Source organism: Phocoena phocoena, chromosome 19 (assembly GCF_963924675.1).
Source record: "Phocoena phocoena chromosome 19, mPhoPho1.1, whole genome shotgun sequence".
Classification (NCBI taxonomy): Eukaryota; Metazoa; Chordata; class Mammalia; order Artiodactyla; family Phocoenidae; genus Phocoena; species Phocoena phocoena.
Genome location: NC_089237.1, coordinates 22,128,288 through 22,196,205, shown reverse-complemented (window position 1 = coordinate 22,196,205; position 67,918 = coordinate 22,128,288). Strand labels below are relative to the sequence as shown.

The following is a 67,918-nucleotide window of genomic DNA, read 5'->3' as shown; positions in this document are numbered from 1 at the left end:
CTGCCCTTCACCCTGCTGGGCACAGCCTGAGAGGCTGTGAGAGGGTAGATGAGTGAAGCGGGGGTGGCGTGTTGGGGATGAAGCAGGACAGGAAAGAGAGAGCACAGTGCGAGGGGCCTGGGCTGAGTTTCTGAATGATTCAGAGATGGAGAGGGACAGGCACCACAAAGTCAGAAACCCAGAGTGTGGCTCAGTGAGAAAATCTCAGGCCAGGAAAAGGGGATGCAAGAAATAAGAAAAGAGGGAGATGGGCCAGGGAGAGGTGGAGACACCTGTGGGGACTGGAGGCTGGGGCAGAGGGAAATGGGGTAACAGGCTTGGAACCCCAATTCCAACTGTCTGTGTGGCCTGTTCAAGTATCTTCACAGCTCTGGTTTCCTTGACAGTAAATGGTGCTAACAGACATTCTGCCAGGACAAGCCAGGTCTCAAGTGAGGTGTAAGGTAGTGTAAAGGCTGAGGGGGTCTGCCCCAAGGCAGGAACAGAGCAGAGGCACAGGCTATGCTGAAGTGCCTCCTCTTCCCCTCCTCCAAGCTGCCTATGGCTTCCCCTTCCTCCCTCTGGCATCCATGTTCCCCACAAAGGGTCCTTCAAATCCAGACTCCAGACTCCACTAAGGGCCTTGGGCCCAAAGAGAACCTCTCTGTTTGTAAGACCCCATCTCAGAAAGGACAGCCTTCCCCTCCTGACGCCCATACACCATTCCTGGGGACTGGGATAGGCCAGACCCTGGGGACTCTGGGATCACAGAGATAAATTAGGCTCAGCCTCTGCGCTCAAAGAACTCCTAGCAAGGTGACCTCGGGGTCAGAGTTCTCCCCTCAGGGCACTTGTCCTTCAGATGCAGACTTGAAACACAGCAGCCTGTGCACCTACAACGAATGACACCCACGTGTACACAAGAGCCCACACACACATGCGCGCGCGCGCACACACACGGCCCACAGAGCGATGCTAGACAAATCCCTGTGATCCAGTTCTTGCAGCCACAACCCTTCTCTTGTCCCACATGCAGCCTCCCTGAGCTCCTTGGGCATCTGCTCTGCTCACCCACACCCGCCCTGAACCCCCTCCGGTTCTGGGCCCAGACTGCCAGTCCTTCAGAGAGCGAGGCCGGAACCACCAGCTTAACAGCCAGAGAGGGCAGAAGGGGAGTGACAAGCACCTGTAGAAGCCCCTCCCCCTATGACAGCTGGAGGAGTTCCGAGTCCCCAGCACCCAGCACCAGGTGGTCAGTGTGGCCTCATCCCAAGGTCAAGGGCTCCGGGTTCTCACCCCCAGGCTGGTTCCCCTTCCCCACCCCCTACACCCTTCAAGGCTGGGCAGCCTTTTGGCTCCAGGCCATGCCTGGCTCCTGCATTTCAGTCCTCCCTCCATGGGCATCCTATCTCAGATCAGCTTTTCTCTCTTTCTCTAACCACGGTCACCCCAGCCTCAGCTCTTCACACTAGACCCCACCCCCCCACCCCCCAAACACACACACACACACACACACACACACACACACTCACACGTGCACAGAGCACCCCACCCCCACTGTGTTCCCGGGCTAGGGTCCCTGCCCCCTCCTGAAGGGACCTTAAGATGTTGGGTACTTGAGCAACCTGTAGTCTTGGGGGTATGCCAGCCTATGGGTGGGCAAGCCTGAGCTCCAGGGAAGCCAAGGAGAGACTGTGTCCCTCCCCTTCCTGGGGAATCTCAGCAGACAGGCCCTTAATCTCAGGCAGGAAGCAGGGTCCGGTTACCAGGAGTGGGGGTGGGGGGAATACCCAGGGCTTTGGGTAAAGGGAGCTGGGGTGGGGGGCAGGGAGGAAAAGAAGAGCTGAGTAGTGGGATGCAGGCCAAGGGTTGACCCCTCCACAGGCAGGCTCCTCTCTTCTCCCCATCCTGTACTCTTGGAGACTGCACAACCCCCTGGCACAGTCAGGCTCCGCCAGGCCAGGCCACCATGGAAGGCCATTCCCAGGGGCCTCTGGCCACAGGGCAGCCAAACAGCCCCTGCCTGGTCCCCTCGCTCTCCAAGGCCCTCGCCTGGCTTCCTGTGAGCTGTATGTATCTCTGTTTGCCCCGTGACTCTACTGGTCTCTTAGGGCTCTGAGTCTCTGTGTTTCTCTGCTGTGTTTGTCTGATTCTGTGTCTCTCAGGGTCCCCGGTGTTTGTGCCTGCCTGGCTGTGAGTATTCTTTACACCCACCTCTATCTCTGGGATCTGTAAAATCTTAGTGTGCTTGTCCCGAGTGTAGGTTCCGTGTCAACCTCTCTGTGTCTGTCCATCTGCTTTTCTCTGGGGCTGAGTCTGCAGACGTCTCCATGTCTCTGTCGGTGCCTTGAGCTCTCTCTAGGTCTCAGTGTGCCTGCTGCATATCTGTCTGTCTGCCTGTCTGTCTGGGACTGGGCCCCCATCTGTGAGTCTGTTCTGGGCCTGTCTCTGGCCTGAGGCCCTTTGGCTTGTGCATCTGGTTAACACTGTGGGGTGGGGACTAGATGGGGCAAACTTATGGAGTGGACCAGGGATGGACCAAAGAGGAAGGGACAAAGGGGACACAGGCGGTAGTGGGGGGGAGGAGATGAAGGGACAAATCCCATTCCTAAACGTTGCCTGAAGCAAGCTGGATAGCCCCAGAAAACCAGGATGAAGTTCTTCCAGGCCAGTGGGCAAGGGAGAGAGGGACATGGCAGGGAACACTTCTGGTCAGGGTCAAGGGTAGAGTTGCACAGAAACTGAAACAGACATCAAATGGGGAGGACCCAGAAGCAAATGGAAATACAGAAGGGGAGCTCTGGGTTCTGACCCTGGCTCCGCCACTAGCCCCCCATGACCTTGGGCTAGGTGCTTTCCCTCACTGTGCCTTAGTTTTCCGCTCTGTAAAATGAAACAGTCAGTAGAGACCATCCTCTTGAATTCTGTGAGAGAGCCAAGGGGGCAGCAGACTTCTCTAAACCCAGGGCAGGAGACTGGTTGCCCTTTTCTGTCCCTTGAGAGGTATCCCAAGGTCCCTTCCAGTACCAACATCCTCTGTGTCTGTGATTCAGCTCCCAGCCGGCTTAGAGGGAAGAATGGGGGTTAGATAGCAGGAAGGACTTCCTGCCACACAGCAGGAGGGTGAGGAGGCCCCAGATTCTCCTCCCAGCGGTCCTGGGGCACCTCCATTGGGGCTGGGGGTGTAGGCTCGGCAGCTGGGGAATTAGCCATCGCTCTCAGGCCCTGGGGGAGGGGCCGGCTGGACTGAGAAACCAACGCAAAGTGACAGGGGCAGTTCTGACACGCGGTGAAGCTGACGGGCCCAGGGGGCCAGGGCTTAGGTTTGGTGGGGGGGGTGGGGATCCCATCAGATGATTAAAAAGTAGGTCAGAGGGAAGAAGCCGCAGCCGGCATGGGGTCCGTGGTGAGAACGCCATGTAGCTTCCCCAGGGCTGTGGGCCAAGATGGGGTGGGGGAGCTGTGCTAGGAGCGGGGACAGCGAGGCTGCAGGCCCAGAAGCTGGCCCTCTGTCTCCCTCATCCCTATCTCATGGGGCACTTTGGAATTCTACCTGCAGTCCCCCTTCTGGCCTTCCCGTTGTGCCATCTCCTCCTCAAGGGCAGGAAGATGCAGCTCTTCCTCTGTCCAGCCCTACCCCACCCACAATATACGTACAAATCCTGTTCCAGAAACACCAAGACTACTGCCCGCTTTGGAAACCCTTCTTACCTTCTACCTCAGGTCCCCCTGCTGCAAAGGCAGCTTGCCGACTTATCCTACATTTCTTGCCCGTCTGAACAAATTCACCCACCACTGTATCCTCTTTGTCATCTTGCCAGCCCTGCATCCTGCTTGGGATCCACTTTGGCCCTCCAGATTGTACTCAGGGCTTCCTTTTCCCTCCTTCCCTCCTTTTCCTCCCTCTCAACTCCATGAAATGTAACAGTGGCCTGGGAATGGCATAAGGCAGAGAGCAAGGCGGAGTGACGTAGGAGACCCAGGAGCCTGGGGCAGGTTCATCTCCTGGCACTTCATAGGTGGAGGCTAAGTGATCGCGTCCGGATTGTACAGAACTCTGAGACACCTGGTAGTGTTCCCTCCGTTTGAGCAGTTTAGAGCCACCTCCCACCTCATCCACCCACCAGAGCCACGGGCAGCTGGCAGCCCCTGGACCCTCATCTCCAGCCACAGGGGTCGTGAAGCTGGTGTGGCTGCCCATAGCCTCCCCACCTCATGCCTGCCTCCGTTTCTTTCCAATCACTGGCATCAGAACCTGACATGTTCTGTGGGTTGGGGAGGGATGGCTATGGTTAGGCAGGTTCTTAGCAACTGGACCAGTGGCTGGGGATTGAGATACTGGGCCCAGGGTCTTCGTATTTCACAGACGCACACACAGGCACACTGACCTGGAATCACCACCTAAGGCTCAGGGCCCCAGGAGTGGGCTGTGTATCAGGGTTCTCAGGCTCCCACTACCCTGGATGTATTGCTGGGTCCAGTTTGTACTTTGTCTCATCCCTTGACTCCCAGTGAGTTTGGAAATTGGAAAAACCTGAGTTCTTCCTGGTGATCTTACTGCTGCTTAAGGGCACAGAGGATGAGAAAAGAGAACACACCCAGGCAATTCATACCCTTGATTTCATTAGGCTCCACAAGGCCGCAGGTCAGTGGGGGGGGACCACTGTACCCATTTTGCAGAGAAGGAAACTGAGGCATAGAGAAGTTAAGTACCCTGTACTGAACCCTTATGCTTGCACTGTGCCCTCCCCATGACCCTACCTGTAAAGAGGATACTATCCGTTCTTCATTTTACAGATGAGGAAACTGAATAAATAAAGCTCAGAGGGTGGCTTTATTTCCCCAGGCTCTCAGTTATTTTTATCCCCTATCCCTGTCTGCTCACTAAGTATCCTACCCACCCCAGTTCCGGCTCAGAGCCCTTCCCCTCCCTCTGGAGAAAGGCAAGACCTTAAGGCCTCCCCAGGTCACCCCTGGTGTGTGTCCCCTGTACTTTGAGAAGTCATTCCTAGTGTTCTTTTCTGTCTGACGACCCTGCAGAATTGAGCTCCATTACTCAGCAAAACCCATCCCACTTACGGGGCAAAACGCTGGGGTGGGGGGGTGGGGAGCGGTGGGGTGGGGGGGTGGGAAGCAGGACTGAGGAACTAAAAGGGGCAGGGACTGGCTCAGACGCACAGCCCAGGCTGCACTGGGCATGGCGGCAGTGGAGGAAAACAGGTCCAGACAGAAGAACCCAGGAGTGCAGGAGTCCTGTTTCCAGGTGTAGGGGTGGGAGCAGAGGCATTCCTCACTTTTTTGAACTCCCCACCCCTGAAAACTGGGCCCACTGCCACACATCCAAGCGGTTTGGTGTTTCTGTGTGAGTGGGGAGGGGGCCTCAGCAGCTCTTAGAAATAGGAGGAGGACGCCACTGGGCATGCTCCCTGCCAGGCAGTGTTGCCTTCCTCTCTCTGCGCACTCCGAGGTTCATCACACCTTCAGCTCTGCCCTTCTGCTAACAGAACCTGCACTCACTCCCCATCTTGCTTCTCACCTTGGGACCTGTGAGCCAGTGGCCAAGAAGGGACCAGCAGAGCCAGGGCCAGCTGCCCCACCCCTCTCCATGCCAACCCAACTGCCTGTGATTCTGGGGACCCCTGTATGCCCCTGCTGCAGCCTCAGTAGCTCTGGGACAGCAAGTGGGGCTTAAGAGCTCCTGTTCTTGTCTGGGAGGTAGGAAGGGGCTTTCTCTGACAGCTTATGTGGGGAAATCAAGGGCCCCATCCTCTGGCCCGAGACTCTCCTCAAGACTTAAACTCCCTGAAACATACCATCCTTCCTTAAGAAACCCAGGGAAGACTTCCAAAAAGATCATCTGAGACACAGTCCTTTCCTTGCCTGGACTGTAATTTCTTCCTCGAGCCTAACTGTGATCCCCTGCAGAGGGGTGGAAGGGGTCAGAGATGAAGCGCAGTTTCTTATAAACCTGGTGGCTTCTTGTTCCCCGACGACAATACAGCAGACGAGCTCTGTGGTTCTGGCTCTGAGTCAGGCCCCATCGCCCGGGCGTCCCCAGTGCCACCTTGCTCCGCCCCACCTCAGACTGGAAAATCAGGCTCATGCCTCTGCCCGAGTCAGTGCTTCCCCTGCTTCCCCTCACGATCTCGCTTTCCCCTAAAGGGAGGTATTTCCTCGAAGCTGGGAAAAGTCAAGGGGGCAGAGACCCGGCCAATTACCGGGAGGCGGATAGTGGGCATGGGGCATGGGATGGGGGTGGGGCTACCCTGCCTTCCTGCCCCTCCCCTCCCCTCATTCAGCCCAGCTCCCCAGTCCTGCTCTTCTAGCTCATGTGTGCGCGAGTGCAGGAGCGTAGTGTGTGTGTGTGTGTGTGTGTGTGTGTGTGTGTGCTGAACACACACGTACGGTTGGTATTAGGGGTGAGCCCCCAACCCCCAAAGGTGAAAGTGGGGTGGAGGAGGGGAGATGTCATGCCTTTGGTGTGTCTATGAGTGTCCCAGGTTTTCTCCCCACATATGTTATTCATATGTTCCTTGTGCACATGTGCTCTCCATCCCTCCTGGAATGCTCCGTGTGTGCCCTACTGCTTGCAGCCTGCGGTACTAAACAGAGTCCCTCCCTCTCCTTAAGTGAGAAGCCCCACCTTGGGCCTCCCCAAAGTTTGGGGAATTCAGGGATCAGTGAGGAGGTAGGCCCATCCCTTCACAGAAAAATGACCCTTCTTCCTCCAACCAGGGGACTCTCAACCCTCAGCTGGTCGGGGCAGGTCACAGATAGGCCAGGTAGACCCTCAACCTTCCCACCTGGTCAAAGGCTCAAAGAGATGTGAACCCCATGAACCCCGCTCCCGGACCCTGGATGAGAGCAGGCGAAATTGAATCCCGGGGAGGGGGCAGTTAGAAAAGCCTGAGTCGGCAATCTAGAACTCACGTGCGCCCACCCGCAGCCTGGGGGCGGGGCGGGGAGAACGAGGGAGTGAAACAGGAAGAGAGATGGAGAGACAGAGAACGAAAGCTGGAGAGAGAAACTGAGACGATGGACAGAAAGAGATCAGAGTCAGAAAGAGATCGAAGGGCAGAACTGGGTAGGGAGGGGGCCACTGGGAGCAGAACTGCGGCGGGCGGCGAGGGTGGGGGTGCGGGGGGCGCGGGCAGCAGGGGTCAAGGGAAGGGTTGCCTTTCCCCTTTCTTCACCAGCGTCACAGATGCACAAGCGGTCAGCGCTGAGAGAATGCATGTCTTTCAGGTCAAGAAGGGGAAATCGAGGCTTAGTGATAGAGTCACTTAAAAGGGAAAACCGAGCCGGGGAGACCCCACCCTCCTGCCTCCCAGACCGAGCTCGTTTTCAAAGCCCAGACGGGTCCGGAGGATCAGGCTCAGCTGGTACTTCCCACATTTTCTATGGTGGGGCTTGGGGGTGGCAAGGGGGAAGGGGATTGGTCTTGACGTGTATTTGTGTGGCAAGCGCACTTCTTCCTTTGAGATGTTACAGATCAATAAAAATAGCAAAACTTTCTAAAGGATGCTTCTACTCCACTTTACATAACATAACATTGAGAGGAGGGGATGCAGCCTTCTCCCTGGGCGCTGGCTACCACTGATGCACAGGAAGGAGGAGATAGGAAAAGGGGCCAAGAGTGTTTCAATATCCAGAAGAAAGAAAGCAAGTGTCTCTTTCACCCACGCCACCTCCATCCCAAACTCAGGATCACCTGGATTGTCTCCTCCTGACTCTGGGAAGGATGGAGAGTTAGGCTCTGTCAAACCCCAGACTATCAAACTCTAGGTGACACTGACCCGGGGCTGGGCGTTCACAGTGCAGCCTGGCTTCTCCCATTTGCAGCACCCTGCCTGAAAGACCACCAGCACAATTTGGCCCGGAGAGGGGAGGGGACTGTCTCCAGGTCACGCAGCCATCTGGGAGGGAGGTGCCAGCTGAGGACACTGACCCCAGGCCCAGGCACCAGCTGGGCTGCCAAGCTGGTACCCGGGCCCTGCCCGTGGGACCCACCATGCCCAGTCACGCCCTCAGCAGCAGCTCGGCTCCTGGCTCCCTTGAGGACTGGAATTGGAAGAGGCAGATTGAAAGGAGACTCGTTGGAGACCTAAGTGTCCTCATCCTTTCCCCCTCCCTCTCCAAGCTGTTGGGTGAGGTAGCCCAGGAATAATGTTACCCTCCGCCTTGGTGACCTCCCAAACCCTTGGGCCCACAGACGTGCTGCAATACAGTGCCTGCAGCCTTGCCATCTGGGAGCTCAGATTCCAGCAAAAGCCTCCCAAAGAAACCACTTTTCCATGTCTGCCTCTGATTCCTCTGAAAATTTGGGGGGCTAATAGGAGGGGCTTCCAACCCCCTTAGTCATCCTGGGAAGCCAAGCTGAATAGCAGTGACTGATATTCACCCAACCACAAGCCAATTTTGTGGTTTCAGTTGTTTTCAGAAGGAGCAGCAATGCAGCAGCAGGAGGCTGTGGGCAGAGGAGTGGGCTGCCTCCTGGACCCCAGCCCCCGCCCGGGGCACTGATGGGGCACTCAACCAGGGCACTCAACTCTGCCCTGGCACAACTCAGCCCAAGCTCAGGAAGGCCCGGAACTGCCCGCACCTCACAGATTCACAGGGAAGAGTTTGTAACAACCAGGAACACCGCTCTCCCCCATCCTCTCCATGTCCCCCCAGCAACTTGACTGGTTAGGTTGGCTGCTTCCTGGATCCAGGGTGAACACTTTTCTTTTCCTTCCTTTTTGTTTCATTTTTTCTTTCCTTTCTTTCATTCCCTTTCCTTTTCCTTCCTTTCATTCTCTCTCCTTTCTTTTTCTTCCTTTCTTTCTTTTTTCCTCCCTTCCTTCCTTTTTCTTTTCCTTCTTCCCTCCCTCTCTCCTCTCTCTCCCTCCCCTCCCCTGTTCCTCTAATATGTGTGTGTGGCAGGAATAATTCAGGAGCCACAGCGAAGAGAACAGAGGCTGCTGGAAGATCCTCCAAATGAAAACGGGCTGTCAGGCCCCAGATCCAGACGCCCAGGCCTAGCTTCCAGCTCCTTTGGCTATGGCACTCACTGCCCCCAGTCCCCAAACCACATCTGTTCACTTCCCTCATGAGCTGAGAAGGGATCCGGATTAGCAATAAGGGAGTAGATTTTAGAAGAATCTCAGAAATATAGAATGCCAAAAGGTCAGCACCGAGAGGGAAATTAAAACAACCCAGTCCAGTCCCTTCCCTTTTTTTTCTAATTGAGGAGCAGAATCTCTGAGAAGTGATGCAACGTTCTCAGAGCTTGGGTGGGACGAGAGGTCCTCACTCTCAGAACAGGCTCTGAGCTCCTCCCCTCACTGCCCTACAAGGTGCAAATTTCCCCCCTTCTCAGCTTTTAATGTTGACCAGACTTCTGGTCCTAATGACCAGGGAGAAGAATCAGGAAACGAGGGGTGGGCCAGGCACAAGGGGGCAGATACAGAGCATCAGCAGCTGGGCACAGAGAGGTTTTGCATATTTCTGAGAACATGCGGCATCTCCTTGTCCTCTTCCTCCTGGAAGCCTGCCTGAAGTAGCTTCGGGTCTGTCACCCTCCGTACCTGGGACAGGAAGTGGGGTCTGGACAGGAGCGGGGTGCGTGGGGTGGAGAAGCTAGGGAAGGGGAGGCACCCCCATGGGGAAAAAGCTGCCTTAATGAGTCACTGCTGCCCAGGGGCAGCCCTCCTGGAGGCTGCCCATCTGCAGTTAAGGTTTATCATGTGATTTCTACAAAGGATAGTGGAGTGGTGGGCTAGAGCTGGCTTACACCAGCTCGCAAGAGCTGATTATGTGTGTCTCTTCCCAATGCTCAGTGCTATCCTAGTGGCAGCTCAAATTGGAGAGCCCGTTGTTGAACATTTACCAGCACACCACTGGATAATGGGGTCAACTTCAAAGCCAGGAGCATATGCACGTGGGACTTCACGCATGTGTTGGTGTGCACTGTTCCTGGGGTCTACGTGGGGTCATGTGCGAATGAATGGCAATGCGTGCCCATGTCCCTGTGGCACCTGGGACATACTGTGTGGCACTCTGCTCCTGGTTGTTTGAGACTGTGCGTGTGGGCCATGCGTATTGGGAGGAGTGTGTCTCTGCAGGTGGGTGTCACTGGGAGCCTGGTAAGCGAGGAAGGGTGTGTGTGTGTGTGTGTGTGTGTGTGTATACACACAACCGGGACTTTGGAAGGATGTGTGTGTGCTTTGTACATCTGGGGCTATGTGTGACAGGATGAGTCTGGAGGACCACCGTGGGGAAAAGACCCACATGTGCTCACTGTGGGGGACTAGGGCCACGCCTGAGACCCGAGACACACAAATCCCTGAGCTCGGAGACCCCCGTGCCAAGTCCTGTTCAGTCCCTCCTCTGTCCTCAGGCTTAACCACCTGTCAGTCCAGGAGAGAGTGGGATGCCAGAGCAGGCAAGGGGCCCTCTGATCCCCCAGGTAAGTTCCTGTGTGTGCTGGGCCCACCATAAAGGCCAGCACCAGGGGGCACTGTCCTCTTTCCTGCCCCTCACCCATGCCTCTCTGGGTGACCTATCTCCTTCACACCATCCCCTGATCCTCCCCCACCTCCCATCCACAGATTGCTTTTGCTGTTGGGGGGCTGGGGAATGGGAGAGTTCAGCTCCTGCAACACCCACAAGGCCACGGGCCCCAGGAAGGGGGAGGGATGTGATCATCATTCAATTGGCCCCATCCCCTTACTCACCGTGGGCTGAAAGCCTGGACTGGGCATCCCTCTGGAGCAGGGGGCCCTGGATGGAATAACACGGGCTCCTGCATTCCCCCTGCCCCTCTGCTGATCACCCCCCCAGCTTCTCTACCACAGGAATTTGGCTCCAGTACCCCCATTTCCCCCCGCCAAGAAGTCCTGCAGGCCTCTTGCTCCAGGCACAGGAGAAGGAGCCCATTCATTGTGGCTGCTTTCCCCTCCTCTCCTTCCCTCCCTGGTCTATAAGGTCCAGAAGAAGAAAAGTATGATGGTAGGACAGTGGGAGAGGGAATGAGATGGGACAGGCTTTCTCACCTGTGGTCTTCTAACTCAGATCCCTCACCCATGTCTGGGGTGGGGACATATGTCTTCTGACACCGGCACCCACTCTCAATCTTCCTCCCTGGACCCTTCCGAGCCCCGCTGCCTGCACTGGGTCATTCTGCCCATCTGTCTGCCTCTGGCCTGCACTGCCTCAATGGCAGCCCAAACGCCAGCCTTAGAGAGAGGGAGGGATTCACTGTGGAAAATATGCAGGGAACCAGATCCCTTGGTTCATCTGGGAAATGTGTCCCAGCGTCTTCACAGGAAGTTCTGCCTAAAGTCTAACCTAACATTCCTTCTACTGCAGCCGTGCCCAGCACCTTCTTCCCATCTCAGCCAACCTTTGCTCCTTCAGATGAAGCTGAGCTCTCAGGCAGTAAACAGCCAAGCTCCAAAAACGAAAACAAAAGTCTCCCCTCGTCCCCAGTGCTCTCTACACACTCTGCCCGCCCCCTGCCCCAGCTACCACAGAAACCCGCAGGGCATTGGAGCCTTCATCCCAAAATGAGTCAGGGCCCCTCAGAAGGGTTGAGCTGGGGCACAGGAATTTCCCTTCATGCCAAGCAAGGCTCTACTTCACACTGACCTCTGTCCAGCCTCCTTGGCCCAAAGGGGCAAGATGGGCTTCCACCCGGAGGGGCTGGACCTCCTGTGGGTGAACCCAGCTGGCCCTGGAAGCAGCCTCTGCCCTGGTCTCTTTTAACACCAAATTCCCTCCCTGTTTGATGCCAGAGGGGGATCCATGCTGAGTGCCTAAGTATGGAGCTGGGGACAAGAAGTGCTCAGGCCCCCCGAGCCGTACTCGGTGCCTGTCTCACCCTGTGCCCCATGGTACCCTCCACATTTTCACTCCAAGGCAGTCATGGAAATAGAAGCTTCTCCCTAGGTCTGAGGACCCAGGGGACCCTCAGGCGGGTGCCAAGAAGCCAGTTGCAAATCTCCAAGCTCTTTCTCCTCCTGCGCTCAAGAGAGCAAGATTTTCCCAATGAGGAGGGAAGTGCTGGGCGGGGGTGGGGGGGTGGGGGGGTCTCAGGGCCAGTGAAGATGGCTGACCGGGGAGAGTGGAGGCAGGGGGGGGGTCCCGCTGACCCTGTGGAAGCTGCCATACTCCCCCCACCCTGCCCCCTGCACTGCATATATTCTCTCCCTCCAAAATAGCATCTCTGGAGGGGAGTCGGGGAAGTTCTCAGCTCATCCTTCGCTCCTCCCCACAGCGTGTTCACAGCTCTCTCGGCTGTCTCTCGCGACCTGGTTTCCCTGCCAGGTCCTTCTGCTCTGCCTCCACCCTCACCGTTGGCTCGTCCGGGTCCCAGGACCCTCTGGCAGAGGGTCCCAGCTCCCTCTCCTCAGCCCATCACACTCGCCGCCTCCCGCCTCCGAGCCTTGGCTGCCACATCATTCCCTGCCCTCTTTGGGACAGAAGTAAATTCAGTGCTTATAAATCGAGCACCAAATGTGTTGGTGGGGGTCGGTGCGGTAGTCCCTGGGGCAGAGGAAACATACATCAGAATGGAACAGTCCTGGTCCTTTTCTCCAAGGACCTTACAGGGCAGAGACCTGACATCTAGCAATACCTCCGATGGACAGAGTCCTCTTCCAGTGGAGCTGGGAGCCCCCTCTCCCTCCCACCCCGTAGCCCTAGGGCCGGGGTCTCACACTGGACCCAGGTCCACCTTACACCATTTCTAGAATCTACTCACAAGCTCCCCTGCTATTGTTTGGATTATTTCTCATGCAGAATGTTCTCTTGAGCAGCTCCCAGGTTGGCAGGGGCTGTTTGGGCCCTGCCCTGGGAAATGCCTAGTCTGAAGGGGGAGGCAGGAGGGTCTGGAGAGAACAACTTCCCAGCTGGACAGAGCTGGGGTCAGCGAAGGTGTGAGAGGGGCTCCAAGGAGAGGGTTCCCAGAGGAAGGAAGGGTGGGTGGAATAGGCTCCCAGGAAGGAAAGGGGCAGGGCTGGGGGGTCTGGGGCCAAGGGAAGTGGGAGGCCGGGATGGGGTGTCTGGAGCAGCAGTAGGTGCATTTCCCTAACCAGGGGCTGGCTGTGGGGCTGCCCTCTTGCCCACAGCACCGGGAGCTTGGAGGCAAGGAAAGAGAACCTCAAAGGCCCCCTCAGGGAATCACCTCCCCCTTTGTTATTTCGGTCTCCATTTTCTTGGTCCAGAAGGGTGTCAGCGGTAATGCAAATTAGGAGGTGTTGGAGGTGCTGCCTACACCCATCCTGTCCCCCCTCCCAGCCTCTGCCCTCCCTCCCTGCAGGCCCGCACACACACAGCAGACTGGAACATCTGCGAGGCGCGCCTGGTGCCTTTGCCCTTGGCTGAGTTGGCATGGAGGGTGGGCGACACTGCGGGTTCTCAGCGGGCCTCTGTCTCTGCCATGAGGACAGGGCAGCCACAAAGAGGGCCTTCGGCGATGCCCAGGCCTTCCCCCACCCCATCTCCCTTCTGCCCTCAGCCCTGCCAGGCCCCCCTGGGTCGTGAACATCTGCATAGACCGTCAATGCCTCAAACCAGAGCCTCCCCTCCAGGCTGCCGATGGGAGGGACACAGCCTGGAGCCTTCTCCACAGCACTCCCTCCATCAGGTCCTCTTCAGATGTCAGTTAGATTTCAAAAGGCACTTAGGCCACTGCGGGGTACAGCTCCGAGTGGCAGGAATGTCTCTGGAGTGAGTCAACATAGAGAAATCAGAGGAAGGGCAGGAATGGGAGCAGGTGTTGCAGGATCTCACACCACTTCCCCCATGTGTGGTCTCTGCCCAGACTCCTGGTTCCACCCCTTCCCAGGTAGGACTCCCTTGACCTGGACGGTTCATCCTTGTGTCTAACCTCCATTCTTCCTGCAGTAGCCAAAGTGGCTCTGTTCGTGCCCTTGCTAAGGAAGAAATGTGACTGGGGGCGCAGTCCTGCTCCCCGGCCCTATAAAGATATCACCGACTGAAACCCCATCCTCCCTGATCTTCTTCATTAGTCCTAATCAGCGGGGTGTGGTGTTTCTCATTAACACGGCTGACTCACCCACACACCCTCCCGTTTGCTAGCTGTCAGCTTCCCACCCCTCCACTCCCACCCAGCGCGTGCGCGCACACACGCACACACACACCACCACCACCACCACCACTACAGTTTCTGAAAGGAGCTCTTGCTCTCCTCAGTTGATCGCCTGGCACAGCCTCTACGGGGACCCAGGAGAGGGGCAGGGGTCGCCACGGCCTGGTAGCTCTGGCTGTGAAATCAGAGATGAGGCAGGGAGGCCTGAGGGGCAGCTGGTGGTTGAAGGAGAGACAGAGGGCAGTGGGGCCGGAGCTGGGATGTTGGGTGTTGGCCTTTCACCGGGCACTCGGGGATGAGCTCATGGACAGCTTGGTGGCTGTGAATCCCCCCCACACTGCCAGCCGTCCAGCTCTGGGTCTGTGCTGCTGACAGCGAATGGGTTCTTGGGTGTCTCCTCCAGCCTTAGCAGGATCTCCCCCCCACTTTGCTCCTGCACAAGTTCTCCCGCCCTCCTCACCCTTCCAGGAGCTTAGAGATCCAGACCCCTCTGCCCCACGCTCCCTCAGGCCCTGGTGTTCCTGAATCACTCCCACAGAGTCCTTCCATCTGATCACAGCCCTGGTTGGGAAGAGGAGGATGAGTGTTGGCTGGGCTCCCCAGCCCCTCCTCCAGCCCCCCCACCCCTGATGTCTTCTCTTCTGGGCAGGCATTAAGTTAAAGGCTGTGGTTCTGGAGGACCTGGGCTGAGGAAACACTAGCTTTTTCTCCCTTCCTCCCCTTCCCTCCCAGCTCCACCCAGCTTCCCACCTTACACCTGAGCCCTTTCCCGGGTCCCCAGGAATCAAGGAGACAAGCCGCCAGAATCTGCACCCTATGTTGGCATGCTCCCCTCACCCTGGTGACAGGGGAAATGTCCAGGTTGCAGGATACCTGGGTGCCCTCCCCCCTCAAACACGCTCAAGAACCAGATGTGGTTACTCAGGTCACGCCCCCTCCTGTAGCTCACTCCCAGGTCATCCTTTGCACTTTTTATCTATGGCTAGGATTTCTCTTGGCTTTGTATCTCTTTACCATCCCTAATTTACTAATGCCCTTCTAGCAAATGCTTCCAGAGAGCCAAACAAACCCAGACCCAGAAACCTGGGTGCTACCTTCCTCCACGGGAGTTCACTGAGGTGGGAAAAAACCAGGGGAACCCATGTGCCAGAGGTCCCGGAAGCTTCTTTCCCAGAGCTTGTGAGAAACCATGTCCCATAGGGATGTCTGTTCTCACCTTCCCTGGCACTCAGGACTCAGCTGCAGATGGAATCCAGGTTGGATAAACTTTTAGAGGCCAGCTATAGCTGCCAACTGCAACAGAAGAGCAGGGGAGACTGGGACATCTCCCCATGGGCGTCTGCACCTTGGCACTAAATGGAAAGGGATGTTAGCCGTGGGTCTGGAGCTGAACCTTGGGCCTTCAATGAGCAACTGCCCCTGCCTTTTGTTTTTAAGTGAATCCTTGGCCAAAAGGGTCACGTGGAAATGAAAGGCAACCAGTGTTGATGAATAAGTAACTCAGGGGCTTCCCTGGCGGCACAGTGGTTGAGAGTCCGCCTGCTGATGCAGGGGACACGGGTTCGTGCCCCGGTCCGGGAAGATCCCACATGCCGCGGAGCGGCTGGGCCCGTGAGCCATGGCCGCTGAGCCTGAGCGTCCGGAGCCTGTGCTCCGCAACGGGAGAGGCCACAACAGTGAGAGTCCCGCGTACCAAAAAAAAAAAAAAAAAAAAAGTAACTCAGGACCTTTATGCAGGCAAGAGGGCACAGCCCCAGCTGAGGCAGAAGTCATGGGTTCACGACCTGGCTCTGACCTCCCAGGCTATGGGACTTTTCAAGGCAGCTGCTGAGCCTGGAGCCCAGCCCCTCCCTGCTCTCTGACCCTTAAGGACATAGATCCAAATGTTCCCTCCTCTTTGAGGCCCCAGTCTGGTTCACGGCACAAGAAATCATTTGATGAAAAAATCGTGCTACTGATAAATGAATCCCCAGGCTACAGAACCTCTACCTGCCAGACCTGCTGGGAGGGAAAATTCATGAGTCCCTGACATCTGCTCAGGGCTGGTCACAAAGACACCCTCTGCTGCTCCCTACCTGTTCCAAATAAAGTCCACGTCACAGGTCACCTGTAGCCACTCACATGCCTGCATCTCCAGAATCACCTTGGAACATGGGTGCTCCGTGCATCCCCTACTTGCCCAATGCCCACCCTCCCATGGTTGTGGTTACCTGAGACAGTTTCCAAGACCTTCCGCTACAAGGGTTTCCTCCCCACCACAGCCACAGAGGGCACAGACCAAGCGCAAATGGAACAGGTAAGTTTTATTTGGACTTTCAACTTGTTCAGAGAGCTCAGGGGCCCCACTCCCCTCTCCAGTCCCCCTTCCCCATTCCCCCTCCCTAGGGGGACACTCAAGGTACAAGGCCATGTGTCTCTGGAGTCCTCAGCCCCTTCCCTGCCCCACACACCCCCTCACTCCCCTGCACTGAGGAGGGGGGGAGGGGTGTGAGGAGGTGGGGGACCTGGAAGAGTTGGATCAGAAAGGTACATGCACTGACAGTGGCATACACTGCCCGCACCGGGCTGGGACCCGGGAGGGGCTTGCAGTGGAGGGGGGCGGACTCATCGTGGGGCGGCAGGCTCTTGCCATAGCAAGCTCCACACCTCAGCCCTGGGGACCCCCTGGCCTCCTGCTTACCCGTCCTTCTGAGGGTTTGACTCTGAGGTAGATTTCACAGAGGGAATGTGGGGCTCTGGGGTGTGGGAAGGGGGTTAGCTCTTTTGAAGTTGATCTCCACAGCACCCTGGGCCCATCCTCAGGTTCTGGATTGGGAGGCGGGGCTGATGTCACCCACCCAGCTAACAGCGGCTGAGTCACACCCGGGCTCCAGGGCACCTGTGGTGTTGGGGCTTGAGTGGGGTCAGGGCGGAGGGAAGCATCTGCCTTAACAATCTGTGCCTTGGTGCTGGGGGCTCCAGGAGGAGGGCATAGGCCTGGGAGGCTGGCACAGATAGTTCCCTAGCCTGACGGTCATGGTGCCTCAGGGCAGCCTCTTCAGACTGGATGCTCCCAGTCCTCCAGGGTCCTCCCTCTCCTCTCCAGCGTGGGCAGAGGGGGAGAACAGGGTTGGCCTGCAGGGAACGGCGAGTCCCGACCTGGCCATGGGATGGAGGAACTGGCGTCAGTGTGCAGGGAAGGCTCTGAGGCCCCACAGGGAGGCATTCCCTGGACAGAGCACAGCCTGAGAAAGACGGACATCTGGGGAGGTGCCAGGGGAGCTCCTGGAGTCTTCTGATACCCTCCCTTCCCCCAGGCCCAAGCACTAGACACCTTCTTGGATCCAACCATTTGAAAACAGAAAGGCAGAGGGAGAGGCTGGGTGGGATATGCCCCTTCCCACCCCAGCCCTGATCCCCACCTCCCCAGCAGAAGCCAGGGAGCTGGGGAGAGCCTCAGCTGACCTCCTGGGAAAAGCCAGGGCTGAGTGGTGCCTGGACCAGGGAAGATGGCACACACGTTGACTCGATAGCTAGTGGAGGTATCTGGGGGTCGCAAGGGGCAGGGGCCCCCTACGAGATTCATGCAGCATTCAAAGTGAGTGAGAGTTTGGGGGTGATGGGAGAAGGTGAAGAAACAGCCAGTGGGTGGGGGAGGCACCCTAGATCTTGCTGTTCTCCAGGTGAGAGTCAATGTGTTTGATGAGGGCATCATCGGGGTACCCGACAGGGAAACCCAGTTGGCAGAGGGGGCAGCTGCGGATATCAGAGCCCACTGTCTCCATCAGCAGCTGTGGGGAGAGAAGGGAGTCATTTATGGTCCACAATCCTCCCTCATGGTCCCCACATCCCAACCTGCCCTTCCCTGGAACCTGAGGCAGGGATGGCTGCAGCATGCAGAAGGCATCTGGGCACCCCTTCTCCTGTACCACCTCCTTCCTCCCCCTCCCTGACCACCTTCTACCAGTTCAGCATCCACTGCCCCGACCCCGGGCATAATGTCCCCAGGAGGTGTGAATGGGGAGGTGGGTATGCTCAGCCTCCCAAGGCATCTGCGGTAATGAGGGAAGCCAAGACCCAGATATGCCCTCAGACTGACTAAGACACAGCTCTCAGATAACTCAAAGCAATGGATAATCCTAAACAATGTACAACCCAAAAATAATTTTCTGTCTGGCTTTGGAATATATTTTGGTCCTTTCAGGTGGCAAGAGTTGGCTCTGACATCCAGGAAACTCATTATTTCAGTGAAACGATACAGCCGTGAGACAGGGCTTTCTTCTAGGACAGACAGAAAGGGGCAGGGGCTCTGAGGCCTGATGGACAGAACTGGATGAGCAGGCCTGTCCCTGTCCGGAACCAAGACCCATGGCATCAGCATAGCCTCCATCACCAAGTAATAGCAGATGTTTACTAGTGAGCCAGGCACTGTGCAAGAGTGCTTTGGGCTCACTGCCTCCCTCTTAAGAACTCTCTAATGGAATTAGATAATAAATCATTGACCTCATTTTTGCAGATGAGAAAACTGAAGGCCAAGAAGATAAGTAACTTGCCGGAGGTCCCAAAGCTACTAAGTGGTGGAATCCAGAATCAAAGCCAGGACTGTCACTCTGAAGACCCGGGCCTTTAACCGTGAAACTGAACAAGTTTTAATGGTGTGGGCCCCAATTCATGCCAACAAAAGGCCACTGGAGAGAGAGGGGTTGCTGCGCCCTGGGAAGGGGGCGGTAACAAAGGAAGGGAGCCCCGCCCATCAATCAGGCGTGAAGAGGGCGGCGGGCCCCCACCCCGCGGCCCCCCACCCCCCGCCGGGTCTGAGGCACGTGCTTACGTGCCCGCGCACGTGCCCACTCACGTTGATGGACGGCCAGGACTGCGCGTGCTCGGCGTGGGTGTAGGCGGTGGCGGCGGGCGACTCCGGGATGGGGAAACCAGCGCAGAACGAGGCGCAGCGGATGGCGCCAGCCTCCGGGCTAGGCGGGCTGGCGGGCACGGCCCACTCCTCCTCCTCCGACGGCTGCTTCTCGAAGCGCAGGCGGATGCCCTCGAAGGCGCGCCGTGGGCTGAGGGGCCGGCCGGGGCCGTAGAGCTCGCTGCCGTAGGCCCGCGGCTTGGGCAGCGTGGCCGCCTCGGCCTGCAGCCAGGGCGGGGAGGCGCCCGCGTAGCCCGCGCCCTCCGCCATCTCCGAGTAGCTGCGCCGGCCCTGGAAGCCGGCCTTCACGTGGTGGCTGGGCGGCTTGGCGTAGGCTCGCTCGGCCAGTGTCCTCTCCCCGGGCGGCGGGGGTGGTGGGGGCCGGGGCTGCGGGGCCGGGCAGGCGGGAGGCCCTGGGGAGCGGCACTGCGGGCTGGGGGACTGGCATGGCGGCGGCACCGGCGAGCGGCGCTGCGGGACGGGCGACGGGCAGGAGGGCGAGGCCGGCGATCGGCGCTGCTGGGGCGAAGGGCAAGGGGGCCCGGGAGAGCGGCGCTGGGGGACGGGGGACTGGCACGGGGGGCAAGGGGGCGCCGCTCGGGCCGGCGGGGAGTGCGAGGGACACTGGGGGGCCGGGGAGTGGCGCTGCGACAGCGGCGAGTGCCTCTGGCCTAGAAGAGAAGGGGGACAGTGGTGGGGAGAGAAGACGTCAGAACTGGGGAAACAGGGCCTTGCCGGCGACCAGTGCCCACCCACTCTGCGAACGGGAGTGGAAAAGGCCTGGGCACGGGGGAAGGAAGTGAAGGGTGGTCCCCGGACGCAGGACGGTGGCCATAGCTATCCCCTCCTGCCGGGTCCAGCTCCAGGCCTCCCCTGCCCCATCTCACCGCCACTCCGAGCCTGCTCCTGCAGCAGAGTCCTCAAGATCCTCCCCTGCAGGGAACTCAACTCCCGAAGCCGGCCCAGCTCCTCTGTCAGCTCCGTGTAAGCCAGCGCCAAATTCACCCTGAAGGACACCCAGTCACCCAGGTCAAGGCTTGACCCCAGCCTGCCCTGACCCTGAGGTCAGAGGGCAGGGAGTGGGGGAGAGGAGAAGGGAAATGGGTTTACTGCCATAGCTGTGGAGAACTGCCTCTGCCCCAGCATCTGGCCCTCCCCTCCCCTCCCAGGCCCTCCTAGCCCCGCTGCAGAAATTCTCTTGGGCTTTAAGGGCCACCTCAAACGGAACTTCTTCCAGGGAGCCCTCCCCCGACCCTGAACCTTACCTTGGGCTAGGGCAGTGGTTCCCAGACTATGGGCTGGGGATAGAGAGCTCAGTGATTTCAAGGGATCCCTGAAATTGTGTATTCACTGAGCATTGTCTGTGGCCTGAACACATCTCATACAGGTATGTGTGAATGTTTTTCTAATCTGTGCAGAAGCTGCGGTGACAAAACACAGATTCATCAAAAAGCTGCACTGAATTTATAGTAGGTTTTGTCCCTGTGAATTTTCTCAAAGAGCTCATGGTAATAGTTTAAGTGCAATCTGTGTATTGGGGGCAGGGGACTGCTGCACAGCCTATGAAGAGCCCCATTCCATAAGTGAAGACATGGCCTTCTAGCTTGGCAGAGGTGCCAGTTGATAAACTTGAACCCAAGTCTGCCTATTTCCAGGTCCACTGCTCTTGCTTCCACCTCAAAGCTGCCTCTGAGCTCGATTCAGCCTTGCAACTCCCAGGATCATCAGGGAACCCTTTACATGGAGCTGTTGTGCACTGAACACCTCCAGGGGGCGCCACTCACATTAAGCACCTAACAAAAGTTGCCTTGTTCTGGAACTTCACTGGGAGTTCCTCAAAGTTGGGGTCTATATCACTGTATTCGTATTCCCAGCATCTTGTCCAGGGTCTGGTACCCAGGAGCTGTTCAGTAAGTGAATATTGAATTGAGCCTCTCTATCCATTTTTCTCTCTTCCCTTTTTTTCCTCACACTTCATGCTCAGGCCTCCTGGGCACCCACCCTCATGGAGCTGGAACAGACTTAGCAAAGACTTCAGCCACTTCCTTTTCTCTTCCTTTCTCTTTGGGTCCCTGTGACCCAGAATCACTGAAGGTTATCATTCTCAACACTGCCCCTCCCCTGTCTCCCACCCCAGCCTGCACACCTCCAGGGAGCCTGTCTTGATGTCACATGAGGCTCTGCAATGGCCTTGGGTCACTGCTTTCATCTCTGATCTGGGGTTGGACCAATCCTGGGAAGCAGGGGATTTTGTTTCCTCAGATCTTGCCTCCTCAATCCAGAAGGGACTCTGGAACTTTGTGGAAGTTGGAGCTGGAGGGAAGTGGCAGGCAGAGGCTTGGCCAGTCCAGAGGGATTTCCTCACAGGGGAGGCCCTATTGCCCCAGTAGCTGAAGGGCCCTGGGCAGCAAGGAGAGGAGGGTGGAGGGAGTTCTCCAGACCCTGAGGGCCCTGTCCTCATCCCATGGTAATGGACGTGTGAGAGAGGATGTATGTGAATGGGAGGGAATGAAGGGAGGTGTGAGACCACTGTGATGGGTGTGAGGAACAGGGTGAGAGAGAGAGAGAGAGAGAGAGAGAGAGAGAGAGAGAGAGAGAGAGTGTGTGTGTGTGTGTGTGTGTGTGTGTGTGTGTGTGTGTGTCCCCGGAGAAAAGGAGGGGAAGTCATGAGGTTAGGGCTTCAGAGGGCAGGAAAAGCCGAGGTGCAGAGGGTAGATGATGACTGAACTCCCTCGCTCTCTACTCACTGGCGGGCTCTCTCGCGCCAATCCTGGGGCAGAGCTGGGTGGAAGGGGGAGCCCCTCCCACAACAAAGCTATTTTTAACCCATTTGGACCAAAGCCAAATTCTTGCAAACAGGCTGGGATTCTGGGGGACAAGCCCACTTCTAAAGGCAGGAGAGTGCCCTCTACCAGTCTGATGGTGGACAGGGATGGACAGGAGCAGAGAGGAGGGAGTCCTTTTGGGAGCCCTGGCCAAGGTGCTGCAGCCTCTATCCCACCACATCTCAGCCGTCGTGTGTCCTATGTTCCCCCACCCTCTTCTTCAGCGTGGGTCTGTGGGGAGAAATGGCATTGCCCTCATCAGACTGGGAGGCCAGTCTGTGTCCCACATTAAATTGGGGACTTCCCAGCAGGAGGCTCCCCTCTTCAAACCGAGGGAATCTGAGGGCAGGAGCTGCGTCTCCCCCGCTCAGACTGGGGGCTTTTGGAGGATCGTGCTAGCCCCTCAGTGGTGGGGGCAGGAGGGAGCCCTGGGCAGAGCACTGATGGAACATCCCCTCTGACCGAGCAACCAGTTTCTCTCCCTGTCCGCCTTCACTGCTGTATCTCAGGTGACAGATACAGGTTGTTGCCTTCACTCCCTGCCTTAGAGATCTCACCTGCCACACTCAGTTGCCAAGCCCCATCTCTCCCCGCTTGCCTTCTTCCCCATGTCAGGAGCTGCCCCAGTTTCCACCGCCCAGCTCCTGGCACCCTCCTCGCAGCAAAACAGGGCAAGAGGAAATGGAATGGAGAAGGCCCTAGCCCAAAATGCCCAGCCCCTCTTCCAGCTCTGACCCTGTGTCCTCCTGGAGCTCCAGGCAGCCCTTGCAACGACCTCTGAGACCCCGGGCAAGGTGGGGGGACCTGACCTCCTGATGCCCCATGGCCCTGTGGGACCTCCCCCTTCATCGGGCGTCTCTTTGTCTCTTCCCACCTCAAGATGCTCAGGCCCAGGCTGCTAGATGCTCTAACAACCTGAATGACTCACATTAGAAAACACTGCCAATTCAGTGGAAAAAAATCTCAACTTCACAACACAACCAAGAGTCGCACACGTGCACCTGAATACACATTCCACTTCCTGGCTTCCTGGCCCACACCTGAGTGCTATTTTCCACCATCACAGCTGTTTGGGAAGGATGGGTCAGGTGAACGGCAGCAGACGGCTGCATTTGGGTGCTTCTTCATTGCTTAAATTATGGGGGAAAATCCTGTCTGAGTCTCTCAGAACTTGGGAAGGACTCAGGGAGAAAAGAATCATAAATAATCTGTATGAGCCCTTATGGGCCAGGCACTGTGCTAAGAATTTAATCTTCACAACAACCCTACAGTGTTACCACTCTTATTATCTCCATCTGAACAGATGAGAAAACTGAAGCTTACAGAGGTTAAGTCACTTGACCAAAGCCATAAAGCCCAGTAATAGTGGAGTTGCTGGAATGGGAGCTCCCGTCTCCTGGACTCCAAAGTCGAGGCTACTGACCACTAAGCTATCTACTGCCTTCCAAAAGGATCGGGGAACGGGGTAAAGGAGAGGTGGGAAGGCAGCAGAGGGAAAGATGAGGAGGAGGAGGAAGAGGCTGGGGACCTGCAAAGTGGCCTGGGAGCCCTGAGCATCACCAGCCCTGCCCTGGGAGGGGAGAGGAAGGCGCTAGACACGTGTGGAAGTGGAAGGACAGAGTTTATATTAAGAGGCCGGGTCAAGGTCACAGAGCAGTGGTGGCACAGAGCAGGGATGCAAACAGGCTCTTGGCACCTCAGCCTGCTGTGCTGGCACCTTCGGAAGAGCCACGGTGCAAATGGCAGCATTGGCAGGAAAGAGGGCTCCCACCACTGCAAACCTTTCCACCCTTTGTTGACTTATCCTTTCATTCATTCTTTCCACGAATAATTGAGGGAGCTCAAAAATTCACCTGGAAACAATCATCTTCACTGTTATTGACAAAGCAACTGAGATGAGAAAGGTTAGAGACCTAAGCGTCTGCCTCTGTAAAAGGCCTCTTTCTGCCCCAAACCAGCTGGGAGACACGTCCGAGTGCAGTGTCTTCCCCAGGGACGTTCACTTGGGTGCCCTGTGCTGCGCTGCAGCCCCTGTGAGGATGCGGACTTGGACGCAGACACGGATGCGGCAGGGTCGAAATTCAGACCAGCACTGGGTCATGGGATTAGAACTAGGGATGGATGGGCTCAAGGTCAGGATTAAGGCTGGGGTCGGGGTCAGATTAGTTCATTTTCAGTCAGGATTGTAGATGGAGCTGGGGGCAGGATGAGGGATAGGGTTACAGGGAGGGATGGGATCAGTATTAGGGATACGACTGGGGTAAGGATCAGAGCTGGTCATGTGGTCAGAATCCCTGGCTGACAGAATCAGCAGGAAAACAGAAATCCAGCATCCCCACCCCCTCCATCCTTGCCCATAGCTGCCCCCTGCTGCCCCCAGCCACCTCACCCCCGCGGGGGAATTGAGGGACCCAACTTTCCACCACCCACAGGCACACCCAGCATTAGTCTTCCCACCCGGCCCGACCCTCAGGGAGGGGACCACAGGCACCGGGCCGTGGAGGGACTTGAGGTTGCGGGCCGGGGGAGGAGGAAGTCGCATGCAACAACCCAGCGCTCCACCACTTCCTTTCAGGCGCCTTGAGCCCCTTCACTCTCCTCGGCCAGCTATGACTTGCGGTCCACAGAGCCCAGCTCTTCATGGCAGCCCCTGCCATGCTTCCAGCTCAGCCAGATGTTCTCTGTGTCTAGAAAGCCTCCCCAGATACAACCAAACCGAGAGGCTCACAGCAGGGCTAGGAACCAGAGTCCCCATTTCGGTTGGGGGGCCCACACATCCCAATTTGCCCAGGGCTGTCCTGGTTCACAGGAGTCACCTGGCATAATTATTAATAGGGCCCCCTTTCACTTTTAAAAATGATCAGGTTTAGTCAACAAATCATCTGGCTGCCCCTCATGTAAGGGCCTCCTACTTGGATAAGAATGTGAACCAGAAAAACACCACAAGGTACCGTCACCCCATCTGCTCAGGACCTGTTTGGAATTTGCACTTCTCTGATTACTTCTTTGTAACCTTGGTTTGCTCAGCTGTAAAAGGGGACAATACTGTCACATTTTGGTGAGAAACAAATGAGATTTTGTAGGTAAACTGCCTCGCAGAGTGTCTTCTGTGGATGAAGACTCAGGGAAGCGCCTAGGAGACGGGTGGAGAAAGGGGGAAACCAGTTTTGATCCTTTTCTAGAGATACCAGTTCACTGAGTTTGGTTTGAATGAGGGGAGGACGTGGAGTTCCCCATCGAGGGAGAGAGTGTGGGTAAGAGCTGCTCTCTGCCTCCCTGGCAGGGAAAGGGTCAGAGACAGTTCAAAGCCCACCAACCCCTCAGACCACAATTAGGTGGGCGTGGTGGGCCCCAACTTCAGAACCCCTCCCCACCCTTGGGGAGCCCCGAGGCTGCAAGTCCTCAGGGCTTAATTCCTGTGGGCCGGGTACCCAGGCTGAAGGAAATTTGAAAGAAAGGAAGTAGGGAGGGTGAGAAGCGTGAAGGGGGAGGCCCTGGGCCCGCTGGTTCTGGGGCATGAGACTAAGCTCAAGGTACACGGGGGTCTCCGACTTCCGTCCTGACCCCCCCCCAGCTCTGCCCTTGACCTCCGTGCAGAGTTTCCATCCTCTCTCTCCGAGTTCACACTTCTCCCCCACCACTAACCGCAGCCCACGCAGAGGCTTGTGGGTGGAGAGAGGGGTGGGGGGTGGGCGGAAAAGCACCCAGGCTGCAACACTGAGCCCCCCACGTTGGGGAGAAAGGCCTCTAGTCCCCCCCCATCACTCATACTGAATCCCCATCTTCCCACAGGGTGCTCCCCTCATGGATGAACCCCCTCACTCACTGGCCCTCATTCCCCTGACGGAGCCCCCTCTCCACAATCTCCCTTCCACCCTCAGCGCTGGCCACACCCTCAGGAAGGCCGCACTCAGGACCTGTGACCCCGAGTGGGGCCCAGAGGGAAGGAGGCCATGGGTTCTGCACCTCTCACTTGGCTGGGACCCTCCTGGGGTCCTCAGCTCCCTGCACATCCTCAGGAGCAGGTGGTCTCCACTCCTACCTCCTCCTTCATTATTGCCTTTGGCCCGCGAGTCACCCTCAGCGGCTCTTCCTCTGGGGCAATTTGTCCCCCTGGGCACCGACCACCAGATGCTGGGCTGACCGAACAGCAGGGAAATCTTGACCGGAGGTCAGACCTGGAGGGTGGCAGTCCGGTCTGGGTGCCCATTTTCAGAGGAACATTGATGACCTGGACCTGTGAGCCAGGGGCTGGGATGGGAGGGACTGGAAGCCTTGAGGCTGGGGCTGCGTCCCAGGACTGCCCCCTCAGCACCTGGGGGACTCACTGAGGGGAATTAATAGAGGCGGTGGCAGTACAAGCGAGGGCGTGTGAACAGCCAGGACTCCCACGGTGAAACTGGCCACCTGGAGGCATCCACACGGAGACTGGGGAGCACCTCTCGGGGGTACACAGGGTCCCCACAGAGGACTCGGCTGGACTCAGGAAGCTCTGTGGCTCCCTCTTTAGCCTTCACACCTCCATCTGGATAACCCACCCCTGTAATCCTCTCCTAGGAAGGTCCACATGTAAAATTCCCACTAGCCTGGAGGCTTAGGCAGAAGTAGAAAGAAAAGGAGGGGCTGGTAGGGGGAAAGGAGCTGGAGTAGATGACTGAGGCCCCCTCAGGTGGGAGGACGGGGAGGGAGCACTCGGGAAGCGGCTTATTACCAAAAGGAGCTGAGTTTATAAGAAAATAAAACTACCGGGGGAGTGAGGACTTCCTCTGAGAATTAACTCTTGCCAAGCTGAGGCTATCCAGAAATGCTTGGCCTGAAAGGAAGTGTGAAGCTGGGCAGGCAGGGCCCAGCCGGCTCTAGGGGTAGACGTCCAGGAGGCCCTGATGCAGAGCCCAAGCCGTGGAGACCGAGGGGAGGAGCTGGAGGTCACCTCAGGTAGGAGCAGCCCCGGAGCAGAGCCCAGCTCCCTCTGGCCAAAGGGACAGGGTCGGGGCGGGTGGGGGTGCCTTGGGGTGCGAAGGAAAAGCGGCTGTCTGGGCCAGAATTAGTGGCATAGACGATATGACCTCCAAAAGCATCTGCAGGAGGGGTTCTCTTCTACTCAGTCGCTCACGTGGCCCCTTGGGACCCACACCCCCTTCTCTGCCTCCCCCACATCACCTTCTGCCACTTCTCCCAGCAATGACGGACCTCTGAGGCCATGAGGGAAACCTGGGGCCAGATAGGTGAAGTGGGCAAAGCTAAGCCACTCGGCATCCCAAGAGGGGTCCCTGAGATTCGAAACCTGGCTGTTCGGACTTCAGCCAAAAAAAATCCTCTCTCTGGGTTCAACCAATTGAGGGAGGCTTCACTGCTGGTCTTCTAAGAGGGAGTTGGATTCAGTGAGCCATAAAGGGCCCCACGGTGTGACTTTAGGGGCAAGCTATGATTCTAGAATGTGTGTGTGTGTGTGTGTGTGTGTGTGTGTGTGTGTGCACGCTTTCCGGGTCTGGGTACACAGGCTAGGATGGACCCTGAGCCCCAGCCACAAGCTAGGGTGGACCCTCTCTGCAGAGGCCCCTAACAGCTGAGGGGTCCCACCCATCAGTCCCACACACTGGGTTCTCACTCCCCAGCTATCACAGCCCCACCCAGGCCCTCACCCCAGGGTGCAGAGGGAGGTGAGAGGTACCCCCAACCGGCCAGAAGCCAGGAGGAAGGTGAGGAGGGAGCCTGCTGGGAGGAGGACCGGGGCTCCTGGGGCTGGGTGTGTGGTGTGGTGGAGGGTTAGCTCCTGCCCTTGCTGGGCCTCAGTCTTCCCCTCTGATGAAAGTAGGGAGTCTGTGCCACACGTCTCATCTTAGGGGAGAAGGCTTAGGCGGAAGGAGGTTTGTGCTCTATTTCTCAGAAAGTGGGAGAGGACGAGTTCAGGTGCGGATGTGAAAGGCACCAGGCTCACTGCTGCCAGGCTGCGCTCACCCTCTCCCTGGCTGCCCAATGCTGCCCCGGAGGCCCTACTACTAGGCTTCACCCTGACATAGCTCCCTCCCCACCTACTGCTGCCTCTCTTTAATGGCAGGATCCCCAAGGGACACCCCAGCATAATACGTTCTAATTCCCTGCATGCTGCTGTATGAACTCAAGGAAGTCCATCCTCTCCTAAGCCTCAGCTTTCTCTCTCCTGAGATAGGAGACGAGGCATCACAAATCCTAAAAGAGACCATCTCCTTCCTCCTTGTCAGGGAGGAGAGGGTTAACCCAAGCAGCTGGGCCTTGTTACTGGGATAGAAAATGGGCTCCAGAGAGGCCCCCAAACTCACCAGGGGACACTGAACATAGCAGCAAAGCTTCTGAGAAAGTCTCTCTCAACACCTGACACCTCAAGAAGACACAGGCCTGGGTGCCAGAGGAAAGCAAAGGGAACCTCCCAGAACCTGAGCACCTCCAGAAGCTCGCCTTCTTCCTGTGAAGGGCGCAGAGCCACACAAGCAACCCGACAGCGTGGAAGAGAGGTCCCCCAAACAATGTGCAGGGGGAGGAGAGAATCAAAGGGGGAACCTGGAAAATGCCATCCCCGGGGGTGCAGAGGTTAAGAGGAGGAGGATTAGAGTGACTTACTGATCATCCCCAACTCTTTTCACCCACGCCATGTCGCGCTCTGACTGGTTGGAGGCCAGATCCTAAGGGAAAGATCGAGCAGTCAGACCCCAACCTCACCTTGCCTGAACTTCTCTTCTTTACCATTCCCAGGGCTGGTCTGTACTCAGTGAGGAAGTCCCAGATCTCTAAAGTCGTTTCCAGCAGCCCCCAGACCTTCAAGGAGCTCTGCAGGTGCCAGAGCAGGGACCCCAGGTCAGCGCCCCCACCCTTTTTACCTGGGCCCGGGTCTCCTGCAGCTGCTTCAGCTCCCCCTGCAGCCGCTCACACTCAGCCTGGAGCTGCTCCTCCCGAAGCTGAGCCCCCCGGGCCTCTCCCTGGGCAGCCTCCAGAGCCTCTTCTAGCTGCCGCCGCTCCAGCTCACTCATACTCGGCGTGGGCCCTGGCCAGCCTGCCGGTAGAGGAAAGGACAATGTCAGGCTGGAACCAGCTGCTGGACACCCTCCACCCACTCCCAGATCAATACAAAGTGAAACAGGTGAGAACTGCAGCGTGAAGGATCCAAGAGAGACATCCAGAGGGTAGATATCCCAGGATGAGAGAGAGACCTCTACTGAGGGCAGAGGGGAACAGTGGGCTGAGCTGCTTTTTCTAATCTTTCTGGTGGCCAGGGGAGAAATAAGACGGGCTCTGGAACGGTTTCCCCAACCAGACTCAAGTCTGAAAGCATCCTCAGGGGCCTCTCCTAATCACAACGGAAGACAGACAGAGGGGACTCTGGGTGGGGCCGCCCTCTGCTGGCACATAAAGGAATTGCATGGGAGAGCCTGGGAATGAAGGAGTTAAGGTGGGGGGATGCCAGTGGGAGAAACTGGGGTAATAGTTGATGAGGTGAGGGGACAGTTGGTAAGGAGGGATGAGGTGATTATGGGAGAAGTTTAAGACATCGTAACGGGGTGCTGACTATCAGTCTGAAATACTGGAGGTGTCCAATAGTGTTGAAATGGGGGGCTGGCTTGGGAACATCAGAGTATGGAAATCAGGGGTGGCTGAGATCTCACCGTGACTCAAGCCAGATCCGCCTCTTAGTGCCAAGTAGTGCAGGTCCAGATCAGCACAGGGCGGGGCAGGGGCAGGTGGGGGGCTCAGGCTGGGGAAGGCTGCATCCCGGAGGCCTTGTTGCTGCCGCAGCTGCTGCTCCAAACCACAGATCTGCCGCAGGTGGGTCTCCACCAGGGCCCGCTATGGGGGGGAGACAAAGGGGTGAGGATCTGCATCAGGTCAGGGCACACCTGTGGGCTGCCCAAACCCAGAACTTCTCCATGTCTGGGTATCCATCACCCCCCTAAACTGAGCAGAGACCCCAGGTCACATATCCCAACTCCACTCTCCAAGTGGCCATGAGTCTCCTCTCCCAGCAACTGCAATGCAGATGTTTCTGGCTACTGCCCCTTGCAAGGTCAGAGTTAATGCCTCTTCCTTGTCACTACCACGCAGACACACTTATAAGAACACTCAGCCCCCTGTCCAGACACCACCACACTCTCAGGAGCATAATAATTTCCATTTTCATATGTCACTTAACCACTCTGGGCTTCACCTACCTCACCTATAACATGGAGCTAACCACACCTACCTCTTAAGTAAGTTTGTTACGAGGATTAGAATGAGTAAATATATCTAAAGAGATAAAAATGATGCCTGGCACAGTTAAGTGCCATTAAGTGTTTGTGATTGTTAAGTCAAAGCATTTTTTACACAAATGCCCAACAGCTCAGCAACGTTGTTATTATTTGCCCCACTTTTCACAGGCAGGACAGAGGCTAAGTGACTTGACCCAGCTCACAGCTAGGAGTCAGCAAGAGACCATGCCTCCTGATTCCAACACCTGCCCACCTGCTCACACGCATGGCTATACCCTGACTCAGAATCACACACAGGCCAAGGCCCATCCCAGCAGCCACGAACACTTTCAGTCACCTCTGCCCTCACCCACACAGCCTTCCAGCTCAGTGCTATAGGTGCAGGGTCAACGCAGCGTGAGCACCAAACATACACACAGATTCACAGTGTTCTACAGGGCTACTCACAGTCACCTCCTGTCACTGCATGGCCAGGATGTACACAGAGTCACTCACAACCTGTATGATACACACAACCCCACTCACCAGGCCAAACGGGCACTCACTCGCGGACAGACACGAACACGGTGGGGTGCATTCCACAAGCACACAGCCAAGGTCACACCCTCAAGCACCTGGGCTCCCTGAACCTCACCATCTCCCCCAGCTCCGTCTCCAGGTCACTCTTCTCCACGCACAGCTTCTCGTAAGCCTGGATCATCTCCCCGAGCTGTTCTTCCTGCTCCTTATTCTTCTGCAACTGGACGGGGCCCGGAGGGGGTGGAGTGCAGCCAGAGTCAGGCCCATCTTGACTTGGGGGCAGAGCAGCACCCTGTGCCTCCCACCCCCACTCCCAGCACCCAGTGGAGGGGTAGGAGGAGCTGCAGCTGGTTCTAGGGAGGACCATAGCCATCTCTGATCAAGGAGATGGAAGGTCAGAGGCTGGGGAGGTTATCAGAAATGGACTGGAGCAAAGAGCTCAGGGAGGGCTCACCTCGTGCTGGAACTGGTTGAGCCGTTGCTGCAGGCTGACTTTCTCCACCTCCAGCAGGGAGCCATCCTTGATTTCATACAAAGAGAAGCCGTGCTCCTCTCCAAAGTCATTGATCAGTGGGTACTGCGGGTGGGGCAGGCCCTCAGAAGAGCTTCAGCCTTGCTGTGTCCCCATCCCACAACCTGCGTCAGAATCCTCGCCTCGCCCTCCCTACTCCAGTGGGATCTGTACATCCTGATTCCCATGGCCCTGTAGGCATCTCCCACCAACCAGATCTTTTTTAGATCCAAGGTCCAGCATTCCAAAGCGGATCCCTCCTGATCCTTTCCTGATTGGTGCTGGGGTCTCCAGAGTTCCCATCCGTCCAGAGCAGCCACATCCCTCGTGAGGGATCCTCAAGTTCCCAAGAGTCTGTACCCTGACCCCTCTTTTGGATCCCTGGAATCTCTGCCGGATCCCCAGTTCCTGCCACCCAGCAGCCCCCTCCCCTGTCACACACACAGCCAGACCCCCGTCATCTCCAGGTTCTGACCTTAATCTCGTAGACTTTGAGGCGGCGGCGGAGGGTGGCATTCTCCCTCTCCAGGCCCCCCAGCCGCTCTTTGATGTCTCCGTAGGCCGTGATCAGGGCAAAGTGGGAGGCGGAGCACATGTCACCCCCCAGCGAGGGGTCTCCAGGGGCGTCCAGCCACACCTCACTGGGCCCCAGGGCCTCCTGGGTCAGGATGCTGATGTCATCCTCAAACATGGACTCCATGGCAAGGGCCTGGGCCACAGCCCGCCCTGGGCCTCCTGGGAGAGCAGGAGCAACGAGCAACGGTGGAGAGGGTGGCCCAGAGCTTGTCCCTAATACCCCTTGTCCTGGCCTGAGGAGCCCTGCGGCCAGCTGAGATGCAGCCTGGTCCTGCCCCCGTGTCTCACAGCCCCCTCCCAGACCCATCTTCTCTTCTCTGCTGCCTTTGGGGGAAGGAGCTAGGACCAGACGGAGGTGGCGGGGTGGGGGGTGGGGTGGAGCAGTGACAAATAGGGACAAGTAAGCGAGGCCAGCAGCAGGGAAGGGCTCCTTCCGGAACCCAGGGAGAACTGTGGACAGGAGAGGGCTGCCTTCCCAGCACACAGGGTCCAGATGGGGACTGCCTTGACTCACTCCTCAGCCCCTTCTCCACCCCAGGCTTCACTTCCCCAAATACCTCTCTTCCAAGCTCCTCATGCCAGGCCTCTGGCACCCCTGGCTCCTCCCTAAGGAAGGCCCAGTGCTTCTGGGAGGGTCAGCCCCACCACTGTCAGAACATCCTCTGCTGGGCCCCCGCCCAACTCCCTGGCTTCCTCCTCTAGGATCCCAGAGTTCAGGAAAAGGAAGTGCTTCCCCCACTCACACCAGCCCGGGCGGCTGTGGCAACCCTCCAGGCCCTCCACACCCCTGACCTGGGACCCACAGGAGGTCATCGGCTGAGTGTCTGAGGGCACACAGTGGGGAAGGGGGCTCTGGGAGAGGGCCCGGCGCAGGTGGAGACGGCTGACAGAGAATTCTGAAGCCTGGCCTGTGTGCCTGCACAGAGGGAAATGGGGAGCCCTGAGAAGGGGCAGGAATGACTCAGGGCTCCCGAAAGAGTAGGCGAGGGGGTGCGTGTGTACTTTTCCTGGCCCTGTTTATGAATGTGTGTCTGTGGTTGGCATGTGTGGGGGGAATGTGTGTGTCTGTGAATGAGTGTAGGTGTGTCACAGTCAATGAGTGCCTTAGCGGGGCTGCGGGCGGGCGGGGGGGTGGGGGGTCGGAGGGAGTGGGGAAGTGGCCAGGAGGCCGTGTGTGTTTGTGTGTGCACGCGTGCGTGAGCGTGTGTGAAGGGTGGGCACGTTCGGGGCCGTGTGTCACGTGAGGCACTATGGGAATGTCCGAGGTGTGTGCGCGCGCGCCAGAGCGTGTGTGCGCGTAGGAGAGGGGGCTCCCGAGGTGTGAGTTGAGGCAGTGGGGTCCGCGACATCCCAAAATCGGGCAGCAGGAGCCTGGGGTGAAGAGGGCCCAGGCCCAGGCCCCAACACTGCCCCGCCTTAAGTGCCAGGGAAACGCGTGTGACCGGGTCTGAGTAAGGAGTGTGTGCGCGCGTATTTGTACGGCTGGCCCCACCTTTAACCCTCTCCTCCCCAGGCCCATCCCCTCTCCCCAAACTCCGCTGTCCGCGCTCACCACACTCGCCCAGACCCCCGGCTGGCCGGCCACCTCGGGCCCAACCCCACTAGCCAGGGCTCTGGCCACTTAGCGGCCGCGACCAGTGTTTGCTTCCTCTGCATCCCCCTCCTCGGCCCAGCGACCCCGCGCGAGAGCGACAGCAGGCGGATGGGGAGGGATGCCTCCTCGGCCCCGGGCCCCTTCTGCGGTCCCTTTAAGAGCCGCCCTTTAAACCCCTTTAGCTCGGCGGACAGAAACTGTCGCCCCTCCCCTCTCAGGGGCCGAGACCAGGCAGCCCCCTCCCCCACAGCCGGCCGAGCCCAGGGGCCCCAGTCTGCCGTCGCCGGGCCGGGGAAGGGGGTCCGGATGCGGTGCGGCCTGAGGAGCGGCGGAGGAGGGGGAAAGGGGGAATGCGGACTGCCGACGCCGGACCCTTCCCTCCCCGCCACCCTGGGCCAGCTGCGGGCCAACCTCCCGCCCCCTCCTCCGGTCCACCCCGCGACCCACAGGGGCCGGCCCTGGACGCCGTTCCCTCCCCCCGCCCAGCCCAGCCGGGACTCACAGCTGCTGCCGGTTCCTGCTGGTAATCGCAGCTTACCCCCTCCGCCTGCTCCCTCCCCAGACCGGTGCCCCCACCCCCCTGGCACCGCGCTCCGCTCTCGCCCTGTCGCCGCCGGGTCTCTCCCCACCCCCCACCCCCTCCCCCCAACCCCCTCCCTCGCTCCCGCCCCGCTCCTCCTCCTCCGCCGCCGCCGCTGCCGCCGCCGCCGCCGCCTCCTCCTCTTCCTCCTCCTCCTCCCCCCGGCTGCTCCGGGCTTCTCCGGCTGGGAAGGCGCCCCGGACCCTGCCGCGGCCACCACCACGTGGCAAGGGGCGGCCGGCCCCCGGCGTGCGGCCCCGCCTGGCAGCGCGCCCGGTGCCCACCAGCTCCCTGCTGCGCGGCCCATGCTCCGCGCCCCCTCCCAGACGCCTCCCATCGCAGTGTGGCTTGGCGGCGTGTGTGGGGGAGTTTGCGGACGGCGCCGGGGCTCAGGAGGTGCTTTGGAATTTGCTTTGGGGCTGTATGTTTTGGGGAAAGTGAGGTTCTTTATTTGGATTGTTTTGGTCTTTGATCTTTTGAGAAGGAAAATATTAGACCTACTCTTCATAGCTCTTGGGAGAGGGGGCATTGCAATGATAATGAATACAATGACCTTAGGGTCCAGTCGGAGAGATTAGAGTTAAATCAGTAACTTCTTTGGAAGTGAGAATGAGCTAAGATCAAAGTTCATTAGGAAGGGGGACAGCTTTCCTCTCCCACACACAGTCCCCTCCCCCCAACACACAGACGCACCCACAGGCCAGCGAAATGAACAAACAACAGATTTCACCCATCCACAAAGATTATTTGAGCACCGGCCAAACTGCTGGGCAGGAGTCACAAGTTTTTGCCACTTTCCCACTGAGTGACCTTGGGCAAGTTACTTAACCTCTCTGAATTAAATTGGAGTTAATTCCTGACCTGGGCAACTGTAGGAGAGGAATGGGGACCAGAACTAAAGGTGCTCTGTGAATCCTCAGGGGGGTGTTAATAAGTCATTTTGGTTATTCCCTGATGGATTAAAAAACCATGGGCAGAGGCATGGTCAACCTTGATGCAGGTAGGGAATGATCAAGGGAAACTCTGGAGGACTCTGGCTAACCCCTAACAAGCCAACCCTGGAAAGAGAGTATAGGCTAAGGAGGGGGCTTTTGGTAGGCTCAGAATTTAGCTTGAAGCCTCCCATCTGGAGAGAGGGTTCAGGCTGATGGGAACCTGAGCCTATCTTTTTGGCTCCTGGAGGAGGTGGGTGGTGAATCTGGAAGGGGCAGGAGAAAAGGTTTCTTGCTTGCTGTGAGCTTTGAGAAGCAGCAGCAGCAGTTCCCATTTTGTCCCACTGTAGGGAGAAGATTGGGCTGGAGGGTGAGCTCCTCCTCCTAGGAGAGCCAGCAGGGGCTGTGTACTCTTTATTTTCAAAGAAAGGGATTCTCACTGGCTCCCTTCCTCCTCCTCCTCCTCCTGCTGGGTTCCCTTCCAGTTGCTCCTGCTAGCCTTTTACGGTCCAGAACACTAGCTTTCTCTGAGCCATGTGGGACAACCCACCTGCCCTTTAGATATAAAGGCTACCCACAGGTGTCATCTCCCTTAAGGCTGCACAGGTTCTCTTCTAAAACTTAGAAGACCAGGCAAAAGATTGGAGGCTGGGCTTAAAGGTAGTGGGGCTGTCTCTGAGGCCTCAATGAGTGTGGATTTGGCCATCCACTGGCCTGAAACTGACTGGCAAGCCTTCCCTCACTGAAAAGGGTAATGGGTCCAGGTACCGTCTAAGCACACACTCTACAGGATGAGTTGTCAGGTCCTGATGCTGCTGGGCTGCTCAGGGTACAGGCCTGAGTCACCCAGCCGGGCACAGCCCAGTGGTTTATCTGGGATTCTAAGCAGTTGGTAGCAAAAGCCCAACAGAGATTATGCCTGGTTCAGGTGCCCCCAAAATACCTCCCTGGAATCTAGACCTGATCTCATTGCATTCTCCCTGTTTTCTGGCTCTGTTGCTCATATTGGACAGACAGTTCTGAGAACAGAAACTGTATCCCATCCGTCTTCATAGCCCTAGGTGCCCAGATAGTATCTGCTCACTATACACTTACTTATTCAACAAAGATTTCTTGAACACCTATTATGTGCTGGATGCTGAGAATACAGTGATGAGCATGTCTCTGAAGGACAAACATGTATCTCCTGCCCTCTTGGAGCTTATGTTCTAGTAGAGGAGTCAGACAAAAAAAGAAAGATTAATAAATGAAACAATTATAAATTGTGATAAAAAGTAAAAAGACACAAGGTGCAACAATAGGGAAGAATTGGAGGGGGGTATCTGCTTTAGATAAAGTAGAGAAGCTCTCCCTAATGAGATAATGTTTAAGCTAAATCTTAAGGGGTAGGAAGGAGTGTTCCTGGTTGAATGAATAAGTGAATGAAGTCGTGTAACTTTGGATGAGTTACTCTCACCTCTGTAGGCCTGTTTCTTCATCTGAGAAAACTGGAGATTGGTCTGAACTCCTTCTAAGAACCCATGATATTATCAGGGCTCATCATGATAGAGACAGAAAAAGGTAAAACCCAGGGTCCTGGTGAAAGGGGAAGGGTGGTAGAGGGAAGTGAGAGGAGAAGAGGGAATATGGTGGACAACTGGTCAGGCTCGAGTTGTGCGACATTTGTAAATGGCATTCACAGGTGCTGTGAGAGGACCTTTCTCCAGTAGTTACTGGTAGGAGAGACAGTGCAGAAGCAGGAGCCAAGTCACCCCTGCATGTTTCCTCCTTGGAAACCATCAGGGGGAGACTGTTTCCCATTCCCAGGACCCTTGCTTTGGAAAAACACTTTAACCTTCCTGTCCCATCCTTGCCTGAAAAGAGTAGGAGGAGGTGGCGTTAGCAGCTGGCAAAAAGTTGAATCAAAATAAAACGCAGATGACTCAGATAGAATCAGGCTGGCAGAAAAATTGATTAGACGCATGTGACAATGCAGGATCCGGTTGCCACCTTAGCCCTTCAGTTCTAGGTCCTAGAAAATTAGGGTTTGCTGCGGAACCATCCTGGGATTCCAACTGTAGCTGCTAGTCTTCCAACAAATAAGAGGTTTGGGGGGTGGTGGAAAGTCTCATTCCTTCCCGCAGGTCCTCCAATTTCTGTGGAGATAATGCACATCCTCCAATCAAATTTGCAAGGTTTGGGTGGAAAGTTTATAACTATTTCTGCTTCATATTCTCCACGACTGTGTTCATTTCTGCTCTCTCCCAAACAACTAAAAATTAGTCTACAGGCACACCTTGTTTTATTGTGCTTCGCTTTATTGCACTTCTCAGATACTGCATGGGTTCTGTTTTGTTTTTTAACATCTTTATTGGAGTATAATTGCTTTACAATGGTGTGTTAGTTTCTGCTGTATAACAAAGTGAATCAGTTATACATATACATATGTTCCCATCTCTTCCCTCTTGCGTCTCCCTCCCTCCCACCCTCCCTATCCCACCCCTCTAGGTGGTCACAAACCACCGAGCTGATCTCCCTGTGCTATGCGGCTGCTTCCCACTAGCTATCTATTTTACGTTTCGTAGTGTATATATGTCCATGCCACTCTCTCACTTTGTCACAGCTTACCCCTCCCCCTCCCCATATCCTCAAGTCTATGCTCTAGTAGGTCTGTGTCTTTATTCCTGTCTCACTCCTAGGTTTTTTACAAATGGCAATTTTGTGGCAGCCCTACATTGTGCAAGTCTATTTGGACCATTTTTCCAACAGCATTATTATTATTATTTTTAATATTTATTTGGTTGCTCCGGGTCTTAGTTGTGGCACACGGAATCTTTAGTTGTGGCATGCAAACTCTTAGTTGCAGCATGTGGGATCTAGTTCCCTGACCAGGGATCGAATCTGGGCCCCCTGCATTGGGAGTGCAGTCTTAGCCACTGGACCACGAGGGAAGTCCCCCAACAGCATTATTTTTAAATTAAGGTATGTACATTTTTTTTTACACATACTGCTTTTGCACACTTAATAGACTATAGTAAATATCTTTTTTTTTTTTTTTTAATTTGGCCACGCCACAAGGCATGTAGGATCTTAGTTTCCTGACCAGGGATTGAACTTGCGGCCCCTGCGTTGGAAGCGCGGAGTCTTAACCACTGGACTGCCAGGGAAGTCCCTAAATATAACTTTTTCTATGCACAGGGGAAACCAAAATATTGGCATGACTCACTTTATCGAGATATTCACTTTATTGTGGTGGTCTGCAACGGAACCTGCAGTATCTCTGAGGTAGGTATGCCTGTATTCAATTTTTTTTTGTAAATAAACTTATTTTTGGCTTCGTTGGGTCTTCATTCATTGCTGTGTGCGGGCTTTCTCTAGTTGTGTGAGCAGGGGCCTACTCTTTGTTGCAGTGCGTGGGCTTCTTATTGCAGTGGCTTCTCTTGCTGTGGAGCACCGGCTCTAGTCGTGTGGGCTTCAGTAGTTGTGGCTCGCGGGCTCACTAGTTGTGGCACATGGATTCTAGAGCGCAGGCTCAGTAGTTGGGGCGCATGGGCTTAGTTGCTCCGAGGCATGTGGGATCTTCCCAGGTCAGGGCTTGAACCAGTGTCCCCTGCATTGGCAGGTGGATTCTTAACCACTGCGCCACCAGGGAAGCCCCAAAGCCATGTCTTAATTCTCTTCCTCAGGATGGTGATAGGCTGCCCCTCTGCATCCAAAGCTCAGGCTGGCACCAAAGCCGAGACATACTTTGCTTTCAAACAAGAAGGTATGTTTCACACACACAGCTAAGCTCAGGAACTTATGGCTTAGGAGCACCTGTGCGAGGAAACAGTTCAGGCCTCCTACCCGCACTGCACTGCCCAGGGTCGGCTGACAGCGCAGGGGTAATTCAGACATGGAGCTTACTCAGCAGCCTGTGGCCTTTTGGGCCACTAGGCACCAACATCCACCCTGCCCCCCAGCCCTGGTTCCCAAAAGCTTCTAGCTCAGAGGGAAGATGAAGCAGAAGTGCAGGGAGATGATTCAAATCCCAGTTGGGAGGAAAGTTGGCTTTAGGGAAGTATGCCACCTCCCACCAATCCTTGAATTGAGTCTGATAGTTGACAAAGGTTAACAATGGATGTCACTATAGAATTACCGCAAAATGACTTTGCCATTTAATTCCAAAGCCCATTCATCCAGGGCTCTCCCTGCTTGTTACCTGGAAGCTTGCTGGGAGCAGAGGCTCATCTGCTCATCCTCTAACCCTGCATAGCACACAGTCTGCACAGCCCAGCAGGACAAGCACAGCCTATGGAGTCGGGACTGCTTGGCTAGCCCACGTGATTTTGGCAAGATTCTTGCCCCTTCTGTGCTTCTCTCTCATCTGTCAACTGGGACTAAAATGGTGCTTTTGTTAAAGGGTTGATGAGGGTTACTTTCATTATTCTATATAAGACGCTTATTACAAGCCTGGCATCTGGTAATGCATAAAATCAACACTGTATGTCTAATTATTGATTAATCCTGTTCCCATTCCTCCAGTTAACCCAAGGTTAAGAGGCTAGCCTGAAGTCATCCAGCAAACGAGGAGGGTAAGAGTTAGGTGCCCAAGTGTCTTGAGGCTCTGCCATTCCCAGGTTTCTGGATGTTCTGCCCCTCAAAGGCTAAGTGATGCCATTTCAGAAACTCCCTGAACTGTACTGACATGTCATTAGTTCAACAAATACTTACTGAGGGTCTACTGTATGTCAGGCACTGCTCTAAGCTGGGGAAAGACAGTCAAGGTCACCAAATTTGGGAGCTTTCATTATAGTTGGGAAAACTGGCAATAAATAAGCAACAAATATACCTTTAGACAGTGTTGTGAAGGAAATGCATGGCACAGCATAAATATGTACAGCATGGATCCTTGTTTTGTATTACTAAGATACCGACAGCATCTGTCTAGGACAAATGTGAGGAAAGCTTGGGTTTTGGTATGACAGAACTGGGTTTGAATTCGAGCTCCATGTGACCTTGGTCTGATAAATTAATCTTTCTGCTCCTCATTCCTATATATTCCCCTATACAGAACTCTGTTAAGGTTGCTGTGGGAATTAAGATATAATACACATAAAATCTTCTGTGTTTACTGTTTTTTCACATCAGACAGGCCAAGCTGGAATCCTTGATGAGGCCAGGTGGAACTGTAGCCTTGTACTGTATGTACTTTTTCAGTGTTTGTTGAGGAGCCGGGTATATGGGAACGGGGAATACCTGGAGGGCTGCTGGAAAAAAAATTCTTAGGAGAAGCAGTTCTTCCTTACCATTTGATAATGAACCGATACCATTCTTTCCTCTAAGTATACCTTCAATGGAGAAATATTTAACGCAGTCTAGTCAAGAATTACAAGTTACTCTCTATAACCCAGTGATCTCCAAATTTGGGTACAGAAAGAAAATATTAGAACTCCTATTTATATTTATTTTTCATGTAATTGCTTTTTAATTATCTATTTTTGTGTCTTGTTACACAATATATGGGTACAGTAGTACAGGTATATAATTTATCAACACATGGGGTACGCATGATCAAAACTTCCTTACTGCAGGGGTGTGCAATTAGAAATGGTGAAAGGCCACATGGAGGCTAAGGTAGGAAAATGAAGGTCTGCCCTCATTTTACTTGCCCAACATAAACTAAGAAAGTGCATTTTTTTATAAAGTAGCCTGCAGGCATCTTGCTGCACTAATAAACAGCAGGGTGAAGGAAGGGACCCAGTTTCTTAATCTCAAGTCAGTGTTCTATCCTCTACAAGTCTCTGGGGCGGGGGGGGAAGTGGAAGCAGAAATTAAATACACGCTGCAAACTAAGTAAAAATCCAACCTTTGGATAAGCCATTAAATAGACGAGATCATTAGCCTGCAAAATATGCACAAGACAGAGGACAATCTCCAGCAGCTTCAGATCTCTCTGGACAGGAAACCTCCTCCACGTAGTCATTTTTCACTACCTCATTTGTAGAAAACTTTCATTCATTTCCCATTGTACTACGTAGAGCTAATTTTTAAGACAGATGTGTCCTTCCTCTCCCCAACTCACACATCTATCACCACACGCACCAGCTTCTTTCAAACAACTCATTTCACCTCCAAGGAGGTGACACCGTCTGGAACCAAAAATGAAGCGGCAAAATGTTGAAAATAAAAATAAAGTGGACTTTATTTAGAAGATAAAGGTGGTGGTATCAGTTTTGGTTAATAAAGTTGGGCTCAAGTGTTTTAACAGGTCTTTACTGCCATCACAGACTGGCATGCCAAGGGCATTCTGAATGCCAATTACAGACTGAAGTTGTTTCAAAATCCAAGATGCTGTCAAAATCTGATGATGGAGCTTGGATTTAGATTTTTTTCTTAAAGTTGGACTGACACATTTCTTATATATGAGTGACTAGATTACTTGGTTCTGAAAATGAAAACACTACACTGAGCAGTTCCCCTCCTCCACAAGTCCGTAAGGCAATGTTGCAGTTGCCTCTGACAGCCAAAATCTCAACATTCAACAGGGGAGCTAAGAGGAACTGGGAAAATGAAAAGCAAAATTAATAAATGTAATTGATATAGGCAGCTGCCACTTGTGGCAAACCAAAGCCTAGTCCGATGCCTATTTTCTTCACATTTGCACTGACATCTTACCAGACGGTAACTACATTCTTGAAGGAATGTGCGAAGACTAGAGTGGGGAAGGCCCAGACAGTGAGTGGGCAGAATGCATTTTGCATCCATTTGCCTTAGGTGGTACAATTAAGGACAAATACCTAGTGGGAAGACCCACTAGCCAAAGGTAACTAGAAAAGAGGGTAATAAATGCATAACCAGTGCAGAGTAACTGCGAGGCACCAAGACCACAGTCCAACCAGCCCATTTTCCTCCTCTCCATCACTGAATGGATCTGGGAGAAAGCATTAATAACAGCACTTGTCAACTGCTTCCCTGGAACAAAACATGACAAAACACACGGGTTTTGTTTTCATTATGGTTCTCGGTGTACTCTATTCTCCTGCTGTCTAGCTAAGCAGGCCACACAGGACAGAAATGGGTAGCACTGAGGAATGATCAGATTTTTTTTTCTCCCCAATATTCCTGCCCCCTCCCTAAGCCCTGACCAACCCTTGTCAGGAATGGTTAGTATATCACCCTTTCCCTCAAAGAACAACTAAAATTTAAACAAGGCATTATAGGGCCAGGTCTCTTCAGAGGGCTCAGGAGCTGGTGTGAGCTCTTTATTCACAATGGAGTGTCTTTCCTTCAAACACCTGGATTTTTTTTTGTACACTGGTTCATAGATCGGCACTTGACTTTGAACCTGGCACCAAAAGGCACAATATCTGATACCCTGTACAAGAGCTATTAGAGATGCTGCCGTATGGATGGGCAAAACTGAGCCAATCCCGCTTATGAATGGAAGGCTTGAACAGGGAGTTGGCAAAGAGAAACATGTAAGCCCATATTTTTTGCTAGAATGGAAATGAAAGTGGGAAATTAAGGTCTTTTTAATCCTCCAAATACCTGGAAGCAATTTAAAAATCTTTCTTGGTGCTTTTGAAAGCAGCATATTCAAAATGCCAGCAAACACTAATAACTGCAGAACCAAAAGGGGATCAAAGCTTACCAACATCCCTCCTTATTGCTGAAAAAGTCTAAACCCAAAATTCAGGGTGCCCTGTTTCCTTGTAAAAGGGAAAATAATTAAGTCTGATTTATCATCATAGCACATCACACTTTAAAAAAAATATTACAGCGTGTGACCAGGGGAATGTTTTGACACCATTTTATTAATCTTCAACTTCAGTGGAAAAATATAACCTTTTTCAAGTGCCATTTTCATCACAAGAGTTCTAGCATATATATATATATGTGTATATATATATACACACATATATTCCTTTGTTTTGATTACTTGGTTTTGAAGTGCAGCAAGAGACCAATACCGCATTATAATCAATCAAATAAAAGAGAACAGAAGGCCAAGCAGTTTCCAAATGGTTATTTTATCAGATTGTTTAAACATTAAATTTATCCTTGTTTGCAATCCAAAATAGTTACCTGAAATTTGCTGTGTTTACTTTTATGGTATGTTTGTTTTCTAAACTCTTTGGCACAATTTTCTGGGGGCGTTCAGACTGCCAAGATACGTGTCAGGAGAGAACTTTTCTTTTGTGCTGCCAATTATGAGCATTTAAATTTTGGTTTGTTGGGCTGTGGCTTTCTTTTGTTTTCGAAGTCTGCATTCTTTATTTGTAACAACTGTATTTTTATTTTTTCTATATCCTCTAACTCCAGAGTTCCCCCCCACCCCACTTCTACATTCACAGTTGAACCATATTATTAGGAAAGGCGCCTTGATGAAAAGATCAGGGTGGGAGCTCTGACCATTCGTCAGTGTTTTCCCTAGAATTAAAAAAAAAAAAAAAAAAAAAAAAAAAGAAAAGAAAAAACCCAAAAAACAAAACCTAAGAGCGTCTTTCCTTTTTTTTCGTCTTATATCTCTTGTGCTGCATCAGTAGACAGAACTTCAGTTAGTTTCATGAAATGCAACATCCTAACCTCTTTTTTTCTGGGAAAAAGAAACTGCAATGACTTGAAGTTGAGAATGTGGATACCGCCTCACTCACACACACTCATTCTCAGACTGTAAAGAATCCCTCACCCTCCTTTCAGCCAGCACGCATACAGTACCAGTACCACGTGGCAAAGGTACACCAAAGGTGGGCTTGAGACCCAGGCTCCATCTTTCTCATCAGTAGCAAAGGCCAGGATGCCTTTTACAACAAAGCACCACAGCTGAACCCAGTCCCTCCTCCTCTCCCCCAAACTAGTCATTCCACTCGGCACCGGCCAAAAGACAGAAAAGCTAGTTCTAGCCTCTCCTGGGAAGAGAGAGCTTTCTTTTTTTTTTTTAAGTAAATCCACCATTTTTCTCTTTTCCAAGATGGCCGACATTATGGTTTTCTACGAAGTCAGTGATTACTTAGCTCACTAACAGCGCTGCTGTTGATGGCTGCAGCTGCTGCTGTGGCAGGATTTTCAATGTGGTGTGTTTTCAAGCCTCACTCACTCATCCTCTCATTCCCAAACATTCAGCATCCGTGCACACTCCTCACTTCCGGGTTTTTCAAAAGATTGGAGATTTCCAGTGGGGGTCTCAGGTTATCATCCCAATGGTAACAGATCTAAAAACAGATTGGAAAGAAGGTCAATTTTTGAAATCCCATATAGCCAGTAGAGCCAAACACCTCTCTGATTCCTACAATTAAGTGCTTATAGACCTGAATGGAATTTGTCAACTTTTCAAGGACTGATTATTTTTATTATTTTCCTATGTGCCATCTACCTGCTCTCATTAGCACTTACGAAGGGTAGGAAACTGAAAAGATAAAACTCAAAATAGCCAATTTTACTGCGATCTGTGGTGTAAGATAACTCACTAAGTGAGAGGAAAATAAATTAAAACTACATTTCAAAGCAGAGGTCAGACAACTCCGACTTTGGGTATCTTCTGTAAAAGAAAGCAATGTCTCAAAGCACTGCAGTAAAGAAATAAAAGAACATGAGGAAAGAAATAAAGAGTAGAAAGAGAATTTTGGGAAAATGCCATTATCGATGACTTTATTAAGGTCCAAAATGATTTGGGGACTTCAGTGAATTCTAGTTACGTAATTTCTGTTCTTTATCACCATGAGGAACCAAAAATGTGGCTCAAGGAAAGATTGGCTGCCTGACCCTTCCACTAGTACAAGGCTGAGGAACAAAGGCCTGGCTCAGAAGCACTATATGGGAAAGAGTACAAAACAAAACACCTAAAGAAAGCCCTTGTCGGAACAGTCTAAAGAAAATGTACCTCCTCCCCAAGAAAGAAGAAGAAAGAGGGCAGTGGAGACAAGCTCTTACCAAGCTTGGTTCTTCAGTTTCCTCAGTTCTTTTGTTGCCCATGTAGCAAGGGTTTTTGCTTTGTTAGTCTTCGATCTCCGTCCTTCAGTTAACAGTTCATGGATCATTGGCCTAGCTTCTACCAATTTCAGTACATCCTTCCCAAATGCTGTACACAAGTCCCTGTGCAAAGTAAACACACCTGAAAATGGGCTCCTGGCCCTACAACAAGATCATGTTTAGAACCTTCCGAACCAGTGCTAAGCTAGCTATAGGTTTCTTGGTATTTACCTACTTTTTAAAGCTGGAAGAAATTTTAAAGATAAGTAAGTCTAACACCTGCCCTCAACAGATTAAAAAAATGAGGTCTAAAAAAGTAGAATAACTTACCCAAGGTTCCACAGCTAATTCATGGTAAAATGAGAACTAGACTCCAGGTCTTTGAGCTGCTCAAAACCAATGTTCTTTCTTCTAATGATACCTCAGAAAACCTCAGTAGAGGAGGCTAAACAGAGGCAATTTGTTGACCAACATCAGAATATGGGATGGACATAGATCTGATGCTGCTTCTATACCTCTGAGAGCTCACTTCGTAAGAGTTTGGTGGGGAGAAATTAGAAATCTGGAGGGTCTGAAATGAGATTAGAGCTAAATTCTGGAATGAATTACTATCTGAGAACTCAAAACAGGACATGATGGGTTCTATTAAAGAAAGAAATCCCCTCTGTACCAAAAAGGTGGGTAATTGCCATCCAGGATACTCTCAATATTCTTTACTACACGTCTTCTCATTTTCCGTGACACATTCTATTCAGCTATCAGAAGCAGGGTATAACCTACCCGATCAGTCCAGCAGCACAAGCTACTACTCCATCTGTATGATCCTCATCTCCAGCAATGTGGTCAATGAAAGACAGAATAAATTCTACTCTGGGTTGTACCAGCATCACATCCGCTATAAAAGAAAGAGGTCTGATGAGGTTGTCCCACATTTGGCAGGACTATACCCTGTTACACCCTGTTTCAAAATTCCCAAATACTCTACTCCCATCAGGCAGGTTTTGGGCTGGAGAATTAGTTGCATACAGTTATACCAAATTGTTCTTCCTCAGATTAAGATGTCATTCTTCAAGCCAACAGAAGAGGCAGATACTCCTATTCTTATAAGCAGATATATATATCTGTAGAAGCACAAATGGAACCTTTCCTCTAAGCCTATAATGTCAAAGGAGTGAAGTACAAATATTTCCCCAATCAATAACAAAAACATCAGTTGATAGAGGAAATCTAATCCCCCCAATCCTTCAATTCAGATGCATGGTGGGGGTTAGGGAACTCCCACTCAGTGTTGGTACATATGCAACCAGCAGCAACAGCCCTGCTGGATCCCATCCCTTGCAATGCTCAAGAAATGTGAAGCAAGGTAGCTGAAGAAGCAGGGATCAGAAATAATAGTCTATATCTTCCCTCAAAGCTACTCCCTTCATTGGAGCACTGTTCCTCCTTCTCCTCTTCTTTTAAGCAATAGGTATTAGTTTACAAGTAAACTACACAATGAACACACAGCCCATTTGGCTAAGTGCACACTGGACTAAGTCAACTGGGTTGTATACTCAACGGTGTACGTTCTCCTGGTCTCCCTTCAATCCCTGGACAATTCCAGTATAGGCTTCCAAGCAGCCTTCCCTTAGCTCATTCAGATAATCCACCATGTCATAGTCTGACTGTAAGAGAAAAAGAACAGAATCTCCATCATATTGATGGCCTTTAGTTGTATATTTGTCAAAAGTCCTGCTCCTCCAGTCAGGGCTGGACTTAAAGATAGCTTTAAACTTACCTTGTCCACCTGGGCTTGGGAGGCCTGCTGAAGAGTATTCAATACAACCTCTAGATATTTTTTAAACTCTCCACCAATAGCGAGGGCAATATCACCAAACACTGACAGAATCTGTGGCTTCACAGACCTGTGGACATTTTCATTCTGACAAGGAGAAAAAAAAAATTTAGTTCTGTCCAAAGATTCAAAAAGCTTTTTAAAATAACCAACTACTGATATGTTTGGTATAGACCTTAAGGGACATACACAAAAATTAGCAATGCTTACCTCTAGATAGAGAGATTATATATTTACTTTTCCTTTGTACTTTACTGGTCCCCACCTGCCCCACTCAAGTTCCATGCATTGACCATGCATTCCTTTAATTAACTTCACATCCTTAGGTTAGAATCATCTTGTGAAAATGAACAATTCCCTTCATAAGCCCACAGCCAACATTCTGGGACATATACGTTCCCTGTCACGGATCTTGATGTTTAAGCATCATTCTAACCAATGGTAAATTAGATTGTGTGTATAGACACTCACCCCCAAGTTCTCCAGTAAGAGCTGCATCACCTCATCACAGAAAGGTAAGATGTTGGATTGCAGGGCACGGCATAAGTCTCCCACTAAGCCCACAGCCGCCAAACAAACCTGCCAAGAATCAAGAAAATGACCTCTAGAACAGAAAAGGCTGCCTGCAGGGGTAAGGCATGATTTTTTACCTAGCTACTGGTCCTTTATCACTTGAACCTAGAGTCAAAGAAGAAAAGACCCTTCCTCTCTCAGATTAGTTCATTTTTAAACAACCAATATGGCAGGAAGAGAACTAGGATTATCTAATCTATCATTAAGAAAGGACAGAAAAGACAATATTCACCAGGGATGGTGGTGGCAGAGGCGGATGGTTTACTCAAAACAAAACAAAACAAAACCCCTTCTTAGGGTGCTACTCTGATGTGTCTAATATCCTGTCCTTCACTGACTATTTCTAGTTCAGACACTCAGGGCAACAAAGTAGCTCAACCCTTGGGGTGATACACAGGGAAATACTACCTGGGCTACAGGATCCAGACTTTTGTACTACAATGACTACCAAGTATAAATGAGAATATAAATGTATTCTTGTGAAAAGCACAGCTTACCTGGTACTCAGCATAATTTTTCAATCCAATGCCCAGGAAGGGTTTAAAGGCCTCCATGTACTTTAAGAATTCACCACCCAACACTGTAAAGAAACAAACTATTAGCACCACAGGATATCACAGACGTGAACAAAAATAACCACCCTAGCTCTCCCAAAATGTATGCACTCCAGTCAAAAGTTAGGTAGAATGTGAGTTAATTACAGATTCTATCACAAAGACTTAGGGCTGCCTTGGACAAGCCAAATTCATAACTGCTAAAAGGGCCTAACTCTTATACCCTCGAGATAATGCCAAATCTCCACAGAGTGGGATTTCACTCTGGCTGAAACTACCAAGTGGTATGGCCCTCAAGGAATGCCAAGGTTAATTATGAATTGCCTGAGCTAGTGATATTGCCTCTTGTCCACCTCTTCATCTGATTGTAACATGTCCTCTTTGGAAGCCAGCTATTTTTTTGGCCTCGCCGGGCAGCTTGTGGGATCTCAGTTCCAACCAGGGATTGAACCTGAGACCACCAGGGAACTCCTGGAAGCCAGCTTGGTCTCTAGCCAATTCCATCAAGGACTTACTTAATAAGCCAGTCAAGAAAAGCTGTCTGGGTTTCATATCCAAATCAGCCACTCCAGGAACCAAAATCAACTTCTGTGCCCTGCCAGGGTAATCACATGTTGCCAGACCAGTTGCACATAGGCTCCTTATGCTAGAAATGGGTCTGCCTTAATAATACACCTTACAGGGCTTCCCTGGTGGCGCAGTGGTTGGGAATCTGCCTCCCAGTGTGGGTGGGACATGGGTTTGGGCCCTGGTCTGGGAGGATCCCGCATGCCGTGGAGTGGCTGGGCCCATGAGCCATAGCTGCTGGGCCTACGCGCCTCACTGCAGAGCCCGTGCTCTGCAGCAGGAGAGGCCATTGCAGTGGGAAGCCCACGCCGCAGCGAGGACTGGCCCCCGCTTGCCGCAGCTGGGGAGGGGCCCACGTGCATCAACGAAGACCCAACGCAGCCAATAAAATAAAGAAATAAAGAAATAAATAATTCTTAAAAAAAAAATATACACCTTACAGACCACCACTGAAGAAGCATTCCAGGTTTCTGAAGTGCTCTTTAATGTGCTTTTAATGGCCTTTCAAGGAGGCTTAAGTCAGATATGGCTTCCCCAAAGCAATTCTGCATAGTTAGACATGTAACACCCAGAAAATCAACTAATTCCTAGAACTCGATGTTTCATTCCATTCCATACCAGGCACCATATTGCGTCAACCTGAATCCAAAGCATTATAACCCAAACCAGAAGACACCAAGTGCCAGGAAAGAAAATAGAAACCTTTACTTCCTCCATGCTTTACAGGAGCCAAACCTCAATAAAGCAAGTAGACTTTAGGGGAAAGAAGAACCTGATGAATTTGAGGTAGGTAACAGTTCCCTCCACCCCCAGAAAGGTTGCCAATCTGAGTTGCAAATTGGCTCCCCATTCACTTCAAGGAGAGTGGCAAGGCAGTTATACACAAATTTACACTTATGTTCAATCCAGCTCTGAACTGACTCAATACCCCAATAAGTGAGAAGACGGGACTATGCTTTTTTGCAGTCAAAAATTCTTCATGGCCATTGATACTCTTGCGTTCTAAAGACACTCCCTGCCCAATTTTGGCTCACTGACCTTCCACCAGTGTGCTAACTGCCATTAGGGCATCCTCTTGCACTCCCCCAGACCCAGCTGTGCTTTGGAACATCCTTAACAGGGAAGCCATGACCACATCAGAGATCTGCAAAGCATCTTGATGTTGCACTTTCCGGAGAACATTCTGTGAAATGAATAAGAGTTCAGAATCTGTTGATTCCAAACCCTTCAATCAGAACACCATACTTTTTTTTTTAAAATCAATTAAGTCCCTAGGATTCTTTTTTTTTTTTTTGGGGGGGGGGAGGCTTTTTATGCTCAGAAGTTTTGACAGTGCAAATCATCCACAATGAAACATACATTTAAATATCTCATCTATTTCCCAATTCAGAATATAAGATGATCTTCCATAGTGCAAAAAGTCATCTCTTCTGTGTTTTATTTAAGTCTGACAAATCCTTGTCAGCAGCCTCCATAATCTAGTTGTACTGGGATGGCAGTTAAATTATTTCAGCTTTGAATAAGGAGATGTCATATTAGAGTTCTTACTCATAAAACAAAAGAGCAACCCTTTCTATAGCCTAACCCATTTACAGATGATGGTCAAGAAACTGTCTTGATAAACTGAAACCCATCTGACTTTTCCCAATTCAATATTCCCCAAACCTCCCTCCCTACCCTTTGTTTCAACTAATGTTACTGGATCAGGAAAGACCTCTTAACAGTCATGTTTTAAAAAATTACGTTTGAGTAAAAAAGAGAACGGAGTCATAGGTAAGATGACCTAGTCAGCATCACTCAATTCTAAAACCTAGTACCCACCTAAGCACTAGACAAGTTCCAAGGTTTTCCTGTTCTTGGATAAAAAAGGGAATAGCTCCTCAGCCACGCCATGACTCCAGTCACGAGCAAGGAGTTAACAGTTTAATTTTCCCAGTCTCTCCTCAGAAAAAGTCTACTGTGAACACCAAATACTACAAATTATAATGAAGTTTCCAAGAGCAATTGTTTCAAAAGATGATGGTAAAAACACAAGGCTGTATTTTTAGCTCAGTGAACCATAGCTGGGAACCAAATCTGACTGGGCTACACTTGGACAACCCAATGAAAACCAGACTAAAAGTTGCTAATACAAAATAGCTGCACAGCTGGGAGGACCATCACAAATGGAGTAGTTTCCTTCCCTACACTGTACAAAAGACAAACTGCATTTTTATGGACAGACAAGAAAGGAAAATGGGAAATTACTCTCCTAATCAATCAGACTAAGGCCTTTTGAGAAGAGCTTCTGACCACCATCATCTATAACATCATCTTCAGAGTTCTGTGTGTACATGAACTTGTTTGTCATCCTGAGATATGATTCTCTTCCCTGGAGCTATTAAGTGATAAGGCACCATCATACCTGAAGAGTTGCGCAGAGTAAAGACTGAAGGTCATTGAACTGGATCCTATCCGATGTGCTCTGGATATGCGACTACAAGAAAAAGAAGATCATGTTCTGAATAAACACCTTCTGAAAGGGCTTTAAACTCCCTCAATGCTTCCATTTTTGCTGGGTTTGCCAGGACCACTAAATAATCTTTACTGGTGCTAATGCAGGAAAGTAAATAAGCTTATATACGTACATGGTGTTACACATGTATGAATAAACTGTAGCAAGCAATACAATTTTAAGTTGCAACAATTTTTGTATAAGCCTTATATCTTTCTGAAAACATATATGCTTAAGCACTGAAAAAAAGAGAACAGTCTTGAAACTAGAGCTCTGTGTTAAGTACCACACCCTTCCCACCAGGAACCAGGAACGCCCTCAGTCTCACCTCCATCTGGAGCACCTGCTGTAGTCGTTCCATGATGACTAGAGTCGTTTTCTGAACTGCAGGGTAACAATCCTTGGCACTGTTTTTCACAATTTCCATTAGAGATTCATACGCAGAACTCCTCAGGTTGTTCTGGTGTCCATCAGGTCTGTAAGGAACAGACAGCAAAAATCGTAAAGCCTTAACGGAGAAAGGACAGAGAAGTCATTGTAATATAGAAACTCTCTCACTGAAAATAACCCAGAAACCGATATGGTTGCAGACTTGATCTGAGTTTGGCAAACACAATACAGCCTGGAACCAAATTTTCAATCTCTGAGCCAATGACTACGTTCAATATGGTTTCCAGACCTGTTTAAACTTTAGAATGGCCCTTTTGGAAATGGGCTAAAATTGTAGGAAAAATAGTTACAAATGCTGAAGAACCCATGTGGATAATTGAAGAGGTTGCACAAGTAGCTATGAAAAAGACAAGTTGGGAATTCCCTGGCAGTCCAGCGGTTAGGACCCTGCACTCTCACTGCCAAGGACCTGGGGTTCAACCCCTGGTCGGGGAACTAAGATCCCACAAGCCACGCGGTGCGGTCAGAAAAAAAAGGATATATCAATTGTCTTCATTCATCTGCGAGATGAAGAAATGAACTAGTTAAGCATGAAGAATTGATATCCAGCCCTCTTCCTAATGGTTTCTTTTGAGCATGGCTTTAGGTATAGCTTACACAAAATCACAATAATTAAAGGTTGTTCCCAACTTATAACCCCTTCAAACTACATTTCCAAAACTACATTTCATTTATAGAACAACTGTATTTAATGTCAAGTTCCTCACCCAATATCATAAATGGTGTTTAGTAATCTGGTATGGCAACTAAATTCATAATGAGAGCTACTATTTCTCTTATACCATAATCAAATACTCCTATTAACTGTAGACACTGCGAAGGCACCTCTCTAGGTCAATTACTCTCTACCTGTAGAGAAATGAGACTATTTTCTGACCTTAGTTATAAACTGTACAATTCTAAGGTAGTCGAAAGTCTACATTTCTTTCCTCACTCTTATTTAAACAATCTAGAACAGGATTCTTTTAATTTCTCCTATTGCAATGTTTCTATGATTAGGTTAAACAGTCCCTACACAAGAGGCAAAAGGAGTTGGATGCAGAGACACCACTCATTTCACTCATTTCCGTGTAGTATCAGTTACCTGTCTGTGGTCTCCAAGAGCTTCTGAACTATGAGTTCAAAAGAAGAAGATAAGCAATAGGTAGCTGGTTCTTCCTGATCATCAGCTACATCTGCAGCTTCATAAGCAGCTTCAGCCAGACTGGAGAAAGCCTTAAACCCAGACAGAGTGAACATTAATTAAACTTCAAAAGAATCCCACTCCAGGATTACCTCATTTTCCCTTAAGACACCTTGGGCAGAGTTCCTTTCCAACTGATCTAAGAATAAACCAATGGCAGTGAATCCTCAATTCTTCCTATCCAGGTCATCTCAAGACAACTTAATATGTACAGCTACCCTTAAAATTAAATAAATGTATGTATGTACGTATGTTTCTTTATATTTTGTTTCTGCTGCCTAATAATCTACACACAACTCTCTAAGCAGCAGAGTATTTTCACCTACCACGAATGCCTGCCACTTCATTTCTTCTCTTTCCATTCACAGAAAGCCTCTTTATCCCACTCCTTCCTTATTTTACCTTCCTCCCCCAAACCCCAAAGGTCCCTAACAAACTACATTCAGCCTATACTGACTCAACACTGAGCTGCCTACCTTCCTTCCCTCATACCCCCTTCTCAGCAATGGTTACTTTTCATGGCCAGCAACTCTCTACCTTAATCAAAATTTCTTGTCCCCAAGCAACTGAAGAAAAAAAACCAAGTCCAGATAGTTTTCCCGCTGGCTTAACATGACTCTTCTAAATGGCTCGGGAACCAGTCACCATGAGACAACAGCTCCCACTGGGTCATGCAGCTCACATCTCCCCACATTTTAATTGAAGAAATTAGAAAGGAGATGCTATTCAGAAAAAGCCTTCTAGTGAGGTAGACTCATTTCTCTCCCACACCTCCTACTTCCTTGCCAATAGCTTGGCCAACCTCCTTATCTCACCAGGAAGAAAATCCCTCACCCAGCACACATTTGAAGCCACTCTGGGTTCAGCGCTGAGGCCCTCAATCAGACACTGCAGCAGGGGAGTCAAGTAGACATCATTGATGGCAGCTTCGGGAAGCAGTTCACAGATTCTGCCCACAGTCCATGCGGTTGTGTCTCGAACAACTACACTGGGGTCTTTCATTAATTCTATTAAGGTGGGCATAGCCTGAAAATACAACAGTTATTGGCAAAGCAAAACAAAGATTAAAGTTCATGCTGACTGATACCTCAGAAGAGGAAATACTGATGTTTGGAATTTAACTCAAAGTATCAAGATGGTTTTGTCATTTTATAAGACATGCTTATCAAATATCCAACAATATAATAAAAGTAACTGGAAAAGTGAAAAAGTCCTCCTCTCTTCACCAGATCCCAATACACAGTTTTATTAAGAGTTTGGTATGAATACTTTCAGCAATCTTTATTGAATTACTCAGGCAGAGATCCCAGGACGCAGCTGTGATGGCATTTAGCTATTCCTGAACAGTTGAGGTCTATATACACTAAGCTCAATTAAAATGTACTCTTGGGCTTCCCTGGTGGTGCAGTGGTTGTGAATCCGCCTTCCAATGTACTGGACACGGGTTCGATCCCTGGTCTGGGAAGATCCCACATGTCGCGGAGCAACTAAGCCCGTGCGCCACAACTACTGAAGCCTGCGTGCCTAGATCCCATGCACCACAACAGGAGAAGCCACAGCAATGAGAAGCCCGCGCACCACAACGAAGAGTAGCCCCTGCTCACCACAACTAGAGAAAGCCCACGCGTAGCAACGAAGACCCAATGCAGCCAAAAATAAATTTATTAAAAAAAAAATATGGAGAATTGTTTATGATATAGCATTTAGTGAAAAGACAAGTTTTAAAACTATTTGTACAGTAAGATCTCCATCCTGTTGCACATACATGCACACTGTTATCACTGGGCAATGGGATTAAAGGTAGCTTTTTCTTTTTGGCCTTTTCTGCATTTTTCAAGTCATATGATTTTTGTAATAAAAAAAGAAATATATTTTATGCCTCACTGACAGCAAATAGCTATCCACAAGTAATCTTTGTGGATAACTATTTACAGCTTTGTTTTTAAAATAAAGGCAAGGGCTTCCCTGGTGGCGCAGTGGTTGGGAGTCTGCCTGCCGATGCAGGGGACACGGGTTCATGCCCCGGTCCGAGAAGATCCCACGTGCCGCGGAGCAGGTGGGCCCATGAGCCATGGCCGCTGAGCCTGCGTGTCCGGAGCCTGTGCTCCGCAACGGGAGAGGCCACTACAGTGAGAGGCCGGCGTACCGCAAAAAAATAAAAAAAAATAAAGGCAAATCTTCAAGCAAAAAGTTTAAATAAACAATAAATATCCCACTTTCCACCCACAAACTCCCTCAGCTTCACCTGTATAACTAGTGGTTTGAGCTGATTGGGCTCTGGTCCTTCCAAGATACAGCCGAAAGCCATCACTGCTGCATCCCGGTACCGCCAATCAGGGTTCTTGATGTGTTCCTTGATGAAGGGGAGGACGTGCGGGACAATGTCATCTTCACAGCAGGTGGCCAGGAGCATGAGGCACACCCCAGCTGCTTTGCAGGGGTTCCAGTCGTCGTCATCATCATTTTCATCCTAGTGAAAGAATGTGGCACTAATTAAGTTTTTGTTCAAAGAATCACTTTAACTCAAAAGGCCCTCTGACTACTCTCAAATATCATTACAACTTAAGCTTTGGGGAAGTAAATAAAATATAAAACCTTCATATCTTTATCCCTTCCACAAAGATTCATCACAGCACAGCCTTTGTTAAACAAGATGTAGATAGAGGGAAGATACTTCTTAGCACTATACAATGAGATGAACAAACTCCAACTACATGCAATAAGGATGAATCTTGAACACGTAAAGTAAAAAGCAGGACAAAAGAATATATGCTACTTGATTCTAGTTATATAAAGTTCAGAATCAGTCAAAATCTATGCAGTTAAAGGTGAGGGAGGAGTTAATGACCAGGAAGAAGACACTGGGGGGATGGGGGTGGGGAGTGTGGTTCTGGTGTGCTAGTAATTATTATTTCAATAAAAAGTTAAAAAAGATTCCATTCAGATCTCCCTTGAAACTAGAATTCAAGGTATATCCTTCTTATTGTGGCCGTTCACACCAGAGTAATTTAAGGCAGGCTGCTTATGCAACTTCAGAAAATTATATACCTAAAGAATGATTCGTTCCCAAAATGAGAAAAGCACAACAAAAATATACAAAAGTGAAAATACTAAGGTCAAAGATAGAAAAACAACAACTGTAAAACTAAAAGATGAGATGAAAATTTAAGGGAACACCCAGTCCATTTCAAACTAAGTGTATCTCTATTTATCTTTCAAGATCGCTCTATTAAGAGGCATGTACTTCCCTAAAAACAAATTACATTCCTGTGTATGAAGAAATTTTGCAGTGCTCAAAGTTACAACGTTGTTTCCTCAAAGCGCTGCCAGCTCTTTGATAATATTTCACATGCACCAGGAGAGATGAGGTGACAGAAAGAATCTTTCCAAACACCATACCAAGAAAAACTGTGATGCATGAAGCCAAAAGGGAACAATGGCAACCAAGATACACTTCTTGTAAGATAATTTCTCTACTTACTCATTAAACCCACATCCCTCATGAAGTCTTGCTACAGTTATTTTGTCAGGCTGATCAAAAACTATTCAGAGCCTAGAGGATCTTACAGATCCAGCTCAGCTCTTCCCGAGGCATCTATAACAGAACATCAACTAGTTCAAGAGTTGCTGAGTTCCTTCGTGGCAACTGTTCCACAGCAAACCAACCGTTAACAAGGCTTCACAGCTCACCTGGCTAGGTTTGGAAGGTAACTCACCTGTTTAGTTAGTGTCTGTGTGAGGATTGGAACCAGGTACTGTAGTGCTCCCTTGGCATAAAACTTGCTGGTGTGCTCAGGGGGCCGTCCTTGTTCTGCTGCCTGAGGAGAAACATAAAGCAAATTCTGGACAGCAGCAAACAAGCTATGATACTAAAGGCATACAGTGAGAGCTGCCCACAGGTCTGTACAGAAATACATGGAGCACATGGTAACATGCAGTGTGTGTGGTCTTTGGAGGCGCTCATTTTTGGGCTACTTCAATGAGATTCTTTTAGGCCATACATATAATCTACCTTTAAGGACCAAGGCAACCTTAAGAATTATATTCTTTTTTCACTAAGTGACCTCTGGATGAAGAGATGTATGAAGCTTACATAAAGATGCCAAAGATTGTGCTTTTTGTAGGACATAAAGACAATCAAGGTTGGAAACAAAGCTTGAATTTGAATTTGCGAGTGCAGAATTAACCCCTTTCTCCGTATCTAATTCCTTCACCAGAGTTAGTAAGCTATCAATTATACATCCCATGCTTGCATTAGGCCTTCCAAAAGAAAATAATTCAGCATCAGATGTCACCTGGTTAAAATGTGACTTCCTGCTGCCCCCTTGTGTTCACAGTACTAGTATTTTCAACAAATCCTGACTGGTAAAAACAGGAGATGCTTCATTCCTGATCTGTCTCCCTCATGAGGGCCTTTGGCTAGCAGAAAACCCCAAATCTCTACAAATGGAGATACCCTCTAAGCCCGGTCATAATAAAGCTCTCCCAGAGGAAAAATAATATCCACAAAAGAGGTAAGTCCCAAAGCCCAGTCAGAATGACAGCTCTCCCACCACATGGACTCTCCCAGGCTCACCTCTGAAGCTTCAATGGCCAAGTCCATTTCCTCATCACAGACATTGGACCAGAATTCTATCCCTTGTAGGGCCACCTCATCAATGTCACTTTTCATTGCTTCAATTGTGATCTTAAGAGAGAAAACACAACACCCCAGGCCCCAAATAAGTGCTGGTTCAAGTTCGACCCCTCCTATAACCACAGATACTCAAGTTTCAAAAATGTAGATTTATGAAAGCTAGGTCTGAAATGAAAGGTAGGAAAAAGAAAGAGATTTTCAAAATATACTCTTCTTATTAGTACAAAGGTAGCACAAGTTTTCTTCACACACTGCTGATGAACTTAAATCTAATACGCAGACTCAGAGAATTGCCTTGATTTCACAACATTAAATAATTACAGAACTGACGAAACATCAACTAAGAATAATGGACTTTTGCAATCAGCTCTATGCTCAACTACATAAAATAAAAATACTTACTGCAAAAAGAGCAGGACCCATATATGTCTCCATGTACTGATAATATAAGGACATTATCTTCACCAGATTCTGTAAGGCAGCCACTCGTACCTTTTGCAAACATCAGATTAAACAGTTTACTATTTAGTTTAATAACAATGCAATCTGACAAAGGGAAATAACCACTTCACTCAAATGGGTTAATAATCTATAGGGTCAACTGAAGTGTATTTCCTTTCCTTCTTTTTTACTTTAAAGGTATCTGTGGAACCCCTGGCAGGACTAAACCCACTAACGCCCTCAGACTGGATGTTACTCCCACCGGCTTCAAGGGTCAAGGTTTAGGTTACTGTAATAGGAAAGCTGTTTCAATGGCTACAATGGAGAACAGTCACTTGAACAACCTACAGCAATTAAACAGCAAGGCTGGGCTTCCCTGGTGGCACAGTGGTTGAGAGTCCGCCTGCTGATGAAGGGGACGTGGGTTCGTGCCCCAGTCTGGGAAGATCCCACATGCCGCGGAGCGGCTGGGCCCGTGAGCCATGGCTGCTGAATCTGCGCGTCTGGAGCCTGTGCTCCGCAGCGGGAGAGGCCCGCGTAGCAAAAAAAATAGCAAGGCTGATCAAAAACCATTTCTCCCTTAAATCTTTTTTAAGAAGGTGACAACTTCCATCATGTTAGCTTTCCAAGGACTATTCTTCCCTCTTCTCCAATTCAGTGAAGAAAAATTCTTATTTAATAACAGCATTAGTCAAACCTATTTCTGAAATCACCAGATTCCAACATTTCAAACTACTATGTTAGAGTTGGCATTTCCTAGGAAAGACAGAAGACAAATTTTTCACATGACCTCTCACTTACCCTTGTATCTGGACACTGTGTGGCTTCACAGACCACCTGCATAATAAAGTGCCTTTCGGACTGCAAAAGAATAAAAATAAAGAAAATGAGAAGAGTATAAACCACATATATGAAGATTACTAGACTAACCCTTCAAAGAAAACTCTCACTCCCTCAGGGACCCACACAACCCTGGACCAATCAAGCAGGTTTTCCCGACACAGTAATGGGACTATGAAGGCTCTACAGAGTTTGCCCCCAGTGTCTACTATATGACCTGCCCTCTAAGGAGGTCCTGAATCTTTTAATCCCCCAAATGACCTTCACTAACAAGACTTGAGGAAGGAAGCATACAGGAAAATGTAGGTCACAGGATTGAAATAAAGATGGCTAAAACAAAACAAAAAACCCCCCTACAATTAGGTTAGCAGTTTTTGTTTTTGTTTTTCTTTGCTGTACGCGGACCTCTCACTGTTGTGGCCTCTCCCGTTGCGGAGCACAGGCTCAGTGGCCATGGCTCACGGGCCCAGCCGCTACGCAGCATGTGGGATCTTCCCGGACCGGGGCACAAACCCGTGTCCCCTGCATCAGCAGGCGGACTCTCAACCACTACGCCACCAGGGAAGCCCCCCCCTACAATTAGGAAAACCCCCTTCCTTGTATTTAAAATTTAAGAGGGACTTCCCTGGTGGTCCAGTGGCTAAGGCTCTGCACTCCCAATGCAGGGGCCCGGCTATTGGTCAGGGAACTAGATCACGCATGCCGCAAGTAATATCCCACATGCCGCAAGTAATATCCCACATGCCGCAACTAAGACCCGATGCAACCAAATAAATAAATAAATATTTTTAAAAAATTAAAAATAAAAAAAATAAAATTTAAGGGAATTCAAACAAACCCAGATCAAATGTGGTAAGATACAGGAGAAGACTAATGAACTACATTTTCCAAGCAATTAGAATTGCAGTTTGCTTTCGTTTCTTAGACCTCCCTACTTTGTCCACTCTAAGGCCAAGAAAAGGCAAAAAGCCCAACTAAAGCGTCAACAAACGTGCAAAAATGCTTTCAGACTCTATCACCCAGCAATCGACTTCTGGGTATATATCCAAAAGAACTGAAAACCACTTCTCAAAGATATATTTGTACACCCATGTACACAGCAACACTATTAACAACAGTCACAAGGTGGAAGGAAGCAAAACAAATGCCCATCAACAAACGAATATAATGGAATTATTATTCAGCCTTAAAAAGAGACTTCTGACACATGCTATAACATGCATGAACCCAAGACATTATGCTAAGTGAAATAAGCCAGTCACAAAAAGACAATTCAAATACTGTATGCTTCTACTAACATAAACTGTCTAGAGTAAACAAACTCATAGAATCAGAAAGTATAAAGGTGGTTGCCAGGGATTGTAAAGGGGAAAATGGGGAGTTAATATAATTTCAGTTTTGCAAGATGAAAAAGTTCTGGAGATTGGTTGCAAAACAATGTGCATATACTTAGCACTACTGAGCTTTACACTTAAAAATGGTTAAGATGGCAAACTTCATTTTATTGTACATTTTAACACAACTAAAAATAAATAATAGGGGGAAATACTTTCAGGCAAAATAAACTTTATTTATTAATTTTCAAAAGCACTTTCCTAAGGAAGTATGAAACAGCCCAATTTGCATAATATTTTTTTAAAAAATCCCAAAGCATACTCACACTTTGGACTGCAAAAGGGAAAACCTAAACCTAGAAACATTTTAGACCACATTATTCCCAAAAGCCTGATGAGAAATGGCAAGCACCTACTACATGGCCGTTTCACACAACACAAATCTTAACTAGATGGGAAATAAATGCTTCTAAACAAGATGGTACCTTCTAAGTCATAAACTTAAAACAAAACAAAACAAAACTTTCATTTAACTCTCACGCCTCACCCTCTGAACCTACACCTTTTAATCAAGAGACACTTACCTCTTTGTCAAAGTTTGCTTTGGTGAACTCCAGTGAGTTCAGGAGTGCATTAGTAGCCGCTAGCTTCACATTATTACTAGGCTCTTCTTTCCTCATCCCCTGGATTATGGCAGTCAGAATCTCATTGGATTTATCCTGTAGCTGCTCTGGGTCCTGAAACAGCAGAGAAGTGCAGTGAATATAATAACTGAGCTCATGACTAATCAGCAGTCCTTTCAACTGTAAAAGCCATTTGAGAGAGTAGCATGAGACTTTCCTGATCTTTTCCCACACATTTCCATTTAGGGACAAACCACCTGCAAAATATCCCAGGGTCTGGTAGTCCAAAATTGAACTGAAACAAGTTAAACTCATCAACTTCATCTCTGCTTCTTAGCATAATGACTCTGGGCATGAAGTAATGCTGGCTTTTTTTTTCCCCTTCTGTGCAAATGGAGATGGCAGTCTGGTGTTTTTTTCCAGGCCATCTGTACCAACTGAAGTAAAGCTTCAGAACATCTGAGGACCAAGGATCAACACCTGGGCACATCTATGGAGTCTAAGTCCAGGTCAAGTGCTGTGGACTTCTTTGCTTCATCAAATCTGTATATCAAAACAGACACCAAGAGTAGTAACCTCAGCAGCAACAACAGTCCTAGGAGGGCTGCATTTAACATACTGTGTTGTGGCTCCAGTGGTTAAACCACTACAGCAAAAGCTGGCAAACTGTTTCTGTAAAATAGTAACTGAAAAAGTAACACAGCATCCTTGGTACATTGAGGATCTTCAGAAAGCGATCAGATCAAGGAGAGGAGAGAATATCTATGCCCCTCCATACAGGGATTTCCATCTTGAGTTTGTAAACCTTAAGTCTCTTTCCTTTAGGGCATGCTTAGCAATATGAGGATAAATTAACTATCTAAATATAGAAGTCTAAAATAACAAATAAAGCAGCCCTACTTTCAAAACACTCTGCAGTAGCTTGGTTTTCTTCATGATGATAAAGAATAATTCTAATACCATGCATGTTACAACTAGAGGGAATCAGAGGTATATAAGTTAGATACAGCACTTACTATATCTTGGCAAATGTAACCAATAGCTTCCAATGTCGACTCTTTCATGTGCTCTGTGCTGTTGGGGTTTGTGACATTGGCCACCAGCTGAGGAATGAGTTCTGGCCATTGGTTCACTGGGATCTCTGCACAAGCAATACCAGCCACACACTGCGAGGCAGAACTAGGCCGGTAAGTTTCTGTGCCCAAAGTCTGCAAAACCTGTACGCAGGTACACACACAAAAAGACAAAAGATATCAATTTTAATACTACTTGAATATATTTTGCCTATCAGCATACCTCTTACATCAGTCTCTGAATTTTCTATAATACAGAAAAGTAGGAAAAGGCATATACAGTATAGGCCACCTGTTGGGAAAATAGCCAGCCTCAATACCAACAGCAGCACAATCAACACTGCCCCAGAGGCTAAAAATGAAACCAATTATCTCCTACTTTCAAATGGAATCTCCAAAGCCAGATACCTCACCTCAGTGTTCAACACAAGGTGAGAAAGTAGCAAAGGCATAGGTACAGATAAAGAATGAAGCCACAACTGACCCTGGGTTAATCATTACCATGATCAGCTAATTCTGTCAACGAACTCACTAAGAATCACCAGTCCACTCAAAAGGCAAACAGTTAACTGTTCCTGGCATGAACGCAGGACAAAGAGTAGCTGCCAGATATTCAGGCCAGTTCTGCTGACTAGGTCAGGTCACTTAGTATCCTGCTTTGTAGCTAATAATAATGAAATCCCCATCCTTCCCCCTTATACAGTATATCATCAGCCCTGCCCACTCCCAACAGCTCTACCCAATAACAGTTCTGACTGATTCTAAATGAAGGTTTTGCTCCCTAGGGCTACCAGAGCTAGACTGGACTTTAAGAAAGACTGTTATGGGGAAGGGGGCAGGGAGCAGGGATGAGATGAATTGTCCAAAAGGGCAGGGGTTGAACAGGCATTAATCCAAGTCTGACTAAGAAATCCAGGATGCCTTTATACTGTATTGCACCATCTCCTAGTACATACGTGAATCCCATTCTATCTTTAGCTTTTCTCCTTTAAATTGCTTCTAGAAGACCATTAATTAATATTACTTGAGGTGATTTAGAGACTACAAACGTCTAAATCCTGAGTACTGAAAGTTATATTTTTTAAACTAGGGGTGGCCCTAATGATAATAGTCAATTATCAGAAATAAGAGGAGTAAGAAATTAGCTCTCAACTGTGTCCAGACCCACATTTTAAAAAATAACCACCAGCACTGAAAAAGTATTACCAGATGTGCTATGAAAGGGAAAAAAGCCCAAGATAACTATTTTTTTCATGCATGAAAGCTCAATAATGTCTATACAAATTCTTACTCAAAAATTTTAAATTTGGTGTTAAGATTGATGTGCCCCCCTCCAAAGTCAACTACAGGTCCAATCATGTCTTCTCTCATTTACTATTGTGTAATTTGAGGAAAACGAGAAATTGAATGAATTCAGCTAAGTACCAAGATTTCCAGTGATTATGGGACTTCCCTGGTGGTCCAGTGGTTAAGACTCCACCCTTCCACTGCAGGGGCATGGGTTCAATCCCTGGGTGGGGAACTAAGATGCCGCATGCCACACAGTGAGGCCAAAATACAAAAACAAACAAACAACAACAAAAGATTTCCAGTGATTAATGGAATAAACTTCATTTATATCAAATTACTGAGAGGAGAATTAAAATGTTATTATATAAGGAAACCCAATGTGGACAGAAATAGCTCTACATATTCCAAAGAAGATTCAAAATAAGTTGGCTTTTGTAACCTAGTTTCCCGTCATGAGTTCCTCCATGCAAGAGTGAAGAGGGAAGGAGGTACATAATTAGAAAGAGAAGTTACTGCCGTAAAGAGCACTAATTTACCTAATGCTGACACCCAGAACCAGGAAACAGAAGATTGATGTGCAGAACCACGACTAGCACAAGTACAGACGCAGAATCCCCCCACTGGTTTCTCCTCAAATACCAAGGACCAACTGATGACTGCACGGATGTTTGACTTACTACTCTCTGTGCCTTATCCATGTAACACAGGCCACTAAAGAACCCAATTAAAAATTAAAAAAAAAAAAAAAAAGCATATACGTCCATATATTCTGAGTTCTTTGCTGCAGCAAGAATTATGGATTTCTAATTCACCAAGCAAATCACAAGAACTCCATAATACAACGCAACAAGTGACATTCAATTTTCCTCAAAAAAATAAATAAATAAAAACTAAAAATCCATCAGCTCACTTTTTAAACACCTTGACAAAAAGCCAGATGTCTCTAGAAGTTTCTCATTATTTGCTAAGTAGATAAAAACGTGATTAATGTCATAATCTTATTTCACAAACTCTTTGGGCTTGAAAGCCCAGGAGATCATTTAATTCCCCTTCTGACTCCACAGTGCCATGCCTAAATCACCAAACAATGAGAACTATCTACAGCAGAAGTTCAGCAAGAGCTAAGTGTTAACTGAGCTCTAAATCACTTGGATAAAGACAGTTTGAGAAAGAAGACTTGTATCAAATACTTTTTTACCTTCAAGTTAAGTTTAGATCCCAGACATCTATTGCACTGTCAGCTCCTTCCCATGTAGATGACCAAAGAACTGACATTCCCCAGGCTAGTGTGACCAAAAGGAGATGAAAGCTACTTACATAATTTTTGACTTCCCGTCGAGCATTAGCATCGATAGCAAGCCACCTCTGCTGGTACTGTGTCTTGATATCTGGATCTTTAGATGTCAAAGAATTCTTGATTTGTAGACCAGCTGCAACTCTGGCAACCTGACTGTTTCCTGGATTTGCCAGCACTCTGGACAGTTCCACAAGGAAAGTGGGCTGTTAAGATGTGAATGAATAATACCTCTTAGGAATTTTACCAATTGAGAATAGCACCAAAAAACAGGGGAAAACCTAAAATTTTTAGGACATATAATATTTCGGAAAATGCCAAGATATCTACTTCAAGATTCCTATAAAAATGTTATTTGGTACATGAGGAAGTCATCCATCTTCTCACAAAGACTCAGCATTTAATAAGGAGTTACAGGTTTTCCTATCAACATCAACTAAGAGTGCCCAAATCTTCACATCAGATCCCCCAGAATTAAAGTAAGCTTGACAATCTGGTAGAGGATTCTTCTTCACACCTAGAACAAAACCCGGTACTCAGTAAGTTGTATTTGTTAAATGAACATGTTATGACAGGGTAGAAAATAAAATTGCTACTTTTAAAATTTAGATTTAAAAAAATCTTGGTCCAAAAAGAATGACACCCAGGGTGGCTTCTGATCTCATGGAAGCAGGTTATAAGAGAGGGAAGTACTTCTAAATGTAAAACATAGACTTAGGAGGCTAGTGTTCTCTAGTTTAGTTTTCAGTGTTTCAGCAAAATGATAACAGTGAAAAAATATTTATAAGGAAAAAGTGATAACAAATATTTAGAAATAGGGGGCAACTGAAAAGATAAAAATGTCAAGGAAAATGACTTCATGTTTAATAGGCAAGAGTTAACACACTAAAGGTGTGTTATTAACAATTCCTTGAGTTGTTCCTATTCTTGAGTTGTTTAAACATTACTGTAGATTCTTGAAAAGTATACTCAATCTTTTGTACTGCTCAGGTCCCCAATTCGGTTTAAAAATTTGGTTTAAAAATTTTAACACACACTAGTCTTCCCTGCAAGAAGCTCTCTCCAATGGAAAAGCTAACAGGAAAAACTAAAAGCAGATAGTTTACCACTAACAAGTCCTCCAACCACAGTGGGAAATAATTTTTAAAAGTTTTATTAATTATATACCACTAAAGAATGTTAGGAGTGTTGGGAATTAGATAAAATGTTAGGAATAAGAGAAAAGGCTCCTTGCAAATTTAGCAAAAGAAGAAAAGAGGAATATATACCAAGTGCAAATATTATCAGTCTATACTAGTGGATAAAAATCTTTTCTATGGAAAGTTAAGGATAAAAAGATTAGTAGTAAAAACTAACACATGGAAAGGCAAAAAACCCCACGAAAAACACAAAACTCCACAAAACACCCAAAAACCATTCAAAGGCAGTTTGTATAAAATAAAAATACACCTTGTCACTTTTTTTTCTTGCGTTATTTTGCCTAAGTAACACAAAAGAACACATCTGGTTACAGTGAACTATTACCTTTAAAAGATGTCTAGTATCATTCACCCTTCTCTCTGCTCCCCATCCCCCCAATAGGAGGGAATCCAAAGAGAAACATTACTGGCACATAGGTTGTTTCAACCAATACATCTCACAATTCTATACAAAGATCCAGTCTCTAGGAGACTTAACATTCATTTGTTCTGTACCCTTTAAATTTGAAAATATGAAAAACGAGGAACTTTCCTCTGGAAACAGGCCCGATCTCAAGGATGAGCCTCACCCTGTTATCTGGGTGCAGATTTAGTCTCTACTGATCCGGGGGTTCGCGGGGGGGAAATACAAAAACCCGGGTGAGGAATACCCAGTCAAGAAAGGGAGAAACACTGCCGGAAATGGGTTAAGAGGCATTCGGGTGCAGGCCTGGCCTTGAGCACAGACCAAGGGAGACTGGAAACGGTGGAGCTCTGGGAAGTAGGCGGACAATCACAGGGGCCACGGGACAGGAAGGAGAAGCCGGCCCCGGTACGAACAAGGCGGGCGGCAGGGTTCGTAGCTTCCACATGGCCCCTAGGCCCGGCTCCCCCACCCCCACCCTTGCTGAACACGCAGCGCCGCGCAACCTAACCTCCCCTCCCTCCCTCTTTCTCCCTCCTGCTGCACCGCCGCCCTCAGGCTGCACGCCGATTGGGTGGCAGTCACCCCGGCGCGCCGCGCCATTGGCCAGATGCCGGGCCCGGGGCGGGACACACCCACCGGCTTCCCGATGGCGGGGTTAGGTTGGACGGGGGGGGAGGGGACGGGATGGGGCGGGGTGGGTTCCCGAGGCCTGGGCCTCCGGGAGGGCGGGAAGGCCCGCATGCAGGGGATGGGGAGACGGCGGGATGGCGGACGGCGGGGTGGTACGCACCAGGTTCTCCACGGCCGCACGCTCCAGGAACTTCTGCGCCGCTTCCAGTTCCAGCCGATCTGGGGGGAAGGAAAGTGGGAAAGGGGACAGGGTCAGAGGGGCCAGGGCTTCCCCTCCCCCCATCCAATCACCTCAGTTCGACCCCCGGCCCCCGCGTCCTACCGGGAGACACGGTCTTCTCGAGGATGGTGATAAGCTCCATGGCGGAGATGGTGGCGGCGACTCCTCTTAGGACGACGGCCCGGCCTCTCGGGCGGCGGCTCTAACTGGGGATGGGGGTTGGGGGTCGGGTGGGTAGGGAGGGTGGGGTGGGGGGCGGGGGTCACCACAAGCCCATTCACCGGCTCCCTCTTGGTATTCGCTCCAGCTCCCCTTCCTTCCTCCTTTCCGTCTTTCCTCCCTCCTAATTTGCTACTGGCGGCGGCGGCAGCTGCTCCTCTGACGGCGGGGGAGGGACCCCGGGGGCAGCTCAGAGCGCGGCTGGTGCTCGGGTGGCGGAGGGAGAAAGAAGGGAAGGGAGGCTGTGAGTTAACGGCGGCTCGCAGGGAGGGAGAGAGGGGGAGGGAGGAAGGCGGAGGGATATTCGGGCCGGACCTCTCCGCGGCGGCACCGCGCTGCATGTCGATTGGCTGCCGCTGTGGCCACGCGGAATCCCCAATTGGCCAGGCGGTTAGCGTTGAAGGGCCGCCCTGCGCCCATTCGCTCGCTGGTTTCAAGGCCCGGGGTTGGCTGGGCGGGCAGCAGGATAGGGGCGCGGATTGGCCGAGGGGCGGGAGATTGGGGTGAGGCCGGCCAGAATCTGCCGCTGATTGGATTGGCCTGGTAAAGGCCGTGAGCTGAGGCCGTAGGAGCGCTGGGAGGAGGGTGGACAGAAGGTAAGACTCCGGGCCTGCTTGATTGGCTGGGATACTAGACGTTGATAGGATAGGGCACCCTAAAAAACTGGGGAGAGGAGTTTGGGGTCGGGGCCTCGGAAAGGCGGGAGGTGCCCCACCGCTTTAGAAGCCCGGCGCAGTGCACGACGGGACGCCCCCGGGAAGGGGCGGAGCCGTGTCCGGGCTGCGGTTGGGAAAGCGCAGTCACTCCGAGGGGCGTGTTGAAGAGGGTTTCGCGGGCTCGAGCGGGGGAGGGGGGGGACCGTTAAAACCCTGCCCCGCGCCCACAGGAAGCTGCTTTAATGGCTAGGCCTACTAGGTACCAGGCTTTCGGCTGGGAAGGACCTTGAAGACCATGCGGTTCAACTTCCAATTTGCAGATGTGGAAACTGAAGCCGAGAGAGGGTATGCACCTTGTCCAAGATTACTCAGCCGGTTAGTGGCCTTACTGGGACTGGTCTCAAGCGCTCCTGACTGCTCTTGGCCTTACACGCATCTCCTCCAAGGAGGTGAATGCTAATACAGTTACTTTAGACCTATTTATAATTTGAGGCCTGTGCTGTTATAAGGTCTAACTTACGTGGTTTGGACAGTTGGATTCCTCTTACACTCCCATTCATAGCTATTAGGTACTGGAAAGAATAGAAATGTTTCATCTTGCGAACGTGGCCCTTTTATAAAGGCGCAACCTGAACCAGAAAGAATGTGTGTACAGGCATAAAGGATCGTGGTTCTTAGTTTTAGTTGTAAGCCCTCAAAGAAACTAATGAAAGCTTTTCTTAGCAAAATGAACATAAAGAAAATGTGCGTG

At 50.5% G+C, this 67,918-nt stretch overlaps 2 protein-coding genes across 2 annotated transcripts; both read right to left on the bottom strand.

The window, feature by feature from the left end:
• Positions 1-17,715: 17,715 nt before the first annotated feature.
• On the bottom strand, positions 17,716-31,739 carry TBKBP1 (TBK1 binding protein 1). The gene is made up of 10 exons (XM_065897865.1): positions 31,515-31,739; positions 30,983-31,105; positions 30,644-30,748; positions 29,428-29,608; positions 28,854-28,856; positions 28,645-28,817; positions 28,388-28,449; positions 19,853-19,971; positions 18,909-19,636; positions 17,716-17,844 (listed from the first exon to the last, which is right to left on the bottom strand). Exons 1-10 carry the CDS (start codon positions 31,737-31,739, stop codon positions 17,716-17,718), a joined length of 1,848 nt encoding a protein of 615 aa, XP_065753937.1.
• A 10,954-nt stretch (positions 31,740-42,693) lies between these two features.
• Positions 42,694-66,742, bottom strand: KPNB1 (karyopherin subunit beta 1). The gene is made up of 22 exons (XM_065896567.1): positions 66,395-66,742; positions 66,233-66,291; positions 63,861-64,043; positions 61,197-61,397; positions 60,142-60,294; positions 58,185-58,244; positions 57,345-57,434; positions 56,883-56,993; positions 56,023-56,124; positions 54,552-54,776; positions 53,141-53,332; positions 52,208-52,338; positions 51,002-51,149; positions 50,584-50,655; positions 49,218-49,362; positions 47,556-47,638; positions 46,957-47,064; positions 46,429-46,572; positions 46,210-46,315; positions 45,432-45,546; positions 44,613-44,774; positions 42,694-43,894 (listed from the first exon to the last, which is right to left on the bottom strand). Coding segments are annotated over exons 1-22 (2,631 nt in total). The 5' UTR covers positions 66,435-66,742; the 3' UTR covers positions 42,694-43,893.
• Positions 66,743-67,918: the final 1,176 nt, after the last annotated feature.

Excerpts from the sequence above, each read along its gene's own strand:
- KPNB1 (XM_065896567.1), bottom strand. The coding sequence starts at position 66,434 with ATGGAGCTTATCACCATCCTCGAGAAGACCGTGTCTCCCG. Across the intron at positions 52,339-53,140 it reads TGGCTTCAAATGTGTGCTGG|GCTTTCTCCAGTCTGGCTGA; the intron begins GTGAGGGATTTT and ends TCTGGGTTTAAG. Across the intron at positions 50,656-51,001 it reads AGCAGGTGCTCCAGATGGAG|TCGCATATCCAGAGCACATC; the intron begins GTGAGACTGAGG and ends TTTTTCTTGTAG.
- TBKBP1 (XM_065897865.1), bottom strand. The coding sequence starts at position 31,739 with ATGGAGTCCATGTTTGAGGATGACATCAGCATCCTGACCCAGGAGGCC. Across the intron at positions 29,609-30,643 it reads AGACGGAGCTGGGGGAGATG|CGGGCCCTGGTGGAGACCCA; the intron begins GTGAGGTTCAGG and ends TCCCCCCCATAG. Across the intron at positions 17,845-18,908 it reads AGTCCTGGCCGTCCATCAAC|CTGCTGATGGAGACAGTGGG; the intron begins GTGAGTGGGCAC and ends CTCTCCCCACAG.